The 72,089-nt window shown below is 39.0% G+C and overlaps 2 long non-coding RNA genes and 1 pseudogene across 2 annotated transcripts; 2 read left to right on the forward strand and 1 right to left on the reverse strand.

Moving 5' to 3' along the window:
• Positions 1 to 18,784: 18,784 nt before the first annotated feature.
• On the reverse strand, positions 18,785 to 33,469 carry LOC109107089 (annotated as a pseudogene).
• Positions 33,470 to 35,301: 1,832 nt separating this feature from the next.
• Positions 35,302 to 36,317, forward strand: LOC122142800. Its single transcript, XR_006158788.1, has 3 exons — positions 35,302 to 35,409; positions 35,510 to 35,572; positions 36,251 to 36,317. It is a non-coding gene; the product is annotated as an uncharacterized LOC122142800 (long non-coding RNA).
• A 913-nt stretch (positions 36,318 to 37,230) lies between these two features.
• Positions 37,231 to 39,572, forward strand: LOC109059883. Its single transcript, XR_006158789.1, has 3 exons — positions 37,231 to 37,324; positions 38,313 to 38,421; positions 39,323 to 39,572. It is a non-coding gene; the product is annotated as an uncharacterized LOC109059883 (long non-coding RNA).
• Positions 39,573 to 72,089: the final 32,517 nt, after the last annotated feature.

Consider the following 72,089-nt stretch of genomic DNA (forward strand, 5'->3'; position numbering starts at 1 on the left):
AACCGTTTTATTTATTTAAAATGGATTAATTATTATTTAAACACATTTTAATTACTACAAAGAAGCGATAAAAAGTGATAAATTTCTTAATTCATGGACATAATTTTCGGCATGTCATGGACTCTGTATATGGGAACAAAACATGTTAAAAGAGGCCAGATAACGAATAAATAGACCTGCTGAAATAAATAAGTGAATTATTAAATGTGAATTTTAAGCCTTTCATAATTTGTAACATTAATGTGACTTATTCCAAAATATGTGTTAGAACTAGGCCTAGCCTATAACACGCAACAATAAGCCACCTTTTCAATCGTTTTATTTATTTTGGCATAATGTACATCTCCTTAAATGTAATCTAAACATTCCAAGTTAATATCCTACTTTCTGTACTATTTCTAGTTTTTCATGTTGCAGTTTTAGCCTATTATTCTTGATTTCTCACAATTTATTTTGTTTACCTTTTTTTTTTTTTTTTTTTTTTTTTTCGATGTGAATTGATTATCATGATTATGATGAACATGCAGCCTTGTTATGTTTGATTTTTATGTTTGTAAGGTGGAAAGGTGGGGAAGTTTTTAATTCAAAAACTTTCACTAGCCTGTAGATCAAAATGAAAGCCCCTTAATACAACATAAGGAAATTGTGTAGTTTTAAAAGTTTTCATAATGATTGTTTAATAACCATAACATGCAGTAAGCGTCTTTGTGTAAAAGTTTTTATTTTTTGATGCATTAGGCTGCAGCCTAGACGACTATCTCATGTTTTGAAATTAACGTTCTAAAAATTAAAAAAAATTTCTAATGAATTTTTAAGTATGTTATAATGTTATATTATAAAGTTATTTTTGTTTTATTTCGTTATTTGATCTCCGACAACACACAATATAAATCCAATCAGTTTGCAAACTGTCCCTTTGTCCCACCTGCCGGTAGTTTGTGAACGACTTTAACACGCGACTGACTTGCAGTTAACAGAGTGGCCCTGCGGCAGCGGTACAAGCGGCAGTATTAGGCATTTTGGTTGGCCACCTACTGTAAAATTGAGGATGATTCCTTAAGTTTTTTTTTTTCAAAATAAATTTTAACTTTTTTTATTTTATTTTCATAATTCATAATTTATGTATACATTGCAACAGCAAAAACTGTGAGGATTTTTTTTTTTACATTTGTTTTGAGAGCATTTTCTACACATACAGTATATAAATAACTACAAGTCAAGCTGCAATACAAAACAGGACCATGCGGAGACACCAACAGACCAATATACCATTTGCCTTAACCTGACTGTATATAAATATATACCGATCCATTCTGAATTATTAAACAGAGCAAAACTCAAAATTAAAAAGTAAATAGAAACATCCTGAATTTGTTGAATATGGTGATCTATAGGCAGCTCGACATCAACGGTGAACAGTTCCTCTGTCACATGCCCATATGTATATAAACACCATTGACCATCGCAAACTCCTATAAAAACACGCTTCTTCAGCGAGTGTCCATTATAAAAGACTTGTCAGACATGTGATCATACTGAAATGTGCTTGCGCAAAAAGCTATTGGACAGCGCACATACACGGTCTGTTTATTTGCACATTAATAATAACGGACTCGCGTGCGTGTCTAATAATGTACGACTGCTGTATGTCACTGTAATCATCTTACTCATCATCCATCTAAACTTCACTGATTTGCTTTATCTTTAGTCCTGACATCATATTTCTTATTTATAGTATGATGGTGAAAGTATGTTAGTGCTCGCCCTCCCGGAACTCACAAAGATTGAATTGCAGTGCCTGCAGTTCGAAAAAAAACATCTTTGTATGGAAGTCTACGAGCACAGTCTGGGCGATTCTTGGCTAGAGTGAAATCCCAAAAAGGGGCGTTACTCCACAGAATGTGACTTGATGCTGATTGGACTGTATGTCCAGAGGCAGAACAAGCAGTCTAGAACAGTGACAGCTGTGATAGAAGAAAAATCCCTCCCTTTTCACTTTGGTGGTGCATCGCCCTAATGAAGAAAGTGCTCCTGTGTATAACCTTAGTTTTACTATAACCATAGTTTAACCATGGAATTTAGTGTTGCAAAACTATAATTAGTTGTTACCTTAGTAACCATGGTTTTTGGTTTTATAACCATGTTTCATCAACCATTTTCAGCTAAACAACTACTACAACTTTACAACAGACAATAATGATGTCCTTTAGCTTACAGTATTTTGAGTGACGATAGTAATGTGGTGCCACTGCTAACTGAATCACTCACACTCTTTGTGAAATTACGTCTCACAGAAAGTTTTAAAATGACTGAACTGCTCTGAAATCTGTTTGGATTCAATCTTCATGCTATAGTGCAAAAATGTTTGTGAGAATTTCCTGCATTATAAACGTGAAACCTGCAGTAATATGCAGAATAATGCACAATACCCACGCCGAAATTCATGCCCAGCTTAACTAAGCAAACAAAAACTAAATTACAGTAGCCTATTTACAGATGAAACTAACCTGCACTTGAATTCCTGAACAGATCCTCTCACCACCAACACAGTGAAGGCTTGCATATTCCAGCTATAATAATCGCTGCAACTCAAACATTGGGTTAATTTAACCCATCGCAAGGCTGGTGTAATATTAAACCAGCACTGGTTTTTTTTTTCTTTTAGAGTATATTACTACTGCTTTGAGTTGATTCGTAGTAATAACTAATAATAATAATTAACATGCTTGTGTTTGTCACGTTGTGTGTTGTCAGTCATGGCGTCTCCTGCTGGCCTCGCATTCCTGCTGTTGGTGTCGTCTGCCCTCCTCATCTCCACCACGATCGGCCCTGCATCTGCCGGACAGAACCAGCTGCAGAAAAGGTCTCCAGAGGACTCAAAGAAAATCAAAGAAGGGTTTACTGCACTGGGCAAGTTTGCTCATAGCAGAATCGACACAATTACTTCAGTAGTCTGCCCTTTTCTGGAAATCATTCCAGTTTGTGGGCCGATGATAAGTGGCCTTGTCAAATTTACAGCGTCAGAAATAAAAGGATACACTGATATGGACCTTCTCATGGGTGAATTTGAAAAACTTAATACTAAGCTTGACCAATATCAAGTAGAGCAGAAGTGGGACAGCTGGGCAAGTAGTGCCTACCACAAGCCAGAGCTGGATATTGACGTAGCATGGAAAACGTACACAACTCTGTTGCAGAGTCTTAGGAAGGCAAAAGATGACGAAGAAATGGAGAGGCATAAGAAGGATTTTAGGAAAGCCTATGAAAAGTATGAGCCTGCCACTAAGAAATTACAGAGTTTGCTGATTGATAAAGGTGTGAGCTTTAAATATCCCCTGGGAGATTTACTGGCTGAACATGTTAACTGTCATGAAAAGAATATCAGAAAATACACTGTGTTTATGAATGAACTCATCTACAAAGGCAATACAATGAATGAATTCTACTACAAACTCAAGAACATAGAGTCTGAGGGTAAGGCTGATGAGATGGCTGGCATTGCATACAACATATCATCAGTTATGTTCCAAGTCCACATGCAGTGCATTAAAAACAGCATGGACTACGTTAAAAAGGATGTTAAAAGTCTCATTGACCAAAAAAAAGCTCGTTCAGAACTAGCAAAAGAAGTCTGGTCATTCCTGGTGAAGGAGTACGACAGGTACGACTGGATGGTTGTTGCGTTTATAAGCAAGAAATCTCAACATGAAATATTGAAGTTTCTGAACAGTCACGTCTTGTCAGGATTTACTCCGGTGGAAGAAGGCATCGTTACTGTGGCTGTAGCCAGACAGGTGAAAGGGAGTCACGATAAGGCACTTTTAGTCAAACAAGCCATTGGCAGATGCATTGACGAGAAAGTTCCGTGTTACAAGGTAGCAGAGAAACTCGCTGAATGTAGTGAACTTGTGGAAGGTAAGCCAGTGTCTCAGACGTACACAGCAGTGCATGCCTATTTAAGAGACGCACACGACAGCCAGGATGCACAGAAAGAACAAGAGGAAGACTATGATGTCAATGCTGCTCCCGAAGACAGTCCAGATCAGTACATTTATAAAGGGAAGTGTAAGAAATTAAAATTTTTGAAAGGAAAGTTTGTAGTTTTGATTAAAAGTGATGAAGAAATCATGACAAAAGATCCCTGCTCCAAGCTGGACTGTGGTGAGAAAGAAAAGAAAGGCACCTGTGTTCGTATAAAAGACATGTTCCTTGCAGCGTGCGAGTGTAATAACCCATACTACGGCCAGAATTGTGAGGAGAGCTTAGATGACTACAAGAAGTTCTTAACGGCCACGACACCAGTGGTGGACAGCAAGCATCGTTTGGTTGGTTCTGGCTAATGATGCATTCTGGTGTCAGTGAATTTCATGAAATGGCATGATTTTGGAAGATTGGTAAAGTTCACATTTATCTAAATATTCTCACTGAATATATCGGTGAGGCACCAAAAGCACAATGTTGGTTGTTGAGCTGTATTGCTAATTGCTAAGTGAGGCTATGTTTTGTGGAAGGGGGGGATGTATTTTTTTTATGATTTTATGTTGTAAAATTATTATTTTTATCCCATTCTGTGCACCATTTTAGCTGAAAATAATTGATGTAAAGGTGATTCAAACATAAATGGCCAATTCCTTAACATGGTTATAGTATTTGAAAAAGTAAAGGTAGTGTCAGATTTTATTTGAAATTATTTAATATTCATGTATGAACTGTGTTGATGTATCTATAGTAAATTTTCATTTTTCCCCCTTTTTTTATTAGACCCCACATGGGGAAAAACAGAAAATGCATTTATACCATACATACACCAATATATGTATTTCAGACACATTTGATTATTGTTTTTATTTTATTACTATGTTTGATTTGACAAATGTTAAAATGTCGTGATCACCTCCTGCTGTCAATGTGATCAGAGTTTGAACCACATGCTTTTCCTGCTTCAAGCTTCTGTCCTGATTCTGTAAGCTGGTAAAATTAATAAAAAAAAAATGTTTTATTGCCATTGGGATGTCTTTTTATTTGAATGCCTACATGTTTTTAAAATTCAATAATATTCAGTATATAAAGTTATGTAGTCTGTCAAAGTACTGATTAAGACATTGTGTTTTTACTCTACACTGTAAAAAGTACTATGTGATAACGTCTTATCTTTCAATACTTGTTTTTCTTAAATCTCCTCAACTAAATCATGAAGTCATTAGTTTTAAGGCTTTGTTTAAAAAAAAAACTCAAGAAAAGAAGAACAAGCAAAGAACTGGACAAAGGTCATAGGCTGCATTTAACTCATTACAAGTAACATGAGTTACGTAATCAGATTACTTTCCCAAGTAACTAGTAAAGTAACGCATTACTTAGATATTTCGATGTAAATTTAAGAGTTACTTTTTTATTATTATTAAAAATAAGTAAGCCCAATCTGCAGGTGATTTCCTGACAATGAGCACATGAAAGAACACAGACGCAGCCAGATCATTTCCATAATGACCAACACAATCTACCAAGAGCAGCGCAAATTAGCATCTGCTTTAAGACATGCTTTTTTGGAGTGTTAAATAATGGCGCAAATACCAGTAAAGTAACGAGTGCAAACGTTAGTAAATCGCGTTGCGTGATTCATTTTATTCATTTTCATATATTTTATGTTTTAACTGGCTATGTACCATGCTGATGAAAAAAAGAGTGTAGATAAATAATGTATCATCACTATCTTTTGTGATCATATCATGCCACACCGTGTATACTGTACGAGTTCGTAGGGTGTCCCATCTGTCATTTTTCATTTTTGAGGTGTGATGTTTGGTGATCAGTTTGCACTTTGGATACTCGGTATTGATCTTAGGCGAAGCTGATGCTGGTTCAGGATAACTTACAACCCAGAAGTCCTTGCAAAAGACCAATCAGACAATGGATGGGAGGAGTTCACATTGATGGACAAACATGTTGGAGAAGAAAGTATTCAAGTGTAAGTATAATATACAGTTTGTAACATCGTAAATGACCTAGTGATACATTTTACTATTTGTACAGTTTAGTCATGTCGTCAACATGTGGTTCCACTGTCTTGAGCAAAATAATAGCGCACTGAAAAATACGATAGCATTACAGTTCATTAAACAAATAGAAGCGACAGTAGTAAATGAGCATAAGATAAATAAGATAAACATTTCAACCTGCAAATAAATCTGACACAAACAATGACAGTTTGTGTGTGTGTGTGTGTGTGTGTGTGTGTGTGTCTAATTGTAGTATTGTAAGTTAAAAAGTAACAGTGTAGTGTATGAAAGTTTATACATATGTGATGTGTATATATATATATATATAATGCTTAATGGTCTGGTGGCATAAACACCTTAAAAATAGAGAAGTACAAAAAAGAGCAGTGTTTAGAAAAAACTGTTCTTGATGTTAAATATAGTGTGATTTTTTTCTATTCTTTTCAAGGGACAGATGAAATTTCAGTTTATTCAGCTTTGTATGGAGAGGGATAAGAGGGAACAATTCTTCAGTGTTACAGGAAAATGTAATGTAAAAACTTTTGTTTAATAAAGTGCAAAATAACAATTATGTAACAAGTACAAAATGAACTTAATGGTATTTATACAGTTTACTTTAACAATACTAGCAAAAGGATTTAACTAAACTGTACCTCAAGGTAACACAAAAAAGCATAATAAATGTAGAACAAAAATGTAAATCTCTTGATCAGTCACAGAGTGTCACCTATTAAAACAAAGTTTTATATAAAATGCAGAAAAGTGAATAGTTCTTAAAGTACAATACAAACGGAGGTAAATATAAATGTATACTTTTTCAACAACATTAAACTATTTATGTGTAATAATATCATTACTAGGTGATAAAAAAATATAGTGTTTTTGTAAAAAAAAATATACTTTTTGTGTTTTTTCTGGGGGTGTGTGATCTATTATACTTAAGTTGTATAGTTTCTTTTCTTTTCTTTTTTTTATTGCATAATAGCAAATGTTCAGGTACAGTACAAAATTAGTTTTATATATACAAAGTCAAAAAACCAACCAATTTACCAATAAAACTACAGTACCTGGGCAAGAAGAAAATCAAAAGAAAATTCTGCAAAGTAATCAGCTGGGGGATATTCAGCATTGTAGTACAGTAGCCTGTTCTTAAAAACACGAGTATCATGAACAGATCCAGGGTATGCCACAAAAATATTTAGAAATCGACCTGTTGAGCCACAAACTGCCTGCATTTGAATGCTATAAAACTTTGCAATTAAAGTAGTCCTCTTTATTCCGGCCTGGTGGCTTGATCCTTATGTGGCAGCCATCAATTGCTCCAACAGCCTTTTGGAACGCAGGATGCCATGCCAGTTGTGCAAATCCAAGGCCAATGGCAAGAAGTTGGTCTGGACGAGGATAACAAATGACCCAGCCTGCTGCCACTGCATTCTTTATTTCACGGGCGATTTTATGCAGAACTCTGCACACGGTTGATTTAGGAATAGACAAGGTCCGCGCTGTGACTCTGTAAGACAGTGCATGTGCAAGCCAATAAATAAAAATAAGTACTTCCAAGTGTTTTCCCCATCCGTGGTCATGCAGGTTCATGTCCACAAGAATCTGAATTAGATTGCTGGCTTATTTTCTGTTCAGACGGTAGTCCGGGCGCATATCTCTTTTGGCATCAAAATTAATTTGGAGCACGGGCATGGACCAATTTAACCCTGTATATTGAAACAGTCAGCTGACCTGTAAAGCAATTAAAAGAGACAACTTTGTCAGAAGTCACAAATGCATTAAGTAGTCAATATTTAAGTTAAGTTACCTATTGCTCTGTGTATGCCATCAGCATTTGAATGAACGAAAAAAAAACATTCTCTTCTAGTCGGAGCTCTAGATGACGACGATGTCTCTGCATTGCAAGTCATTTTGCAAGCACAAGGTTAAAAACAACTAAAGGCAACATCTTCTCCACCAGAATTGCACCACCTGTCCGAAACAACACCACCACCACACCTCTTCCTATTTCCGGCGTGACGATCGAGTCTGTCCCAAAATACGACTCCAGGGCTTTTCTGTGTCTTGACCATTCAATTCAATTCAATTTTATTTCTAAAACACATTTGAATTCAACATTTGTTGGCCAAAGTGCTGTACAAAGTAAAATTTTTTTTTAATAAAATACAATAGGATAAAAGCAAGTAAACACACACATTATGGAGATTTAAAAGCATTAGAAAAAATATGCGTTTTTAACCTGGATTTGAATTCGGCTAACGTGGAGGCAGTTCTGACAAGTAGTGGCAGGCTATTCCATAGCTTAGGACCAGCTACTGCGAAGGCTCTGTCTCCCCTGCGTTGCAGGCGGGACCGTGGTATTTGCAGAAGATGGGACCATGGTAGTTCCCTTGCTGTCTATGGAGGGTCAGAAAGCTCTCAGATTTAATGTTGTTTTGCTGTCTATGCAGGGTCTGATGAATGAATTTTTTTGATATTTGAAACAGCATGAGGTTGAGTAATTAATGACAGAATTTTCATTTTTGGGTGAACTAACCTTTTAAAGGGGACATCGGATGCAAAATTCACTTTTACATGTTGTTTGAATATAATGTATATTAGCCATGTGACCAAAGGATATTGATGGACACAACCACACTATAATGATAAAAATCCATTCACTTCTTTTTTTGAATCCGTAAAAACCCTGCAATGATGATGCAGTATGATGTCATATTGCTCAAGCCCCGCCCACAGCTGCTGATGGACTGTCCCGTATTAGCATATCTCCGCCCTCAGCCAGTTATACACTGTCTGTCATTTTCTCCACACTCGAGCAGCTGTAGCGACAATAATGTCATGTAAGCAATGCAGGTGCTTTGTAGTTGGATGAAAAAGTGAACATAAGTCTTCATTTTCTCCCGACATCAGAGCCACTGTGGACGCAGTGGATTCATTTTGTTATTGATGGTAATGCACCGCTGAATACACCAAAATACACCTGCTTTCTGGGGAGGGACAATTCAAGGCAGGTTTTGCTAAGAAGTTATTTTCAAAGAAATGCATACATATTTTTAAACACAATAACACATAAGTGACCTAACATATGTTTAACCATTATTTCTCCTCTAAAAACTCTACCTGGCAGCCTTTCATTTGAATGAAAATGCTGGCCGTCCCCAAGCCACAACAGCAGCTGGTGAGCCACTATTTAAAGTCACGTTTCCCAAAATACAAGAAAGAAGAATGCCCTGCAAAGCCAGTAAAAGCAGATCCAACCTCCTGAGTTCACAAGCTTTTATTTAAAATTCAAAATAATAATTTTAGGAACAAACATTATACAACAAGCAGATCATAAATAACTGTAGTTTTTAAATGACTTATAGAAAATAAGCATAAATACCATAAAGTGACAAATGTGCAACACTGCCATAGGGTCATTATAAAATAAAACCTAATTACAATACTTTTCACAGGCTATGTGGACTGTTGGACCTTATCTTTGATAAAGTTGTTCTGGAGCCGACCCCATATGTGGAAGAGGTGCTGAAGATCTCCATACCTGAGGATCTTTCAGCCCAGTTTGAGAAACCAAACAAGCTGGAAGTGAACTAATCTACAACTAATCAGGAATGAGGCAGCAAGATTAGTCTTTAACGAGCCGAAAAGAGTGCACGTCACACCTCTGTTCATCAATTCACACTGGCTACTAACAGCTACTCGCATTAAATTCAAGGCATTGATGTTTGCCTACAAAACCACCACGGGCTCTGCACCCATTTACCTAAATTCATAACTTCAGAGTTATGTGCCTCTAGAAGCTTGCGTTCCCTTTCAGTCAGTCACGTTCTACGTAACATCGACTGTGACATTTGAGGTTTCCCTTGGGAGCCCCAAGCACCTCTGAGAAGTAAAAAACAGGCTAATGAGACATTGGCAAGTGGAATTTGCAAGCGCTGCCACTTCTCCGTGCACAAGGGTATAATAAGGAGGTGGCGTGCATCCACTCATTCAGATTTTTGCTTCGGAGCCTAACGATTGCTATTACATAAGCTTCTTGTTTTTTCCAATCACAGAAATTCTCTTCGCTAGACACTTCTGTTTATTCAGTGTTTCGCTGCCGCCAGTAATAGCACAGTTGGGTATTCATCCATGCGATTCTGGACGTGGTCATTTCTTGACCCCCTCTGATGGCCATGATCCTTATATCACGTGTCTGGGCTGTAATCATACTGTAACTTAGTTCATGAAATGTTCATGATCTCATTTGTGAGCGCATGTCCATGACAACTTTAACATTGCAACTATCCCTCCTTGTGAGGGGGGAAGTCCCCTCGGCTGCTCTCCAACCTGGGACTTCTGGAAAGCAGTTAGCACTCAGGGAGATCTGGGGGTTACAGTGGGAGCTCTTCTGCCATGCCAGTCCTCATGGACCTCCTACTCCTCCACAACATTGCGTGCCATAGAGCTCCCAAAGGACATTGCCAGGCCATCTTGCAGGGGTCCAACATTTTCATTTGGGGCTCCACAGCTTGGGAGGGATCAGGCACTTCAGAGGACAAGGACTCTGCTAAACTCCCTCATTCTGGGAGGACTGCAAAGTCAGAGTCTGACTCTGAACTGTCTGCTATGCTTTCCCAGGCAGCCGAGAACATTGGACTTCAGTGGAAGACTTCATCCAACCCAGAGCGTTTTCGGCTGAACGATTGGTTCCTGGGTGCGAGGCGCGACTCACAGCTGCAGCCTGTCTCAGTGTCATTTTTCCCGGAGGTGCATGAGGAGGTCATGAAGTCGTGGAGGGCTGGGGCCCTGTGCAACATGTGTGCAGGCCTGCGCTCCTGGACAGGACCTTGACTGCAGTGGCACATCAACTGCCTTGAGTTGCTGGCAGTACTGCTAGTCCTGCGCCCGTTTCATCCGTTGCTTCAGGCATGGATACATTTACAATGGCTGATACAGGACCAAAATTACAAACAGATCAAACAGGGATGCAAACTAGGAGAATAGCGAGGGAGGACAGGTGGGGTAAATACCAATAATCAGCTAAGAACAGGAGCGGGAACAGGGCTAAGACAGGAGATGGGAACACATGGCACATAGAAACAAACAAAACAAAGCCATGTACTTACACAAAACATGACATCAACACACAGCAAATAAGAGCACTCACATACTGTGTCCACACAGTACATAACAAGAAAGCACTTGGCCAACATAAAAACGAACCGTGTGCTACACAGAACACAACACACGTTGACAGAAGGGCATTCAGTTGCAAAAACAATTTCTTTGTGCACAATTTCACTCAATGTTGCATTGTACAGTATGCAAATATATAAGACCTTTTTTGTTTCTTATTGTTTACGTTCTATGGCACTAAGAAAGCTTTATTTACAGTTGCAAGTAACGTAGACTAACCATGTCCTGTAAACTTTCCTCCATTGTTGAGAGCCAGACAAGCATGTTTGTGTGATCATTCCCTGGGGAAATACCCACTGAATGCCCATACCTCAGAATTCCTCTGGCCACTGTGCAGAACTTGCATCTGTCATTCTTAAGACGAGTTTATGCTGACCAGTCAGTCTAACCAGAATCCTATTCTTATGGTGCGTTCAAGTAGTTTCGGATAGATTGTGTTTACAAGTTGAATGCTCATGAACGGCACCACTAAGTCATTACGACTGGGAAACTCTAAATTTTCTTAACTAAACTGAGTTGGAGGCGTGACAGTGCAATGAATGCAGCCAAGCACTATACATATGCAGCATCTGTATTGACAGTAAATTTGTTGAAATTAATGATTATTTTTTGTAAAATAAAACTATACTATAGTTCAAATATTCTATCATTGTATTGCCAAATGTGTGTGTCTGTCTTCACTATATAGATTCAGAGATGGAATGAAGACATTGGGAGTCTTCTGTATTCAGCATCATCTGACCGTTTTATGTCATGAGCCAGCTCCTCTAACTGCAGACGTACTTGAAGGGCTTTCTGAGATTCGCCTGTCACAAAAGGGTAGCAATAAGAGGGTGCAAGAAGAGGTCGTTGTTCCCTTTTGGCGAGATTATATTCAGGACATGGAAGGTGGGTTATAATTATATTTATTAATGGGTTAGTTAACAGAAAAAGTAAAATTGTGGCTTCATTTACTCTCCCTCATGTCATTCCAAACCCACAAGACTTTCTAAAGCAGGGGAGTCCTGCAGGACCAATGTCCAGCAGAGTTAGATTTAACACACTTGCCTCATCCTGCAATTTTGGGGCACGTGAGTTCCCAAACAACTCTCATTTCAGCTCAGATTTCAAGCTTTGTCATTCTTGACTGTTATTGTCCTTACAGATGAACAAGGGCCAGAAAAATTGAAGAAGATTTTGGCTTTTGCAACTGGTGCACGTTGTGTTCCACCAGTTGGCTTCACACCACAGCCTACAATCGAAAACTTGCATGAGGAAGATTCTGAGTCAGCAGTGATATCAAGGTTTCCAACAGCAAACACATGCATTAATTGGCTTAAATTGCCTTTGCACACAACGTACGGGGAATTCAAAAGTTCCATGGACTTTTCATTTGCCAACACACATGGTTTTGGCATGGAATAGGATGAGAGAGGACCAGGCCTGGACTTTACATTGTGCTTTATGTTTGTGTGTCAGTCGTCCGTGAAGTTACGTTACGTCCGTGAAGAAGTTCGCCGGTTTCTGCCTCTTCCGGGTTTTAGCACCAATGTTGTAAAGTTAAGGCTCAAGGAAGGAAGAACCGTTAACATTCAACGTAAAACCATAATCATTAAATAAACAAACAGAAAATGAAAGTTAAGCGGTAGCTCCTCACAGACAACTGTCACAAACAAACAAACAAAACACAACGGAAAGTCCAGGTCTGGTCCCCTCTCATCCTTCACTGTTGTCATTCTTCCTTTTATCCATCCGGAGCTCCTCTGTAAGACACTCGAGGCTGGTGTGGCAAGCAGCTGATGCTCATTAACAATCACTCCAGCGGCATCGCTCCGATTACAGAGTCAACATTCACTCCTCATGTCATTCCAAACTGTTGGAATGCTATTGTCTGGAGATTTGTAGAACAGGTGCAACAGGCTCATCAGTAGGGGTTCAATCTTCAGCTGGCTGGCAGGAGCAGTGGCAGCTGGCAGTAATGATTCTGGCAGGTCAATGGCTGCCAGTACACCTTGGCAAGTTTCATCAACTTTAGATTTTGTTCTGCATTCCTCCCTATCTAGCTCTGGCGAATTACATTCATATATTATTGTGCATCTGTTGATATGATTATGGTAATTTTATCCTAATTAAAACTGTCAAATGCCAGTGATCCTGACTGGCCAGCCACGCGCTGTTATACCACTCTGCCAGCGACTGCCTTATTTGGAATAAACCCCCCTAAAACGTCAATCATAAAAAAGAACAGATTCAATAAAATATATTCATAAAATTGAAACAAACATTACCTTGCAGCGAGAGTGATAGGTTACGCGTTATACTCACAGCTCAAAAGCGGCTGTTTGGATTCAGCGGCTTGCGATGCGACCAGCCGTGATCACAGTCATTTGACTGTTTTAATTAGGATTAAATTACCTAAAACACAAATTAAGTAAAAGAGCGTAATCATATTAACAGGTGATTAATAATATATAAATGTAATTCAACAAAGCTAGAGAGGGAAGAACGCAAAAATCAACGATTGCTGACACTTGCCAAGTTGGTCATGTGACCTTTTTTTAAAAACTTGCTGGATTAATTCAAACACTGAAGAACTGTAAAATGTGTAATGAATATGTTATATGGTGCATAATTAGCAAAACGCCCCTCTCTATGGTTTATTTTTCTGTCTGACTAATGAGTTTATGGTCACAAATATGTTTTTTTCTGAGGTAAATATGACGTTACGTGACAAGTCGTTATACTGACGTCTTTGCGCGGCCGAAACACTGATTGAGAAATGAGACAGGATATGGATTGTAAAGTTGTACCCTTTTTTTTTTTTTTTTTTTTTTTTTTTACTTAACTTCGGATGTTTAGTTATGACTCATGTTTATTTTGTGCTGAAGCTGGTATTAATGGTGAGGAGATGATTAGTTCACATGCGCTACGCGCTGCCGCGTCTGTTGAACTGCAGCAATCTGTCACTCCAGATTAAACAGCGCCAAAACTGCATTTATTGTTTGAACACTGCAATACAATGGACATAATTTGAAATCTGAAACTTTGTTTTACATTAAAAGTACCAAAGCACAATGCTTATTGCGATATATTGGATGGGTTCTTCCGCAGGACGCACGCAGTTCTGTTTATTAACCGCTAGAGCGCCAAACGTTACAGACTGCAGCTTTAAGACAAAACCAACTGTGTTTGAGGATATTTGCCAGGGCGGCCATTTTGACTTTTTTTTGTGTGTGTGTGTGTGTGTGTGTATTTGGCTGCTTAAGCGCAATTAGCTGGGAAAAACAACTCAATTTGACACTCTGTTTTTGCGAGGCAGCTAAAAACTGTTGTGGAGTGAGCGAGTACCAAATGGTTTAAAAAGACTTAAAAAGATGTGTAAATGATACAGGTCTGTGATGGTGCAACAGTGGCCCGATTAGGATAAGTCCCGAAACACAAAAAAGTTTCATATCACACTTGTAGTGCAAGTGAGAAAAAAGTTGCCATCCAGCTCACGCATTTTTGATCCAGCTTAACATAAATTTGATGGCCTCTAGAATATTTTGTTGTATGAATATCTGAACATGCAATACATCACAACAAAGAACAGATCCTTTATTTTTAAAAGTAACACTTTACGGTAAGGGTACACAAATTACTATGAATTAATGCATAAATTAATGTGTGAATTATGCATTACTTCATGCATTAATTATCTCATGAATTATCAGGAACTAACATGAGTTCATAATCTTTCATTCATGACTTCATGGATGAACAACACCTTAATTAAGACATTAAGTAAGGTGAGTACATCATCGTGATTTATGATTTATTACACATGATCATGATGATATAGATGTATAGTAATGCATAATTCACACATTAATTTATCCATTAATTCATGGTAATTTGTGTACCCTTACCGTAAAGTGTTACCCTTTTAAACAAAAAATGTGTTTTATTCTAGCTTTAAGCATTCTTTTTTCAATCAACACTTGTATGTTATTAAAGAACAGGTCACATGGTATTTTAAAGTGTCCTAATATTGTGTTGGAGTCCCCTACAACAGGTTTAAATGCATCTAAGGTCAGAAAACATTGTACTTTTCTCAGAATATACATTTAATAATATTTGCCAATGATTTCGAAACATTCCTAGCAAGTTCGGAGCAAACCCCTCCCTTCCGTAAGCCTACTCTGCTCTGATTGGTCAGCTGGTCAAGCCTGTTGTGATTGGCACAGAGAGAAGTCCTTGAGCCAGTTAGCCTGCGTTACCAAAGCACCTTCACATAAAACAATAATATAGTGCTGTTACGTTCCCCCATTCTAATCTAGGGGCAGGAAAGAAGCGTAACAAAAATTTGCGGGGAACTCCCGTCTCCAGGTCCCAGGACAAACACAAAATTCACACCAGTTTTAAATATAAGACAACATACAAGGTTTATTTTAAATTAATCAGTGGGATACAAACAGAAGGCTTCAGGAGGGGAAATAGCCAAAATAACAAACAAAAGAAACTCTGAGGGTTTGTGAAAATACCTTACCTAGCATTAAAAGAAAAAAGGAAATAAAAGACAGACACTTCCCTTAATCCCTCTCTATTCAAACACAGTAGAAAACATAGATTCTCAAATTAAAGGTCATCCTCCGCCCTACAAATGATCTCACAATAAAAATAGAACAAAATTGACAAACATAATCTTGATGGTAAATCTGGCCACACAGGCCAACACAGCACAACTGCATACAACTAGGGGTTACTGTAACACTCCAACTATTAATGGCAACTGTTCACACAGAGTTACCAGACTCGAAAGAAGTTAGCACACAGCATACCTTCTTTAGTGTTTACACCACCCCAACAAGTTACAACACACTGAAGGTGACAAGTGCTGGGACCGGAAGATGACAGTCACTCAGAAGCAAGCCTCAGCCTCTCTCTCTCCGTTTGGAAGTTTCTGGGTCTTTTATATAGTGCTCCACCCACACCTTAATGAGCGGGAACACAATTCAGGTGGCACTCCAAACCTGTGACGTGGATAGGAGGAGCAACAGAAGCACAACAGAAAAGCACTACATTTTACACCAGCAAATGAAAATACACAGACGTCCCTATGGACGTAACAGTGCGCCAATCCATTCTTATAATGACATAAAATACACAAACACTTATGCAAGCGAATCGTGCACACCGCTAATGTTTAGCTGCTAAACTGTGAACACTTGGTGGATATGTTAGCCGAGTGCTAACTGTCAACACTTGGTAAACAATACAGTTTGTAAACCAAAATATGTCTTCTGTAAGGTTTGAAGAACGACAGACAAAAGACGCTCTGTCTTAACTTTTAATCAGAATACAGAAAGCACTGTATCACAGATGTATAACTAACTCGCTCGTCTCTCCCGCATTAACCCTGTAACTGCCGGTACAGCACAATAAACAACAATTTCACTATGATTATAAAGTCTGTGTGCTACACTACATTCTTTATGATTAAATGAATTAGAACGACGTCAGTATACAATAATCAACACATTCTTAGGAAATAGTGGGTTTACAGCAAATTATCAGAACTACTTCAGTAAGACAGTTACAGTGGGTACGGAAAGTATTCAGACCCCCTTAGATTTTTCACTCTTTGTTATATTGCAGCCATTTGCTAAAATCATTTAAGTTCATTTTTTTTTTTTTTCCTCATTAATGTACACACAGCACCCCATATTGACAGAAAAATACAGAATTGTTGACATTTTTGCAGATTTATTAAAAAAGAATAACTGAAATATCACATGGTCCTAAGTATTCAGACCCTTTGCTGTGACACTCATATATTTAGCTCAGGTGCTGTCCATTTCTTCTGATCATCCTTGAGATGGTTCTACACCTTCATTTGAGTCCAGCTGTGTTTGATTATACTGATTGGACTTGATTAGGAAAGCCACACACCCTGTCTATATAAGACCTTACAGCTCACAGTGCATGTCACGAGCAAATGAGAATCATGAGGTCAAAGGAACTGCCTGAAGAGCTCAGAGACAGAATTGTGGAAAGGCACAGATCTGGTAGTTTTTTAAATGAGACTTCTGCTGCACTTAAGGTTCCTAAGAGCACAGTGGCCTCCATAATCCTTAAATGGAAGACGTTTTGGATGACCAGAACCCTTCCTAGAGCTGGCCGTCTGGCCAAACTGAGCTATCGGGGGAGAAGAGACTTGGTGAGAGAGGTAAAGAAGAACCCAAAGATCACTGTGGCTGAGCTCCAGAGATGCAGTCGGGAGATGGGAGAAAGTTATAGAAAGTCAACCATCACTGCAGCCCTCCACCAGTCGGGGCTTTATGGCAGAGTGGCCCGACGGAAGCCTTTCCTCAGTGTAAGACACATGAAAACACACCTGAAGGACTCCAAGATGGTGAGAAATAAGATTCTCTGGTCTGTTGTGATTAAGTTGGAGATTTTTGGGATTAACTCTAAGCTTTATGTGTGGAGAAAACCAGGCACTGCTCATCACCTGTCCAATATAGTCCCAACAGTGAAGCATGGTGGTGGCAGCATCATGCTGTGGGGTGTTCTTCAGCTGCAGGGACAGGACGACTGGTTGCAATCGAGGTAAAGATGAATGCGGACAAGTACAGGGATATCCTGGACGAAAACCTTCTCCAGAGTGCTCAGGACCTCAGACTGGGCCGAAGGTTCACCTTCCAACAAGACAACAACCCTAAGCACACAGCTAAAATAACGAAGGAGTGGCTTCACAACAACTCCGTGACTGTTCTTGAATGGCCCAGCCAGAGCCCTGACTTAAACCCAATGAGCATCTCTGGAGAGACCTGAAAATGGCTGTCCACCAACGTTTACCATCCAACCTGACAGAACTGGAGAGGATCTGCAAGGAGGAATGGCAGAGGATCCCAAATCCAGGTTTGAAAAACTTGTTGCATCTTTCCCAAAAAAAACTCATGGCTGTATTAGATCAAAAGGGTGCTTCTACTAAATACTGAGCAAAGGGTCTGAATACTTAGGACCATGTGATATTTCATTTTTTCTTTTTTAATAAATCTGCAAAAATGTCAACAATTCTGTTTTTTTCTGTCAATATGGGGTGCTGTGTGTACATTAATGAGGAAAAAAATGAACATAAATGATTTTAGCAAATGGCTGCAATATAACAAAGAGTGAAAAATTCAAGGGGGTCTGAATTCTTTCCGTACCCACTGTATATTGTGCTTTACCTGGAAACCTAAAGCTGCACTAGGTATACATCACATATTAGCACAAAAACTTGATATTTTGAGCACTCAATTGAAAATGTACGCATAACCAGTGTTGGGCAAGTTACTCTGAAAATGTAATCAAATTACTGATTTCTCCTTTTAAAAGTAATCAGTTACTGTTCTGATTACTTTATTTCAAAAGTAATTTGTAAGATTACTAGTTACATTACTTTTTTCTCCATGAAATTTATGAAATCCCAGCATACACGCTCTTGATAAATATTTGTTATTAAAGCATCAACATTCACAGAACAGTTATTTTTAACTAATGCTGCGTGCATGGTTTGGCAGAATGCCAGCAAAGAGCGCTGCATTTATAATCTCTAAAAGACATCTCAGTTCATCGCAATCTCACAAATATCTGTTATAACACAATTAATATATGCATAATGAATCTTTCATAATGTCTACAATTCGTGTTATAATGAGAGGATTCGTGAGCACGCAAATTTCAGCACTGCATTGCTCAACACTGCAAACACGTGTTAGAGCCTTAATAGAAACTCTGCATACGCTTGCAGCAGTTAATCGTTTATATTTTATATTAGTAAATGTTGCTTTGTGCAATGGATGAACAACCATTTATTTGTTTTAGATATTTTATGTTTAGATATTTCTATTTTGCGTCAGTCCTGTGAATCATTTTCACACGAGTTCTCCCGCTCACAGCAGCATCCCGCGCCGCACTCGGTTGCTTCGGGTCTCGCGGGAGCAGGTCTCTAATCCACTGAATGCACTTGACTTGACAGTGCGTGTGCTACATCCTTTTTGCAATCTCTAGATTATAAAACACTGCATTCTGTCAGCAATGTAATGCCGCAGTAACATATAGAGACCTCGGATTGTAACCATACTCTAATTACAATTTTGAAAATTATAATGCTTTAGATCACTCCGTTACTAAAAAAGTAATCAAATTACTGAAACACATTACTGCCCAACACTGCACATAACTTATCAATTGCACTTGTTAGCTTGTTAGTCCAAATTAAGAAGATTAGAAGCCAATGAAGATAAAAGCCAAGATTAGAGAATCAGTCCTTGGTGAAATGACATGCACACAACAAAAGGTTTGAATAGTATTTCTGTGGTAAGACACAGCGTCTTCTTAAACATTATGTTAACACACTAACTAGCAGGAGTGTGTGTGGTCAGGTCAGACTCTGTTGGTATTTCGCAGGCAGGCAGGGATTATGCAAATGTGTTACCCAGTGACGTATACCCGTAACAGGCAAAAGATTTGAAAATATGACGACTCGTTAAGGTGATTCAGAACTGGCTCTTTCTTTTGAGATACAATATCTTTATTTATCATGCACATTTTTGATTAACAATTTTGCAGATAATTGCAGGATTTAAATTGTGACCATTTTAGTCGCACATGGTTTTCATGTATATGACCGCATGAGCACACACATATGAATGACTTCTCTCTCATGTGAATCCTCATGTGGTTTCCTTTACATGTTAGTCATTTTCCACACATTTGAATGGTTTCTCTCTTTTGTGAATTCTCAGGTGAATCTTAAGAGATCCTTTTTGTGTGAAGCTCTTCCCACACAGTTTGCAGGTGTACGGCCTCTCTCCAGTGTGAAGTCTCATGTGATTGCTGATGCTATTTTTATAACGAAACCTCTTTCCACACTGATCACATGCGAACAACTTCTCTCCATTGTGATTTTTCATGTGGTGATTAAGGGTTTTTTTTGTGTGTGAAACTCTTTCCACACAGAGAGCAAGTATAAGGTTACTCTCCCGTGTGAACCTTCATGTGGACTTCAAGGCTTTGTTTATCAGTGGAACTTTTTCCACACTTTCGGCAGGTGAAAGATTTCTCTTGAATGTGAATGTTCATGTGGTAATTAAAGGTGTTTTTATGTGCAAAACACTTTACACATTGGGTGCAAATGTAAGGTTTCTCTCCTAGTGTGAATTCTCATGTGGACTTTAAGGTTTCCATTTTGAGTGAAACTCTTTCCACACTCTTGGCAGGTGAAAGATCTCTCTCTAGTGTGAACTCTCATGTGTTTCTTAAGGTTTAGTTCGGCTGTGAAACTCTTTCCACACTCTTGGCAGGTGAAAGATCTCTCTCTAGTGTGAACTCTCATGTGTTTCTTAAGGTTTAGTTCGGCTGTGAAACTCTTTCCACACTCTTGGCAGGTGAAAGATCTCTCTCTAGTGTGAACTCTCATGTGATTCCTAAGGTTTAGTTCGGCTGTGAAGCTCTTTCCACACTCTTGGCAGGTGAACGGCTTCTCTCCAGTGTGAACCATCATGTGGACTTTAAGGTTTCCATTTTGAGAGAAACTTTTCCCACACTGTTGGCAGGTGAACGGCTTCTCTCCAGTGTGAACCCTCATGTGATTCCTAAGGTTTAGTTCGGTTGTGAAGCTCTTTCCACACTGTTGGCAGGTGAACGGCTTCTCTCCAGTGTGAACTCTCATGTGGAGTACGAGTTTTTTTTTTTTGACTAAAACACTTTCCACACTGACAGCAAGTGAATAAACCGTTTGATTTGGTCATCTGAACTTTTTTTGTGAGGAAGTCTTCTTAGTGGATTTCCCCCTAGTCATAAAATCATGATGATTTTTGTCTTCCTTCTCATTCAGTTTCTGACTGTCCTCTTTCAGCACTGTGAGGTCTAAAGTGAAAAAAGACAAATACAAGTTAACCCAAATTTGACTTCACAAAGCAACAGACATCAAAGCAACATAAATCAATAAAACCAACAACATGTATGTTAGATACTACACACACTAAGCTACCATAATATGAGTTTTCTCAGAATCCATCATCTCTTCTCAATATTCTGAACTTTTCACCTTCTTTAAAACAAGTCCACAAAAAACAAAACAAAACTGTAGTCTAAGAAAGCTGACAGTTATCAAACCCATTATCACATGACCCAGGAGAAAAGACCAATCCCAAATTTGTCAATTATGTCTAAAATATATATATAAAAAAATGGTGTCCTCCTCTCAACTATGTTCAGTGTTGTAGAGAAACAGTATTTCAGTCAGGATTTAAGCCAATTCATTGCACAGAAACCTTCCTTACCATGTTCCTTGGTATGCTATTTGATCAATCAGCAACATAGACCATAACATTCTCTTGCATAGCTTAAGAATTATGTTGGCATTTGTGCACAAGAATTAACATTTTATGATTAAACATGGTTTAGGTCCTATCTGTCAGATTGCCATCACATGTATATGAATAGATGTCTCAAACACAAGTATGGTGTACCACAGGGCTCTGTATTAAGTCCTCTGATTTTTTTCATTGTTTATGCTTCACTTGTTTATGTTGGACATTATCATTAGATTTTGCAGTTACGACAATGATTATTCAGTTTTATATTTTCTCACAACCTGACAAAACTTCAGAGTGTTTGATGATATGAACGATGGGATAGCTAGTAATCTTCTTCTATAAAATTGTCAAAACTAAGATATTAAAGGGATAATATTTTTAGGTGAACTATCCCTTTAATTATTTACCCAAAAAAATCTATACATAAGGTGCTAGACCTCAATTTAGGTACTGTTATGACATTTTCTACATATAAGAACCCAGGTGTTGTGTTGACAGCTGCAATTTGACGGTTTGCAATTTGCAATTTGAATGCAGTGGCTATATCCAAAAAATATGATCACATCAGCCCTATTTTGGCATCCCTTTATTGTTCTATAGGCCTATAGGTGTGCTTGGGCTGTTGGGGAAAACTTAAAGAAAAATTGACAATACAATGTGTAAAAAAAAATCATCTTAAGGTACCTCTATCTTAAGTATTATACAGCTAAATCTAAAAATATCTGCTATATCATATACTACAGTTGTGTACCACAGAAACTTTCTCTGCTTATTTGATGAAATGGGCAACTCATGGAGGGAAAATGCTTTGAGAGCCATATGTCAAAAGCAAAGTGAAATGAAGCCCAGAACCAGGGAGTGACAGGCCACTAGAGGACTCCATGAGAACCACATGGTTAAAACTGTTAGTTATCTACGAGAAACACACAGTGGTGTTTCGTTACTGAATGATTCAGCTTACAAATCGTTTGAAACCACTGCTCACTCATTAAGATTTGCATTTGATTCAATTCAATTGCATTTGTGGTTTTAGTTTTTAGTAATTTATTTAAAAATTGTCTCACGACATTACTTATACAATTGTGACTGCTGTGTAAATGCATCTATGCCACTCATGAGCAGCAAAATACAATGGGCCTAATTTATGAAACACAAACAGCATTATGAACAACACAGGAAAATCAATCTGTTCTAATGTACATTTTTGGAATCCTTGAAAGTTTTCATATTTTCAAAATGTTGGTACACAAAAAATTTACACCTGCTCTTAATCATGTGTAAATGGTATGTAAAACATCTGAATATTTAGTTTACTTTTTTTAGGCAAACTGGTGACACTGCATTTTGATAACACTATATGTACCATAATATTTCATGGTCAAGGTCAAGGTCAAGGTAGCATTTTTTGTGTAATTTGTTTTAGATTTGTTTTAGTTTTGGGAAATCAAGACATAACACATATAACATACAACATATAAAATGAAATAAGAGTAAAACACATTTCAATTCCAAAAACCTACATCATAAAAACAGTACATATATCGTATATCAATACACAACACAGTCCTCAGTTCCTGCCTCTTGTACCCTCTATTACCATTATTTATCTTCCTGCATTTGCTCATTGATTAATTTAATAGACAACGGTAAAAATGAATATTTATATCGGTTATACTTGCATAATGTAACCCTGTATCTCCGACCAGAGTTCATCAGCGTATACTCAGGATACAACACATGCGAAGAGTCTAAAAAAATCTTGTTGGCGTGCTGGGTGATACAAAGCTCAAAAATATCCTGTAAAGAGCTAATTGTCTGTGTCCCCATGATTTTTCCTGCCACTCTCAACACGTTATTTATTTTGTCTCTCAATTTTACTGTTAAACTTCCGAACCAAACAATAATTCCATATCTTAAAACAGACTCAATCGTTACTTTATAAAAAATTAACATGATATTACTGCTCACTCCAAACAATCGTAATCTCCGTAAAAAATGTAAATGCTGGTGGATCCTTGTGCACACCCATGATACATGTGTGTGCCACTTAAACTCACTATCAATGTAAACCCCCAAATATTTATAGTTCATGAGTTTGTTTGCCCATATGCTATGCAATATTTAAGCTACTGAGGTTAAAATTAATTGGCTTACTGTAAGGGACTTCAACTCCAGCTCTGATTAACTAGTGCTTGGAAAACAAGTGTAAATGGCAAGATATTTAAATTTTGTTGATGGGGTTGAGGAGATGGAGGAATGCTGAAAATAGCAGATGCCTGAGCAAGATGAGCACTGCTTATGTGCTCCGGCAGTTAAAGGGATCATATGATGCTGCTAAAAAGAACTTTATTTTGTGTATTTGGTGTAATGCAATGTGTTTATGTGGTTTAAGGTTCAAAAAACATTATTTTCCACATAAAGTACATTATTGTTTCTCCTCTTTGCCCCGCCTTTCTGAAACGCATAATATTTTACAAAGCTCATCGGTCTGAAAAGCGAGGTGTGCTCTAAGGGAACAAGCGTTGTGTGTATGGGAAAAATCTCCTTTTTCCATTCTGCTGAAGCCTGATTTGTTCATGTTTGTGTAGCTGCACAAACCAAATGGCGCTTCGACCTGCCAGAAGGGCCCGTAGCGCCATTCATCAGATCATTCGACTGAAGCGACAGTCATCGATTTGCGCAGCTTGTAGTGCGGCAAGTGACATAACAGTCGTTCCCTTATTTCAGGGAACTGAGGTTACGTCAAGTAACCGAAAGCGTTTCCATTCGAACATTCACTCTCATTTTGTGTATGGGAACGATTCCAATCATGTCGCACAAATAGCAACAATCACATGCTGCTCTGCGAGCCCAGTGTTAGAGCACTAATAAGGCTCCTAAGGAACTTGGACATTATCTCGCCCTGAGCTTAGCTGAGGGCTTGAGAAACTACTTCCCACAAGGGAGGTTAGACAGATAGAATCCGCGCCTGCACAGATCTCACTGATAGATATGGCGCTGGACCACGCCCATGAGGAGGCCATTCCCCATTCACCAATAAGGCATTCCAATCCTTCAGATGCATAAGCCAAAGCTATTGCATCAACAATCCAGCAAGACAGTCTTTGCTTTGTAGCCGGCAGACCCTTCTGGCGTCCTCCAAAGCAAATAAACAGACTGCCTGAACGGTTTAGAACATTCCACATAGACTCTCAGAGCCCTAACAGGGCAGAGCGTGTTCGGTCCCTTCTCACCGTCTGTAGCGGGGAGCGCCAATAGGGATATTACTTGCGCTCTAAAAGGAGTAGAGAGCACTTTAGGAACATAGCCGTGTCTCGGTTTCAAAATGACCTTGCAGTCATTAAGCCCAAACTCAATGGATGTGGATGGGGTGCGCCCCTTATCCAGCAGCTCTTACAGAAAAGTCAGCACGTAGGACACATCACATGAAAACGGGTTCAGTTGCCTTGCAGAGCAATTGAAAAGTGAAAGTGAAAGTCATGACATTTACCAAGTATGGTAACCCATACTCGGAATTGGTGCTCTGCATTTAACCCATCCAAGTGCACACACACAGCAGTGTGAGAAGTGCATACACTGTGAACACACATCCGCAGCAGTGGGCAGCTATATCCAGCACCCGGGGAGCAACTGGGGGTTCAGTGCCTTGCTCAAGGGCACTTCAGCCATGGGTATTGACGGTGGAAGAGAGCGCTGTTCATTCACTCTCTCCCACCTACAACTCCTGCCAGCACCGAGACTCGAACTGACGACCTTCGGGTTACTAGTCCAACTCTCTAACCATTAGGCCACAGCTGCGGAATACTGAAAATTTCTGGCCACAGAGCCGTCTCGTAGATGGCGCTCTTGCCTCAAGAATAGTGTTACTTACTCTCGCTGGGAGCCTATCAGACTCCTGTCGAGGCAACAAATCATGCCTTTCGCCTGCGAGAGAAGGTCCCTCCTCAAAGGGATGGGCCACAGGGCCATCGTTATGAGTTGTATCAGCTCTGGAAACCAAGCCTGGTTTCTTCAAAGCGGAGCTACTAAGAGGAGGGAGCATTTGGTTTCCCTGACTCGCCTGATGACTTGGGGAATCAGGGCGATAGGAGGAAACGCATACAGGCGAGCCCTGGGCCAGTCGTTGGCCAGGGCATCTCGCTGTATCGAGAAAAATGTTGGCCAATGAGAGTTGTCTTCTGAGGTGAAGAGGTTGACCTCTGCCTTCCCAAAGACCGCCCAAATTCACTGTACCATCTGAGGATGTAGTGCCCAATCGCCTGGGGCTACTTTGCCTCTGGACAGCATGTCCGATCCCAGATTCAGCTTGCCCGGCCCATGAACCACCCTTAGCGAGAGGAGTTACTTTTGTGCCCAAAGAAGGAGGTGACGAACCAACCTGTATAAGGCGTGAGACCTGAGGCCACCTTGGTGATTGATATAAGAAACCACTGTCATGCTGTCCGAACGGACCAGAACGTGGTGACCCCTGATGGCCGGAAGGAAGGTTTTCAGGGCTAAGGAGACCGCCAACATTTCCAGGCAGTTGATATGTAGGCATTGCTGCTGAGCTGCCCAGGAGCCGAATACCAATTGCCTTCCAACAGGTGAGTGGTCTTCCAGGGGTCCACAGCTTTGATACAGCGGTGGCTCACCCTGACCAGAAAACTCTTCAGACGACAAGCATGAAGGGGCCGCATGTGAATCAAGTCCAGTGGAGTCACAGAGGCGGCAGCAGCCATAAGGTCGAGTAACCTCTGAAAAACCCTCAGGGGGCGTGTCGTCCCCGGTTTGAGGGAAGCCATCAATCGCTGAATCGTCAGGGATCGGTCCGTCGTATGGGCAACAACTGGCTCTTGTGTGGGTTGATAACCAACCCGTGGCACTCTAAATGACTGAGTAACAGTTCTTTGTGTGCGATCAGTTCCCGTTCTGATCTGGCTAGAATAAGCCAATCGTCGAGGTAGTTCAATACACGGATTCCCATCTGCCTATGCGCTTCGTAAAAGTGCGAGGGGCCAGGGACAGTCCAAACGGAAGGACTGCATACTGATAGGCCACTCCCTCGAACGCGAATCTCAAGAACGGTATATGACGGGGGCTATGTGGATGTGAAAGTAAGCATCTTTCAAATCCAGTCAAAAACCAATCCTCGGGGCAAATATGCGCAAGAATTTTTTTGACCGTCATCATCTTGAACAACCAGCGCATAAGCAAGCTGTTCAGATGTTTGAGATCTAGAATGGGTCTGAGCCCACTGTCTCTCTTTGGGATGAGGAAATAGCGGCTGAAAAATCCTGACTCACTGTTCGCTGGAGGCACTATTTCCACAGCACCTTTTGCAAGCAGTGTTTGCACCTCCTGCCGGAGAACAATAGCTTCGTTGTCCGGAACAGAGATTTGAATAACGCCTATGAAGCCGGGCGGTCTGCAAGAGAACAGCAGCGAGTAGCCTTGTCGAATTGTTTCTAAAACCCATCTCGATATTCCCAGAATGGCTGCCAAGGCCATGTAATGGGAGGCTAGAGGCTTTATTTTCTCGAACGAGAGATCGCCTTGAAAGAGTGGGGAGTCTGCATTCGTGTAAGTGTTTGTGAGAGAATGAGGAAATTTGCTCTTTAAAGTATGTGGGTCCGCTATCACAGCGGTAAAATATTCAGGTATGCACAGCACCTGCAGGACGTGACCCACTGAAAACTAAACTCCATCTCTCAGAGATCTTCGAAGAGGTGAGGAGTGAAGGCGAGCTGTTCTTCGGGGCGTTCCGGCTGAAGCGAGAACGGAACCCCTCCTTTTCCTCTCTAGCGCCTCAGGACGGCTTCAGCGGCTCGGAGGCCAGCACAACGCGTGGACGGGGACCCTGACGCCTTGGAAGGGGGAAGCGTTTCGCCGGCCGGGGGTGCAGTTTCAGCCCAGGTTCCATCTTCCGCTGAGACTGATGCTATGCTGGTTTTGCAGGCTGAGCAGCAGGACTCTTCTGGTGGCCTGCGGCTGCGGGGCCAGCGTGTTTAGGGAGGAAGTGACACAGCGCCTGCGACATCTTCTGAGCCTCCGAAAGCCGTTCAGTGAACCAATCTACAGCAGAGCCGAATAGCCCTTTCGGTGAGAGTGGTGAGTCAAGGAAGGCCATTTTCTCGGCTTCCCTGATCTCTCAGCGTTAGCCAGAGGTGGCGCTCCAGCACCACCAGATTGGCCATGGTCTTGCCGATCGCCTGTGCTGTGGCCTTTGTAGCGCGCAGAGCCAGATCTGTTGCTGTACACAGCTCTTTGAAGGCCTCCTGGTGCTCTTGGCCAAACTCGTCCGTAGCTTGAACACTTGAAGAATCACCATCGTATGCAGCGCCGAGCCGGCCTGTCCTGCTACAGCATGAGTCCTGTTGGCAATGGCCGAGGTGGTCTTGCAGGGCTTGGAAAGCTGCGCTGCATGGCCCTTTAAGCCGAGGGCGGATGGTGGGCACAGACGTGCAGTGATCACTTTCTCCAGAGGGGGGAGTTTGGCGTACCCTCTTTTGTCAGCGCGGTAGATTGTGGTTAGAGGTTATTGAGTCGAGGGGTTTACCCGTGCCGAATAGGGGGTGCGCCACGTCTTGGTGAGCTCGTCGTGGATGGCTGGCATGAACGGGGCTGGGCACTGGTGAGAGGATTGCTGGCGGGTCTCTGGCAAAAACCACTCATCCAGTAAGCCATGGGCGGGCTCGTCCGGAGCTGACCACTCGAGTCCCAGATCCTCCACAGCCTTTGCGAGGATGCAGATAAGCTCGGCGTCTGGCTTCGGCACCTGAGGGGAATTTGCTGGTTTGGGGTCTTGGTTGGGATGTGGCAAATTATTGTGTTTGTGTTGCTTCGGAGTTCTCGTTGTAGTCGGCGGTGACTTCTCTGTTTCTGACACGTCCTCTTTGGACGCGGCGAATGAGACCAGTCCACTCGCGGCTGAAGAGGGGCGCTAATCCTCACTTGTGAAGCACACTGAGGACGCAGGGAGGGCGGGGCACGCGGGTGCTGAGCCGACGTGACATTGTCTTGATGTTTCTTCTTGTTGGGAGGGTAGTAGGAAGGGTTTGCGAGTATGCGGATAAGCACTGAGTGAGATAATGTGACCCACGAGTGTAGGCGAGAGAGGCTCATGCTCTCACAGAAAGAGCACGAGCCATCAGCGAGTGCAGCCTCTGCATGGGCACAGCCGAGACAGCCGGCACACTTGCTTTGTCCGTCTTCATCGTGCAGGAGCTCCTTGCACAACCCACACTCGCGGCGCGACATTTGAAACAACGCGTGCTGAAAATTTGCTCTTTAGAAATTTGCTCTTTATGCTCCGGATGCCTGCAAAGATCGCGTCGCGTTGCTGCCTCGGCTACTTCCATGGTGATGAGCAGAGCTGGAGCTTCTTCCACGGCTTCTTTTTTGGTGTGGAGTGATGGAATTGTTGATCCTCGTCGCTGAAGGAGAATTGATCTGATGAATGGCGCTACGGGCCGACTTGTGTAGCGGTCGGCCCCGCCCCTTCTGGCGGGTCGAAGCGCCATTTGTTTGTGCAGCTACACAAACCTGAACAAATCAGGCTTCAGCAGAATGGAGGAAGGAGATTTTCCCATACACATAACGAGAGTGAACGTTCGAAAGGGAACCCATTACAAATTAGGCATTTGTTGCATCCAGTGGGGACATAATTACTGATTAAAATGACTTATGCTGTCTTTTTACGCATTGCATATCGCGCTGCATAAACATAAAACCATGTCTGCATTTGTGATCGGAGAAATGACAAACAACAAGCTCTAACAGTTACTCTACACTGCTCAAAACTCACGTTTGAATCATAAGTGGCAAATCCTTTACATATGTAAACGTACTTACAGGCTGTGAGTCAGAAGCGCCAGACTGTCCTTGCAAAATTAGAATTGCCCCACTTTATAGAAACAGCCACCAGCATTTTAGGCTACTCTCAGAAGAAACAGTCCTTGTCCTCCGCAAAATGTGCAGCATACATCTGAATATCTGGGTTGGACTTTTCTGGAACAGTGTTGTAAATACAACTTAATCACTGATTTCAAGTCGAGTCCTCTTTTGGAAGGCCAAACAAAGTAGTTTTGCTTTCACAACAAAATGCACAGCGTCTCCACAACATGGCAGCAGCGGCAACAGAGAGAATAAAAGTTACACCGCCTTTTTTTGTGTGTGAACATTTGGGCGGTGTTATGCAAATATTCCCACATCGTGACGTAGAGATGTGGGGGTGTGTTAGAACGAGCCGTTTTAGGGGGTGTGGTTAACTCTTAACTTTTATAAAGAATATCTCTTTGGATTTGAGACTTTAGTCTTGCAACTTCACAGATCTTGTTTATGCACCAAGAGCTTGTAACATTCCAAAGAGAAAGAAAAAATTGAAATCGCATCATATGACCCCTTTAAATGAAATATTAGATGAAAGTTAACAATTAGTGAAACATGAATTTTTTTTTTTATATATACATTTATGCAAAACAGTATTTTTCTGCGAGCTTAAAGTGGAAGTGAAGCAGTCAGTTAACATTATTTAGTAAAGTGATTTCCACTTTGATTAAAAATATATAACAAACATGATTAATGCAACCATTTTAAAGAAAAAAAGAATGTTATGTTATAGCTTTTGTTGCAAGGGCGCCGCCATCTTGCAGTACCACCATGTGTGAAGTCACGGGGTTGGTTCGCTCTGATGGCCAGTGCAGTAATATAAGCATTTCTCTACATTTTCTTCATACAAATGTTATTTTAACACAAATAATGTGGTTTCCACCATAATTTGGATGAATACTGGTTTCCCATACATTGATTTATTTGTGGCGGCTCGCCACAATATCCACGTTAGGGTTGGGCGATGTCTTCAAATTTGGCATCGGACGATGTCTACAGTGAAACATCGCGATGGACGATGACATCGGCGGGGGGATTGGGGGAGGTGTGCCCGAAGCGTGAATCCTTATAAGGGAAAAAAACAACTAACAATTCCTAACACTGTGTCTACACTGGATGCGAGCGGTGCGGCGTGACAAAATACTATAGAACCACTGATCTATAATAGAGATTCATTATAGATCAGTCAATAGAACTCAGTATAATCAGTGATGCTGTCTACACTGGATGCAGCGTGGCATGACACCACAAATCCCTGACAGTAAACTGCTGCCGCGTTCTGTTTATGACGTGCTGACACAAAATTAGACAGACTTTAATAGCTGATGCGGCTCGGCGCCACACGACAACTTTCGCGTCCGGCGTAGACACTGTGTAAAGGCGGTCGCACACCGGACGAGAAGCGCTGCGCCGTGTCTAGGACATCTCGAGGTATTGCACACCGGACGCGCACATTCTATATGCACAAGCTCAATTTCCAGCTTTTTTCATATAAAACTATGCAGATGTCGCTCTGTGGTGCGGCAGGAATTTGAACAGCGTCCTGAGTCGTAGCTGGGCAGGCCGCGGGATCGAGTTCGAGTCGGACAGACCGCGGGACAACGCCGAAAAAGCGCGGACAGACGCCGAAAAACTCGTAGAAAACAATGTGTTCGAATTTTAAAGACGTGGCGCAGCGCTGCGCTTCTCATCCGGTGTGCGACCCCCTTAATGAGAGATGACTGAGAACGATGGGGAATGATTTGCAGATCCTCAGTACCACTGACAAACATATAATCTTGTAAAATGTGTGGTAGTATAGACAGAGTACGTGCGATCGCGAATCTCGAAAGTGATAGTAAAACTAAAAAACGATCGTGCATTCAAAAAGGGGCGGGGGGCATCACGATGGGGGAGACAATTTGTGATTTCTATCAGCGTTTGTAGGTTGGGGATGGCATTTTATGTTTGCCCAACCCTAATTGATTTTTTTGTGAAAGAAATATCCACCGCCCCCTGCCATCAGCTCCCGCGTCTCACACACACAAGCGCAACTTTAGCACTATATTTAGCAACTTTCAGAACCTTTTAGCAACTTTTTTCTATAAAAGGTACATACTGACAAACCTAGTGACTTTTTTGGATAAACCTTAGCTATGGTTCAGTTCAGTTGGAAGATTTCGCCAGCGCTGCCCTGCGAGCGCAAGGCCTGACTTCCCCGGCGCAGTGTCGTCTCTCTCGGTGTCTGTTCTGTGCAGTGGGCAGGAGAGAAGCAGTGCGTTCAGCTGGCCGTACCGCAGCAGACTCGTCAGTAATGGAGCTGATCCGTGCTGGTCGCTGAGGAAATACATCAACTTTGCACTGTGGCTCGCCGGATCGGCTTTCACCGTAGACGAAGCGGAGTCCAGCCCGGGGTCGTCACATGTTGTTGCTGCAAGCCAAGGTACGCTTCTTCGTAGAATCCGCCTGCCGCACCGTTCTCAAGCCTCCGGCCTCTGCTCACTCAAGGCCGTGGTGTGTGACGCGGTTTCGTTGAGAAAGCGAAACTACTTTGTTTGGCCTTCCAAAAGAAGACTCAACTAGAAATCATGTTTATATCATGTTTATAATGGGTTTTATGTTTATGTCTCGTTGCTCCGGCCGGACAGGGCATCACAACATTTCCGTCACACGCTTGAGGCATTCGGCCAATCACAACGCACTGGATAGCTGGCCAATCACAGCACACCTCGCTTTTCAGAGCGATGAGCTTTGTAGAAATCGACGCATATGTAAAATAATGTGTTTTTTTAACCTTAAACCGCATAAACACATTTCATTACACCAAATACACAAAATAATGTTCTTTTTAGCAGCTTCATATGACCCCTTTAAGCCATTCAAGCATGAGACAGCACGGAATAGAGTTCAATGCAGTACACACGCTGTGATAGACCTTTTCTGAAAGAGGTTTAAATGCGTTACTCGTGCGTTCTGATAGATCATTTCTGTTCACGCCGGCGCCGCACACACACACACACACACACACACACACACACACACACACACACACACACACACACAAAGCCACAGATGGGCTCGGACAGAAATTGAGTAGGATACAAAATTGAGCTTTTTTTAGGGGATTCATCAGCAAATGCACATAAAGCACGTCGGAATGACTTGAGAAGTATCGTTTTGTCTCGTATTGTTTCTGATCTGCACTTTACCTCAAACCAGCAGGTTCACGACTTCTTCAACCCCTAATACTGCTCGGCCCCATCGCCATATTTGCTCTAATGCATAGGTGATTGCACTTATTATGGACTTAACAGTGCTTTCAAGGTCCTCTTCCTCCATTTCAAAACAAGTGTGTGATGAAAATGTAGAGAAATGCTTATATTACTTCACTGACCAGTGGAGCGAACCAACCCCGTGACGTCACACACGGTGCTACTGCAAGACGGCGGCGCCCTTGCTCCAAAAGCTATAACAAAACATCCTTTTCTCTTTAAAATGGTAACATTAATCATGTTTGATACATATATATATTTTTTTATTAAAATGGAAGTTATTTTCCTGAATAATGTAAACTTGACGGAGTGCTTCATTTCCAGTTTAAAGGTGCAGTATCCAGAGCTCTCAAGTCTCACGCGTTCACCGTGAGTCACATGCATCTCAACCAGTTCACACGCTCTCACGCCACACCTCGTATTTCTCACGCTGAGAAGTAAGGGATAACTTTTCCCGCTCTATATACTATTGATAGACGAGTCGCAGGAGTACGGAGGGAAGTTCTCCGCCGAGTTCATAGCTGTCTCAGAGTTAAACGCCACCTACCAGCCAATCAGAAATAAGATTATTTTTCTCAGGCTCCTTTATTTATGTTCAGAAAAGTATCTATGCATTAACATTAAAGTGAAATCACTGAAGAAAACTGCTCATTTTATCAGGATAATAATTTGTTCATAAACTAAGTACTTTCCCCCGCTACGTTTGAGGCTCTGAATATTGTTAGCTTCCTTGTGCATTGCACAAAAACATTATAATAATGTTTTAATTATAACAAATGTTTTTACCTGTTTGTGTCTCAGTTTCTTCTTGTTTCAGACTGAATACTTCTTCAATCTTCACTTCTTCTCTCTCCTCTTTAATAAACTCCATCTCTGTTTGTTCCTCAGTTTCTTCTTGTTTCAGACTGAATACTTCTTCAATCTTCATGTCTTCTCTCTCCTCTTTAATAAACTCCATCTCTGTTTGTGTCTCAGTCTCTTCATGTTTCAGACTGAATACTTCTTTAATCTTCACTTCTTCTCTCTCCTCTTTAATAAACTCCATCTTTATAATAGTGTCTCTCAGTATCTTCAGCAGGAGTTTCTCTGTGTTTGAGATCAGAATAATTAACAGATAATAAATGCAATCTAAATCTCTGGGTGTGTCTCAATCAGCTCCCTAGCTCAGTAGTCAGCACACTAGTAAGGGAGTCAGTCAGAGTGAGAGTTAATGCACTTAAATCAGCTGATTTGCTAATAAACACTTAAAAACTAACGCTACAAATTAATAACAGAATGCAAGTCAAACCACTTTATAATGCGATGATTTCACTCTTTTAAAAGACGTTTGTTCTCCTTTAATTGACAGTGTTCGGTTCAGTTGACTCAGATGAGTTGGAGCTGTTTTTCTCCTCACTAGTGCCTATATATAAGTGCCTTATATCTGTATAATACTGATTGAACGCGCTGTACTGATTTAAACACTTCAGATGATTAAAAACACAAACCTTTCTCCAGCAGAATCACAGACGCGGGAGCGCGCGGCGCGGCCTTATGACTTCACGACGCCCCACCAAAATAAAACACAGACGCGGGAGCGCGCGGCCGAATGACGTCTATATTTATAATATAAAGTTTAAGTGTATGGAACGAAACTCTGAATATATAGAATGAAGATCTGATTATATGGAAAGAAATCGAATATATGGAATGAAAGTCTGAATATACATAGAATCAAAGTTTTAATATATAGAATAAAAGTCTGAATATCTAAAATGAATGTCTGAATATATGGAATGAAAGTCTGAATATATAAAATAAAAGTATTCCATCTAGGAAGTTATTTCCCTGCTGAAAAAAACAATAGAAACCATTACAGAATTTGTAATGGTTTTAATGGTTCTAATGGGAATTCTAATGGTTTTAATGGACACTGTAATGGTCTCTGTTGGTCTCTATTGGTAATTTGCTTTCTTCTATTGGTGGCATGTAATTGTCTATTGGATACCATTAAGGACCAACAGAACACCTTTGGAAACTTCTGGTGGTATCTACTGGACACCAGTAGAAACCATTATGACTCCAATAAATTAAGTGGTTTCTTTGGAAAACTGTAATGGTCTTAGTGGGTAGGCTAGACTGCTGAAAAAAAAATGTAAAAAAAATAAATGAAACACACAAACAATAGAAACCATTACAGAATTTGTAATGGTTTTAATGGTTCTAATTGGAATTCTGTTGGTTTTAATGGACATTGTAATGGTCCCTATGGGTCTCTATTTATAATTTGCTTTATTTTATTTGTGGCATGTATTGTATATTGGATACCGTTAAGGACCAATAGAACACCTTTGGAAACTTATGCTGGTACCCACCCAGCACCAGACGTCATTCGGACATCGTTTTTATTTATTTTTTTTGCTAAATCTCGGCCCGTCATGGCCTTCTTTTAGATCAAAAATTGACGTTGAAAGTTGGTTTTTGCTTGTTTCGTCGGATTTGGTCCAAATTTTGCCCTAAACTCAGCAATGGTCTTTGTTTTGTCTTTATGATTTGGTTCCAATATAGCCCCAAAATCTATGTTTAATATTAGGTTTTGTTTGGGTCCATCTGATTTGGTCCAAATTTAGGCCAAAATAAATGTTGAAATAAACAGTGAAATTCTGCGTGACGGGCTTCTACGTGCTGTAATTGGCACGCGCGCTGAACTGGAGCGGAGGACGTCACCATGGAAACGAGGCGGCAGCCCAACCGTCAAGCAGCTGAACGCTGACTCTCAATGTGGTTTTCACTATTGTTTTTTAGGTAAGTTTCGTCTATATAATTACACAAATAGTACATTAAAGTGTTTCTGACACTTTATTTCATGTAAATGATACGCTTCCGTTTAATATTTACTTTATAGAAATGGTTTAGTGTCGTCAGAAAAAGTCCGTTAGCATCTCCACTGTAAGGCTAACTACAAGAGGTAACGATAAACTTGAGCTCTTATTTATTAAGTTTGGGCTTTATATGTCATCTTATGTGTGGATGAGCGCTCTCTCGCTCGCTCTCTCTCTCTCTCTCTCTCTCTATATATATATCTCAACGGATGAATGGAAGTAAGCTAATTAATTTAACCTAAAAGTATGCACTGTACAGTTAACGTTACATCACTTACAATGGGCTGAAAACTTCAGGTTTTGATCTTTCATAGTAACGTTAAACACATAAATACCACTTGTTCTGTTATTTCAGAAGTGCCAGAAAAGAAAAAAAAAAACCTCTATGACACAGGAGATGTTCCTGATTTTAAAATTTCTGAAGGGAGATAATGAAAACAACAGACACACACACACACACACACACATATATATATATATATATATATATATATATATATATGTGTGTGTGTGTGTGTGTGTGTGTGTGTGTGTGTGTGTGTGTCTGTGTTTGTTTGCTTGTTAGTTATTTTGATGTCCACGCTGTAGGAGCATTACTAAATTAGTAAAACTAAAATGTTTAAGTCTTTTTTTTTTTGTATATATTCTGTCAATTATTATTTTTCTTTTCTGCATTTCACCTCTGCTATAGTTTATTTATAATAAACCTGTCATTGTATAATGAATATTGTTGTCTCTGTGTGACAGTATGCTTATGTTCCCAGGTTCTTCCATGCTGATGGCTGTGCTCTAGAGTCATATCTCCTGTCGAAGAACATTTTTAGACATTATGAAACCATGAAAAGTAAGTAATTCCTCAAACATACCACTACCATTCAAAAATGTAAGGGTCAGATTTGTAAAAATAAATATTTTATGCTCACCACTGCTGCATTTATTTGATTAAAATACAGTAAAATAGTAATATTGTGAAATTACCATTTTATAACTATTTTCTATTTCAGTATGTTTTAAAAAGTGATCAAAGCTGAATTTTCAGCATCATTACTCCAGTCTCCAGTGTCACATAATCCTTCAAATATTAGTCAATTCTTATAAAGTGCAAGAAGCTCTTACAAATATTAATGGTAAATAGTATTTTTTTTCCTTTGGTGATTTGTATTGTATACCCCAGAATGCAATGCACAATGAAGTAGATTCCCATTCTCTAACTCCAAGCTACACACTCTCACACCGTGTCTACACTGGACGCACCAAAGTGACTGTTAAAAATCATTCGAACTTTGTGTCAGTACATCATAAATAGAAAGAGGCATCAGTTTACCGTCTGTGATTTGTTGTGTCGTGCCGTGCCACATCCAGTGTAGAGAGCATTACTGATTAAAATAGGCTCTGTTGTATTTTGTTGTGCCGTCCAGTGTAGACACAGTGTTAGAACTCTTATTAAATATCATTACATATGACGCATGTATGATGCCATTCATCACTGATAGATCTTTTCTATTTCATCGATAAACCACAAGGTAACTGTAACATATTTAAACAATATTAATAAGAATAAATAAAAATGCATCTGTGACTTACTGTAATATTGTGCTTCTTATTTTTCAGTGGGTTGAAAGTTCTTATTAAACACATAGCTTTATTCTCATCTCTGTGCATTTTTCAGACGTTGTGCATATTTCTGAATCAAATCTTTTTAACTTTTTAAAATCATAATATTGGTTGTCTTCTCTTTTGTCAGAGTTTAGCTCCAACCCCAGTTAAGCAGCTGATCAAGGATCACCAGAAACTCTGCAGAACGTTGGTCCTCCAGCCCAGGACTGGACACCAGTGTTGTAAGTCATCAATCTAGAAGTTATCCTGCCTCTTTGAAGTGTCATGTTCAGAATATATTACAGGAGATCTCTCATTGTCTCTTAAGGTCCACTCACATTCAGAGTTTTGCTCCAACCTGCATTGCACCTGAACACATTAATCAAGGTCTTCAGTTTTACAAACTATTAGTGTTGTCATGGTACCAAAATTTCAGTATTCGGTACCAGTACCAGTGAAAATCCATTGTACTCGGTACCAATTTCAGTACCAAAGCAAAACACAAAAACATGCTAATTAATTTATTATTATTATTATTATTATTATTATTAGCTGCACTTATACTAACAATTAACACTTATACTAACAATTAACTAACAAAACAGCGTTCATTTCAATCCGACATTCAAATGTTTATCAGGATATATATACACAATTATATATATCCTGATAAACATACACAGAATGACAGTCAATCTCTGATCTTTATTGAACTGCTTTTATAGTTTTAATAATTACTTTATTTGTAATGAACACAATAAAGGGATTTTACAATGTATTATTTGTTTTTTTTTTACTTGAATGCTTTTGTTCAGATGTAAAATAAAAAGTGAATTATTATTAAGAAAAGAACTGCAGGAAAAGATGCAATGTTGCTCTGTGATTTTGCTTTGGAACCTTTAGAAAACTTTAACCTGATTTTTCTCAAAATTGACTTTGCCAACTCTTTCAACTTCAAACTGGTGTAGTTCAGTAATTTTTTGTCAGATTTCAACAAATTCTACATCATTTTGAAGGACTATTAATGAGAATAATAATAATAATAAAAAAAAAAAAAAAAACTCATTTTTGCTCATTGTGAATTATTTTGCCAGCACAGGTCACACATGCTACTTAATTTCCACTTGAGAGTGGTCAGATTTAAAGTCTGAGATTAGTCCATCAGTTCTTGAATTTCAATTTGTTTATGTGTGTGTGTGTGTATGTGTGTGTGTGTGTGTTTGAAACAAGAGTGTCTGTCTCAGAAGCTGAAGAAAAGAGGCCACACCTCAGAGGAAATAAGCGCCCCCTAAGTGTACAGAAATAAGATCAGTGACAAACCAGATAAAACTTCTCAGTGGTAAGTATTTACATATCCATATCCGAATTTAATTACTACAACCTCTTATATGATTTGAAGTAAATAGAGACTATGTACCATAAAAAAGTAGACAATGTAATTATTCAAGACTATTTGTGACCCTGGACCACAAAACCAGTTATAAGGGTAATTTTTTAAAAATGTAGATTTTTTATATCAATAATATTAAGAATTAATTTTCCATTGATGTATGGTTTGTTAGGAGGACAATATTTGTCTGAGATACAACTATTTGAAAATCTGGAATCTGAGGGTGCAAAAAAATCTAAATATTGCGAAAAATATTTGAAGTCCAAAGCAAAGCATTTTTTTTTTTTTAATCAAAAATGAAGTTTTTGATACATTTATGGTAGGAAATTTACAAAATATATTCATGGAACATGATCTTTACTTAAAATCCTAATGATTTTTGGCATGAAAGAAAAATCGATAATTTTGTCCCCATACAATGTTTTGTTGCCTATTGCTATAAATAAACCCCAGCGACTTAAAACTGCTTTTGTGCTCCAGGGACACATTTATTCACTCACTCATAACAACAAACAACACTGAACTACACCTAAACCATTGAGATATTCAACACAGCAGACAATAATTAATGACAATATGCATCTATTAAAGCAGCGTATAAGATAAATTAAAAATTATCTGCTTTAAAAATGTGTCCATGGACAAAAGTTCATATCTGTCAAGAATTTGAATCTGCTCAAAGTGCCCCAAAGTGTTGGACGAATTTTATTTTATAAACATAAAAATCAACAACTAAGTTTTTGCAACTTTTTTGAGATTGCCATATAAATATATGTATGGATAATCTCACATACTGGTAATGTGGTTTAAGTGGTACATTGTCCTAACAAATTTTCCTTCTCTTTTGCAGGTCTAAGACAGCTACAATGAAGCCACAAATGCAGTTCATAGTTCCTGTATTTCTATAATGCATTAATGAATAACAATAATTAAAAAAAAAATGTAATGTCAAGGTTTTGTGTTAATTCCAGCTATGTTGAGTATTCTGTGAATAATTTAGATTTTAGGTGCATATTCTTAATTCTTTGCAAAACAACCTGAACTGTTTGCTATTGAAAGGTTGGTATGTAGTTTAAATAAATAAAAATGATATTCTTGACAAAACCTGTGTATAGTTGTATTAATAATTTAAATTATTTAATTAATCAATGGCCTAATTACCAGTTATCAGGTAAACATTCAAATCAGAAACCAATACAAAACTGCAAACGGAAACCAATAAATATGTGCAAATAAAGACCAATAGAATCTTGTAATGGAACCATCAGAACCAATACAAAACTGTGATGGAAACCATTAAATATGTGCAAATAAAGACCAATACAAACTTGTAATGGAAACACCAGAACCATTACAAAACTGTGATGGAAACCATTAAATATGTGCAAATAAAGACCAATACAAACTTGTAATGGAACCATCAGAACCATTACAAAACTGTGATGGAAACCATTATGTGCAAATCGTGACCAATACAAATTTGTAATGGAAACCTATACAAACCAATTAAATCCTAATGGAATATGCCCAAAACACACTACGTAATGGAAAACCATTTGGTAATGGTTTTTGTTAATGGTTAATTGCTGATGGTTTGTAATGGAAACCATTAGAATTTCTGTAATGGTTTCTATTGTTTTTTTCAGCAGGGTTGTCCTGTAGTAATGCAGCTATTTGTGTTATCCATTATAAAATATTGATATACTGTATATATATATATATATATATATATATATATATATAGAAATTAGGTAAAAAAAGAGAAAGCTACTACAATTTTAAAATATTATTATATTATATATTATTGACATGTACATTAACTAATATAACATGCGGTTTTATGCTTTAAAGTTTTAAGGTGGTATTTACTGTTCTCTTTTTAGCACATTAACAGGTTAAGTGAAAATAAACTAAATATTACTGCAAAAGACGATTGTTTTGGTCAAAGTTAAATGGTAGCCTGTCAACAGAAGAATGAATGTTGTTTAGATTTTAATATAATTCTCTTTTGCTTTAAGCATGTGTGTGTGAATACAAATGTAAAATCATCTTTTGTCTTTATCAGCTGTTGATGTTTCTGTCTCATGTCTTTAATTGGTTCTCATTGTTGATCAATAGCTGAGTTCAGTGTGAAAGTGTGACTTTCCCTAAACTCTATGATAATGAGTTTGTAGATCTGCTGATACTTGCGATAAGGATTCGGTTTTAGTTAATAATTTAAATGGGTCTTTCTGCAACAACAAAATTCATTTTCATCTAATTCATCGAATTCTTAGCCAGTTTGAAATATTTAAAAGTTGTTTCCAATCCTCTGTAAGATGAAGACACAGATACTGGAATACACCCTTGATTAAGAAAATTACAAATGCTTTGCTGTTATAATTGCAAGCGCTTCACATTTGCTTACATTTGGATATGAGACAGATGCTTTAGAAAAAGGTTTAGCGGTACTGATGGCTTTGGGAATCTGTGAAGGGCCTTTGGAGGGCGATATATCCCGTTTGGAACACACCGTTTGTCTGAAGGAAGGTTTGTTTTCAAGCATATCAGTATAACCTGTTCCGACAGTATTACAGAGAACTGTGATTATTTATTAATAATAATAATTTCCTCGGATTAACCCTCTTGTCAAGCCTTCTGGATTCCGTTCGCCCGATCGAAGACCCACGCCTGTTTAATGGATTACTCTTGTCTTGCCTGTGCCATGTGTGTTTGCTGGTGTTCGACCTGCCTGTTTCTGACCATGTCTTCTAATAAAGCTTTGAAAATGGATCCGCACGTCTCACGTCTCGTTTGCCCCATAACACAATACTCTGCCACACAAGGATCAGGCAGCTGTTCAAGTGGACATGGGCCAGGTTTGGACACCGCAAGGATTTTATTAGCCCTTAAATAAGACACCTGATCTTTGGAGACTTATAATCATAAATTAAATTATAACTGTTATATACTTTTCAAGCACTTTCAAGGTACATTTTCAAGAACTGCGGTAAATTACATGTTTACATACATACTTGAGTTATTCAGTTTAGATGTTACTATGCTAATATCAAACCACCTGTCTGGATTGTATATAACATTGCCTAAAATAACCAACATACAGTATATAAATTATATACTTTTTAATAATAATAAAACAAAGAATTTACAGGTTATCTGCAGTATTTTTATGAAAGGCTTTTTAATACCTGCACAAATGTAAAATGAATACTATATGAGCAGGGTAGGGCAATATCTATGGAAGTTAAATACTTAGGTCATGTGATATCTAATGACTGGGCGGATGACAAAGACTTATACCATCAGCGTTGTAAAATTTATGCTCAAGCCAATATGCTCATAAGGAAGTTTTATGTGTTCTGACTCTGTGAAGTGCTCTTTGTTTAGAACGTACATCACACCACTATATACTGCTCAATTGTGGTCTAACTATAAGAAAAAGTGTATGCAGCGGCTAAAGGTAGCATACAATGATGCAATGAGGTTGCTGCTCCGTGTCCCTAGGTGGCATAGTGCCAGTAATTTGTTTGTGTCTAATAGAGTGCCAACCTGTGAGGCACTCTTAAGGCAACTGATGTTTGGTTTTATGTGTCGACTGGACAATTCAGTGAACCATATAATCGAAGCCATAGTCAGTCCTCTGAAAAGCTGTTATAGATACACTTCAAGGCTTAGACGACACTGGTGTAATAGCCTGTAGATTTTATAGGCTATTATGGAATTTTTATGTATTTTTGTATCTCCTTTCTTATGCTGTATGTTGTGTTATATGGACCTGTGTCTGCAATAAAGCTTTATTATTATGGTAACATGACTGGTAATATAAAATGACTGTAAAAAACATGATTTGCAGTTCAAAAACATCACCCATTTACAGTTCTTTACAAATAACTAAAGTTCTCTATAGTGATAAACCATTGCCATTTGAAGTTTAAACTATTTTTAAGAAAATGGATTAGTCAAAAGTAGCTATAAGTTTTTATCTTAAGTTAAAACACACCCACACACAAAAGTATAAATTATTATCTTAATTTAAAGCACACACACACACACACACACACCTTACTTTGTAAATCGTTTAGATTTTTGAACACACATTAGCAATTTTGCATTGATCTAAACAAAATCAGCAAATTACCAGCAGGTGGCGCATTTGGAACGATACAAAACAGTTTGTATGAATGTCCTTAAATTTGAAGTGACAATGACGATTAATGTCGATTATGTTTTTGTGTGAGGGAAACAACACATCATATTCATTACATTCTTCAAATGGGTAATTTTAGTAGCATGATAAACAAGATGGTTATTCATTTCGGGATTAAACATACAGAAAACGAGCAACAAACATTCCTGATTAATGACTGATGATTTCACTGAATCTCACTGTCTACACCGCAAAATGAATTTCTTGTTTACATCGTTTCTGCTGTTTATGATGACAATATTCGAGAGAGTACAGAATACATTCAGTGAACGCATGATCTGAACACAACTGTAGCGTTCTGCAGATTTTTCCTCACTGGTGACTAATCTGCGCTGAACACTGTGTGTGATTTGTTATAATGCCTATTAATAGCCTAACCCAAACGCTGGGGAAAAAACCTGCATAAAGAAATTGTATGCATTGTCAGCATATCTTAAACATATGCCACAATAAACACTTTTCATTCATTTTCTCTTTTCACAAAAAGAGAACTGGGATCACACCAGAGAGATGGCAAATAACAATTTTTTATTTTCTTTCAAAAGGGAATCTTTTCAGGAGCAGACAAGGCCAAAACAATAAACAAAACAAACTTTTCTTTGAAACTAAATAACCTCAAATGGAAATAAAGAAAACAAAATACAGATCAACTTACCTACCTCCCTCAACCATAAACAAAGTGAGAGAAAAAAAGATACATATAAATAAAATGGCGTCTAACCCCCACGTCCCTTAGTATGGCAAACTAGTATTTACAAGAATATTTACAAAGTTATTTTACAAAGTTTCAGGGCGTACACAAAGCAGAATCAGAATCCAAATTGTAGTCAAAACAGGCAATGTTCAAAGAAACAGGAGATTCAGTATTTGATCTTAAAATGGCAGACACTCAACAAAGTCACTACACAGAATATCTCTCTCTGATACAACACTCATAACCAAACGACGACGAAGATACAAACAATAGCAGAAAATAGTCAATCAGAATGCTACGAAACCCTAGACGAGTGTTTGGGGCAGTCCTTAAATCTGGGTCAGGTGCATAGTAGGACCAATCACCATCTCCAGCTGGTTAGCAGAGGCCACACCCATCTGGAACACAAACATGTCTACCCACACGAGCAGAGAAAAAAAAAACACATACAATAAAAACAGTTCACAGATGCATAGCATATGTTCAGGCCATAACACCCCCAACCATAAAATAAAACATACAATGTTTTACTGATTGACACGGGACAGTGAGTCAGCAATAACATTTTCAATACCTTTTTTGTGATATATTTTCAAGTTGTGACCTTGACAGATCAGAGACCATTGCATTAAACGATGATTAGCATTAGACATTTGTTGAAGAAAGGTAAGAGGGTTATGATCAGTAAAAACAGTAATAGGCTGTACACTTGAACCAATATACACTTCAAAGTGTTGCAAGGCAGGGATTAATGCAAGGGCTTCTTTTTCTATCGTACTGTAGTTCAGTTGATGTTTGAGGAACTTTTTTGAAAAGAAACTGATTGGATGATTCAAACCATCCTCTCCAGTCTGCAATAAAACAGCACCGACGCCTGTACCACTGGCATCAACTTCTAACAGAAACGGTTTTCCAAAATGAGCGGCAACCAGTACGGGGGCACTACAGAGCAGAGTTTTCAGAGCTTCAAAAGTAGACTGACATTCAGGAGTCCACTTAAACGAAGCAGCTTTACGGAGTAACCCTGTGAGAGGATTGGCAACAACAGAAAAATTCTTACAAAAACAGCGATAATAACCGGTCATACCGAGAAATCGCCAAAGCTCCCTCCTAGTCTTTGGGACTGGAAAATCAAGGATAGCCTGGATCTTTGAGTTTAGGGGACAAACTTGACCACTACCGACTTCTTTACCTAGATATGTGACCGTAGCACAACCAAATTCACATTTTGCTAGATTCACGGTAAGATTCGCATCAGAGAGACGTTTGAAGACTTCATCTATGGTTTTAAGATGATCTTCCCAAGTGTCAGCATAGCAGACAACATCATCTAAATAAGCTTCACACTTAGACACATTAGATAATACCCGAGTCATTAATCTTTGAAAGGTAGCTCCCGCATTTTTAAGGCCAAAAGGCATAACCTGATATTGTAAGAAGACATCAGGGGTGGCAAAGGCAGATATTTCAGATGCACGCTCAGTGAGCAGCACCTGCCAATAACCTTTTAGTAGGTCGAGTTTTGTCACAAATTTAGCATTACCCACACGGTCTACACAATCTTCCATGAGCGGCATAGGATAGGAATCAGCTTTGGTTAATGCATTAACTTTTCTGTAATCTGTACAGAACCTGGAAGCACCATCTGGCTTGGGGACAAGAAGACATGGGGAACACCACGGGCTAAAACTAGGGACTGCCAAGTTATGTTCAAGTAGATACTGGGTTTCTTGCCTCATCAGTTCTTTCTTGAGTGGGTTTACGCGATAAGCCCGTTGTTTGATGGGTGCATGTGAACCAACATCAATGTTGTGTGTTAATACCCGTGTAGTGGTGGGAAATCACTGAACAAAGTCGGATATCTCTTAATCATACTTTTGATATCAGCCTGGGCAGACATGGATAAGTGGGACAACTTTGCTGAAAGGTTTGACAGTTTCTGAATTGGACAAACGAGCAGAGGTAAAGGTGGCACTATTCATCTTCAACCCATCAATTTCTGGAGAATATTCAGAGGGTGTTACAACTACTGGAGCAACAGCAAGGACAGGGGTCTTAATCTCAGAGTCAGAGCGTGCCACATATGCCTTTAGCATATTAATATGACAAACACGTTATTTTCTCCTACGATCGGGGGTGTAAACAACATAATCAGTGTCACTCAGTTTTTCTTTAATCTCATAGGGACCGGTAAATTTAGCTTGAAGCGCTGAACCAGCCACAGGAAGTAAAACAAGAACTTGATCACTAATTTGGAAGGAGCGCTGGACAGCCTTTTGATCATACCGAGCCTTCATTTGGTCTTGTACAGAACCAAGTGAGCGGTTTGCCAGTTTCCACAACTTATGCAGTCGGTCACGAAATGAACTAATATAATCTAAAATGTTCTTAGTGGGGGAGGAATGGTCGGACGAAAGAATTTGCTCCTGCAAAATCTTCAATGGACCACGCACAGTGTGCCCAAAGATCAACTCTGAAGGACTGAAACCTAGGGAAGCTTGAGTCGTAGTACGAATGGCAAATAACAACAGTGGGATTTCCTCATCCCATTCTTTTTGTTGTTCAACACAAAAGGTTCGGAGCATGGATTTAAGAGTTTGATGAAACCGCTCGATGGGACCGTGGGACTGAGAGTGATATGCACTACTCAATTCAAGTTTATTTGTATAGTGCTTTTTACGATACAAATTATTGCAAAGCAACTTTACAGAAAATTAAGTTTCTACAATATTTAGTAGTAGCTTATCAGTGGTGACTGTCAGTTTATATGCATATGGCAGAAATGTTCAGAAAAATCAATAAAAGACGTTAACAAACAGACGATTAACACTATTAACAGCAATTATGCAATCAAACTTATAGCAAAATGTGGTAGTTCTGTATGTTGTCTCTGGGTTAGCTTCATCTGAGGTCCTCTGAGGGGTTGGTATCATCTCTTCTCAGGTGTTCTGGATCCAGACTGGAGCTTTAGTAAATCCTAGTTACATCCCGTGGCAAAACAGATTAACAAATAGAGACATAATTAGCGTAGCTGCTGTTCCAGCCAAGTAAAATTAATTAGTTTAACCCAAGCTAAAGAATTAATAATGTGCATTTGATCAGATATAACTGCAGTACATGATTATGAGATGCATTATTGAATGCTTGGCCAAAGAGGTGTGTTTTTAATCTAGATTTAAACAGAGAAAGTGTGTCTGAACCCCGAACATTATCAGGAAGGCTGTTCCAGAGTTTGGGAGCCAAATGCGAAAAAGCTCTACCTCCTTTAGTGGACTTTGCTATCCTAGGTACTATCAAAAGTCCAGCGTTTTGTGACCTTAGGGAGTGTGATGGATTGTAGCGTGGTAGAAGACTAGTTAGGTACGCAGGAGCTAAGCCATTAAGGGCCTTATAAGTAAGTAATAATATTTTGTAACTGATATGGAACTTAATAGGTAGCCAGTGCAGAGACTGTAAAATTGGGGTAATATGATCCATATTTTCTTGACCTGGTAAGGACTCTAGCCGCTGCATTTTGGACGACCTGTAACTTGTTTATTGAAGATGCAGGACAACCACCTAGCAGTGCATTACAAAGTCCAGTCTAGAGGTCATGAACGCATGAACTAGCTTTTCTGCATCAGAAACAGGTAGCATGTTTCGTGGCTTGGCAATGTTTCTAAGATGGAAGAATGCTGGTGTTTTGTAACATGGGAAAATATGATTTTCAAAAGACAGTTACTGTCTAATATAACACCCAGATTTTGACAGTAGAGGAAGTAACAGTACATCCGTCTAGTTGCAAATTGTAATCTACGAGATTCTGTGTAATGTTTTTTGGTCCAATAAGTAATTATCTCTGTCTTATCTGAATTTAATAGGAGAAAATTATTGGTCATCCAATCTTTTACATTTTAATACACTCTGTTAGCTTAGATAATTTAGAAGTTTCATCTGGTCTCGTTGAGATATATAGTTGAGTATCATCAGCATAACAGTGGAAACTAGCAATGAGATGCAGCCTTGGTCTGATGCAAGAAGCAAGTCATTTGTAATTTTAACAAGCACAGTTTCTGTGCTATGATGGGGCCTGAAACCCGACTGAAATTCTTCATAGAGATCTTTTTTTTGCAGGAAGGAGCACAATTGAGCAGACACAACTTTTTCTAAAATTTTAGACATAAAGGGAAGATTTGAAATGGGTCTGTAATTTGCCAGTTCACTAGGATCTAGTTGTGGTTTCTTAATAAGAGGCTTAATAACCGCCAGCTTGAATGGTTTTGGGACGTGACCTAAAGATAACGACGAGTTAATAATATTGAGAAGCGGTTCTTCGGCTACAGGTAACAACTCTTTCAGTAATTTAGTGGGTACAGGATCTAATAAATATGTTGTTGGTTTAGATGCAGTGATAAGTTTATTTAGGTCTTCCTGTCCTATAGTTGTAAAGCACTGCAGTTTATCTTTGGGTGCGATGGATAACACTAAAGTATTAGACGCTGTAAAATCTACATTTGTTATTGTATTTCTGATGTTATCTATTTTATTAGTGAAGAAATTCATAAAGTCATTACTATTTAACTGTGAGGGAATATTTAGATCGGGTGGCGTCTGGTTATTTGTTAATCTAGCCACTGTGCTAAATAAAAACCTTGGATTGTTTTGGTTATTTTCTATGAGTTTGTGGATATGCTGGGCCCTGGCAGTTTTTAGAGCCTGTCTATAGCTAGTCATACTGTTTTTCCACGCAATTCTAAAAACTTCCAAGTTAGTTTTTCTCCATTTGCGCTCAAGACTACGAGTTTCTTTCTTGAGAGAGTGGGTATTACTGTTGTATGTACCATGGTACAGTACGTTTTTCTCTAACCTTTTTCAATTTGATGGGGGCAACAGCTTCTAATGTATTAGAGAAGATAGTGCCCATGTTGCCAGTCATTTCGTCTAGTTCATGTGTATTTATGGGTACTGTTAGATTATATTATGCTCTCTGCCAGATGTTTCTGTGCCTCTCTGCAATCCATCCTCCCTTCTTACTCCTTTTCTTCTGTCTTGCTTCCTCCTCCCTTCTGTGTTCTCTTTCTCTACCTCAATGTATGCGCACACATGTATATTTCCTCATGAGTTCAGATGTTCAGACCAGGCTATAGGCCCAAAGGTTATTGAGTTCGGTCTGTCCTTCTGCTCAGAGTTGAGGTATCCTTGGCCAAGCGTGCTCCTAATATGTCCAGAACTTCCTGGCCATACTTTCATTTTATATAACGTATATTTCTTGGCTTATGTACCACACATATGTAATCCATATCTCATTGGATAAACCACTACACCACCCCTTGCAATGCAACTATATAATGTGTGAATGTAATAATAAACGCGGGGAAGAAGTTTGTGAGCAGACTAAAAGGCTTCATGTTCATTTACTTCTTTTCATGAGCTCATGCAAGGACTGAGAATGGTCGGACGGCATCGAAAGATAAAGACAGAATTATGTGTTATTTAACAGTGGGGGCTCGTCCGGGATTTCTACAGACAGGTGAGGAATAATCCTTAATTATTCTTACTGTCTTTTAAGAAATTGAACATATTTTTCGTGCCGTGAATATGGACTCTGTCATATTTGGCAGAGTGGGTTATCCTCGTACTGTGTAAGACATACGGGAAGAACAGTATCGGGTTGCGACCGACTGTTAATAGAATAGAAGTTTTGCAAAAGATAACTTTTTTCATTACTCATTCTTAAAAAGCGAATGGACGCTTCGTGAAAGGCTATCTTTGTTACCTATTCTCACATTGACATTCTCAGTCCTTCCTAGATTTAGGATTTTTAAATGATTTGAGAGTTTTGTGAAGTCCTTGCAAGGCACTAAAACAAATAAACTGATAAATCGCAATTCTTTTAATTGTCTATGTATGTCCCTTGATCTATACAGGATGGGTGAAACAGCAGAGTAGTAGCTATGTTTCAGCAAATTGTTTAGTGCACATTCATCTAATGGCTATTTGCCATTCTAAGTTCCACTTGGATTTAGTGAAGTTTTGAAACGAATCTACTCTTGCTTTGTTCTCTCTCAGCTGTGTTAGATCAGTGAGTTGCTATTTTAAGAGGCACTAGGTGGGTCTCCATTACAGATTTGCGCAAAACTTTGGTGATATTTTATAAATGTCGATAAAAAAAAAATAAAATAAAAAGCATTGCGAAATGACAGCGTTTCCATTAACCAAGGTTATGCTTCTAAAACGTAATATTTTTGCCACTCGCGATAAGTCATGGCAACTGATTTTGGCTATATTTATTCAAAGGAGGTGTATGCATGTATCTTTACAGAAGCTGAGAGCCGCTTCAGAGACATGCGTGGTGCGGCTGGAGCAAACACAAGCATTGACTAGAGTGGCTGCGATCAGCTTCAGTGGCTGTATCAGAGCCACACTGCACCGCAGACGTGTGTAGTGTAAATAGTCTAAGCATTAATGGTAGGGAAAACCCTTATACCGGACGTATGAAGTGTTTTTTGGAGGTTATAGTACATTGAAGAATGTCCCATATGACTTTTTACATATTGCATGTGACCTGTAAATGTGAAAACACCGTTTTCACAGCAGGTTTACGAATTATAAATTTTTTAATAACAAAATATAAATAAAAACAGCAAGGTTTTCAATTCGCAATGTCAGTTTGCGCAATTTGAAGGGAAATGGAAGCACGCCAATATGTCAGTAACCAACAAAGCCAAAATTAGGACAGTACTGTTGATCAGAGGGATGACAATGTATAGAGCAGAAATGAAAACTGTATTTAGATGATTTGGCAGAATTTCTTTTTAGGACATTTGAGTTAAGTATTGGCTCTGAAAAGTTAAAGGCTAGTTTATATGAAAAGTGGGAGCCACAAGGGAATTATATTGATGAATAAACAAGTAATATAATGATAAATAGATGTTGTCAAAGAGATAGCTTGCATTACATTTTATCTTTACAACCGTGAAGTTTGTGTCCGTTATCTCCGGGGGACAGCCTGAAATGTGATACATTGTGGAGACTGAGATTATAGTTTTTGTGTTAACTAAAATAACTTGTGCATTGTGATCAATGGGAACAAGATTGAGTGACTATTTTAAACGGCCGTATTAAGCTAATAATTTAAATAAAATAAAAAATTCTTGACTTTGGTTGTTACATTTGGTAGACTATTTACAAGATTTCAGTCTGAAGTTATAATACAATGCATCATGCTGATGTATTTATAAGAATTATAGAAGTAGGAAATGCTCATATCAGACAGAATAGGTTACTGCTCTTTTCTGCATTCTGCAAAGAAGGAATTGCTTGCTCTTTTCCAGCAAAGAAGAACTTGCTTATTAAAATAAAACAAAGAACTGCTATATATATTGTTAACTGGATGAGATTCCTTAAATTTTGGACAGTTGCAAGATGACTGACCATACCAGAGATTGCTTATATGCAGCTGTGGTCAAAGTTTATAATGTGGTTCTCTTGAGTGTTCATTTTATAGAAGCAACAAGACGACATCTTGGGCAGCTGCCTAAGGGCGATACAACATGAAGAAAGAGACATTATGGCTGGGAAGAACAGGAAAAGCTGAGGAGTGATCGGCTACAGCCCCTGTAAGAGGAATATGACACTTCTGGTAGGGGCTGGAATGGAGAAAGACTGAAAACATTGCAGACATCTGCCATGAGAGGCAGAGCGGAAGATAACTGCATCCCAAGTCAAAACTCCGATACCCTATCAGATCCTCATCACCAAGTGACAGACTGGAAGACACTGCAGAAGAAAAAAGACACTAAAACAGCCAAGACATGTTCAAATGACTTTCAGAGACTTTCATCTTTTCCCTCGTGGGCAGGTACTGCATATACAGTGACCACTACAGAGACCGCATCAGATTTTGATTTGTCATATTAATTTGCAACTTGATAATTGAATGGTCTAATAGCAGTTCTTTGTAAGCTGTTTAACTAACAACAAACTGCTTTCTCTTAATAGGCATCAGTCCAACCATATGAAAGAAGTTAAATGTTTGCTTGATTTCTCAATCAGCTAAAACTTGGACTGGATTTAGCATAGAGAGGACTTACTGTGAAATACAGGGAGAGTTTAGACTCTGATGTAAAGACAGAGCTTCTTGTAAAGCTGATAAACATAGATGTTCCAAGATTCCTTAAAAAAAATAGGGGAATAGAGGGCACAAAGTGTCCAAGATCAAAATATGAATTGTAAAGCAATGATACTAGTCACTCCATCTTGGTAAATATAGATTTCTTAGGGCTGAATTTAAGTTTTAAAATTCCAAACTTGTCAAATCACAAATGCTGTCATACCCAGAGAAAGCGGTCACATGATGTAAGTGTTTTTGGCCATGAATCCAAGATTATGTGGAGATCTCCAATCTTTAAGAGCAGCTCATGAGCAATAGAAAAAACTAGTAAAGACAAAACTAAAATACACAGATAATTTATATCTCAGAAATTAAAATTGGTTCTTTCAATAATGGCATGCCTAGGCCTAAAAGATTATTTTGACAAAATAGTGAACAATTTGGGGGTTATGAACGCGATGAGAAATTCAACCCCATTGTGATGGACATCGTCCAACTGTTTTAGTCCAACGTTTAGACACTGTTGCAAGGGGAATGCCACAGTGCCTACGTTGAGTAGCTTCTGTCGTTACCGAAATTGTTTTATTCGAGAAAGACTTGGTGGTATTCCACCCTAGAAACACATATTCCCCATTCAATTCACTGTCTGTGGAGGCAGTGACGAAAAGAGATGATGCTCTGGCCAGAGGTGGGTGTGAGAGTGTGTGAAAGTGTGTGAGTGATGGTGCACCAAGGCAGACAAACTGCCATGAACAGCTGTTTCAAAATGTTCTAAGTGGGCACACAAGGTAGATTATGCCACAGAAAATAATGGCTATGGATTAATTTGGCTAATTATCCTGGTTTGGGATATTTTTGTGGCAGGAAAAGAAAAAAAGTACCACACCTGCGCAGGGTAAAACATGGGAAGGCAGAGCAAGAAGGCTTGCCCTGTCCACCCCAAACTTAACTTTTTATTTTTCCCTTTCAGGATGTCATGACGGACTTCATCAAACTGATTATGTGTAATATTTATGAAAGACATTGTGCTTGTTAACATGTTACATGTGGGCTGAGTGTTTCACAGAAAAAACTTGATATTAATAGGTTAAAAGCCTGAATAAAAGGGTCATGTTTCAGAAATTATTTGATGATAGTGAGATACCTTGAAACAACACAGAAATAGTTGAGTTGAGTTGAGTTGAATTGAACTTTAGTGTATACCACTTAGACGTGGTATACAGGGGGAAGAGGAAAGAAATTAGATGGAAAAAATAAATAAATAAATGATATTGATTGAAATTGGAATGATATGGGTTCTAGGCCTCTCACTTTACTGGTGTTATTGGGAAAATAGACAGCCCTCAGTCCACACGATTTTTTTTTTCTGGTAGGTAAATACATTAAGGATTGGGTGGTTGGTGAGTGTGCTTGTTTTTTATAAAAAAATTTTTTTATGTTCTATTACAGGTATAGGTAGTTCTTCTGATATCAAGGATGGTTTACTCCGCTAATCTGGAATGTCCGATGAGACAGCGATATACATGGCTTCAGTGTTCCTTGACGTTGAAAGGAGGAACATCCTGAGTTCACACCAGGTGTGCCTCTAACCCTGGCAGGGGCAGAAGAGTCCCTTAGGGGGACCAGCGAGGAGAATGAGCAAACTCAACTGGTGGCTTAAAAGCCCGCTTTTTGCTCCAATTGATTAAGATCCTGCCGGAATCAAGGAAAGATTGAGGAGCAACTCTTAGCAGGAAAAAGAGACTGATTAAATCATCCTGATCCTGACCTCATTCTGATACAGCATGGAACGAAGAGATTATGATGTGATTTAGATTTATCAGAAGATTTTTTTTTATGTGTATTTGTTTGACACTACTGATAATGTTGTTGTTCTAGTTGACTCGAGTTACTGCATAGGTCTATAGCACTGATATAGACTTCAAAAGTTAATTTGTTAGATTAACTTGATTTTTACACTAGAATTATTAATAACACAAGCTAAAATTAAAAGTGCAGCACAAATGAGATGATCTGAAAAATTGGACCACCTCTAGAAGTCCACCTGACATTAAAAGCCTGAGAGCTTTAGTAAGTCCTCAATCCAGCAGACATCCAGGTTACAGGTGTTAGTTCTTATATTGGCCCGAATCTGACTGTCCTGGTTAAGGTCTCATACGTTAAGCATATCCAGTTGGGGATAAAGAGGTATTTTTAGAAACCAAAGATGTTAACAATGTAATGCAAAGCATTTAAATTTTTGCAATCTAATATATTATGTTTTGGTATAGAGTTGTGTTTTTGGAAATAAAAGTTGTTAGAATTGTAATGAAATTATCAGGCCATGGCTGCTAAACTGGTAATATGCCTGGCTGTACAGAAAGCTTGCTCACCTGTACATATTTCCTTGTAAATATGGGTGAGGAAAATTGGCTAGATAATGCAGATAGACCATACATTTGCTATGAACATGTGGTAGTGACTAGCCAACCATATTGTTAAGACTGAGGCCAAAGAAAAGCTACAAGGCTTACAGTTACCTGCACTGCAAAATGAACAGATTATGTTTTTTAAAGGGCAAAATGTGTTATAGGGGAATATCATGTTGCACAGATAAACCCTTATAATGAGGCGGATGGTAAATGATTGATAAAGGTTTACTGAATATGTCTAGGAATGCTTAGGAATTATAAGGCAAGGGAAGTAGCGAACACATTTTTACCTTGGTTCGCAAGTTGGTAAAGGATGCTCGTAAGTGTGGTGATGAATAGAACTGTTGAATGTGCTGATCTTAAGTGGAATGAGAAAAATGCTGAGCTAATGTTAAGAGAAGGGGAATTGGGCAGAGAAGAGCCTTTATGTTGTTTATTATATAAACAAATGGGGGAACTGTTAGATTATATTATGCTCTCTGCCAGATGTTTCTGTGCCTCTCTGCAATGCCTCCTCCCTTCTTACTCCTTTTCTTCTGTCTTGCTTCCTCCTCCCTTCTGTGTTCTCTTTCTCTACCTCAATGTATGCGCACACATGTATATTTCCTCATGAGTTCAGATGTTCAGACCAGGACGGGGGCTATAGGCCCGAAGGTTAATGAGTTCGGTCTGTCCTTCTGCTCAGAGTTGAGGTATCCTTGGCCAAGTGTGCTCCTAATATGTCCAGAACTTCCTGGCCATACTTTCATTTTATATAACGTATATTTCTTGGCTTGTGTACCACACATATGTAATCCATATCTCATTGGATAAACCACTACACCACCCCTTGCAATGCAACTATATAATGTGTGAATGTAATAATAAACGGGGAAGAAGTTTGTGAGCAGACTAAAAGGCTTCATGTTCATTTACTTCTTTCCATGAGCTCATGCAAGGACTGAGAATGGTCGGACGGCATCGAAAGATAAAGACAGAATTATGTGTTATTTAACCCTCTGGAGTCGATTAACGCGTATACGCGTTTTGGGGGTATTTTCTCCTGATAACCCCGAAAAACCCCGAAAAGAACTTAAATTTTGTATACCACTTTCAGTGCACCGTTTTTGATCGTACAGATAAGTGCAAATACATCAATCGAATCTGTAAAGGGTCTACTTTTTTTGTATACAGACATAATAACAACAAAACTTGTGCACTTATAAAATAAAGATAACAAACAAGGAGTGCTGTCTGCAGCCTTTGTCTGCGCTGATCTTCAGATACAAATGCGGTCATTAAAATGAACTGTAACTCAGTGAATACTCAACGAAGAGACATGAGAGAGATATCTATAGAAAGCCTGACATGTCTAATTTTAAGCTAAACAAGTGCTGCTGAAAACTAATATTTTGTGATAAAGTAATCCATATGAAAACAACGCGATGTCCGTTTTTTCACGTCTCCCTTCATTATCTTCTAATGCGACCACGCCACCTCTCCCTCGAGCGCGCGCTTTTGAGATTCAAATGTTTCACTGAAGCGCGCGGCTTTTGAATACGCCCACACAACAGAAGACAACGCAGCGAGACTGGTTCTTCAAGTTTTTATTATTTTACTGTTTGCTTCGCGATGAGAGGAATAAGACATAATTCACCCCAAAAAGATGTGATGTGGTTGAGGATTTGAGATTTGGATTTCCTCAGAAAAAAGAATGAAGCACTTTATTCAGCAGAGATCATAAACATGAGTAAGTCTCTTTTTATTGATTTATATACTTGTACTAGTTTTCACATAACGTGTTAACATTTTACTAGTTAGACTTTTTCCAAAGACTTTTTCCAAACTATAATTCCTGACTAAATGTATAATCAAGTGAAATATTATGAAGTTTCAATAAAAATATACACTACTATACCATTCAAAAGCTTGATGTAAATAATATAAATGTACCAATAAATGTAACTATAACAAATGTAACAATCATTGCTGTTCTTTCACGTTTTTTATCCCCCTAAAAAACCTAAAAAAAAAATATTCTCAGCTCTTTTCACAATTAATAATAATAATAATAATAATAATATAATAATAATGATGATGATGATAATAATAACAATAAATGTTTTTTTTTGTAGAAAATAAGATTGTTAAAAGGATTTCTGAAGGATTGTGTGACTGGAGTAATGATGCAAAAAATTCAGTTTGAAAGTCAGCTTTGATTGTTCCTAATAAACTGTTTAACTGCACTCACAAGTGAATATTAAATTATGTTGTGGGATAATTAAATATATTCTAAATAAACTACAAACATAAAATTATATACATTTATTTTGTCCTCACATTCTTTCTTGTAACTCACCCCTCTCAGTGACACAGCTGACTGAAAGGCTCATTATGCAGCTCATTATGAGGGCCTTTGTCTTCTCAGGTGTGAATTCATGATAGTTGACGCCTACTCGCATATGACTTTTACCAACAAAAAGTGTCTTAGAAAATTTAAATCAATATATTGTTTTCTGTAAGTGAGTAAACAAGATGATTTTCACATCATTTAGAAAAAAAAAATTCTAGGCTACAAGCTCCAGTTCTCAAAATATCTGGGAACCAATTTTCTGTATGTGTTTTATTGCCTTATTCAAGTGATTTAACATTTTTAGTTTTTCACTAACCACGCATAACATTTTTTTTCTCAAAAACACAATGATGTAAATACATGCTGCTCACATATTATTATAGCCTAGTTTGTGCTGATTACAGTGAGATTAGACTTTAGCCATTTAGATATTTATAAGAAACTGAAAAAAGCACAAATGTCAGGGCATGACAAAACTTCTCCAGGCCCCAAAAATACCCTTAGACTCCAGAGGGTTAACAGGTACACAGAGCAATAAATCAGGCAGGTTATTTGCGAATCTGTCTTTGGTGGCTGGAACAATAGTTCTGCCCGGACGATAACGCAAAGCCATATAGTTATTATCATCAATACGCAGAATGCACGATACAAGGAAATGGTCAGTAGCATCACTTTGAGGTACGATATCTGTATCAGTTAGATCGATTCCATGCGATATAATTAAATCTAGCGTATGATTAAAACGATGAGTGGGCCCGGTGACATTTTGCTTTACTCCAAAACAGTTTAATATGTCAGTAAACGGAAGTCCTAATGCATCATTTGTATTATCAACGTGAATGTTAAAATCTCCGAAAATTAGCGCTTTATCAGTGGTAACCAACAGGTCTGAGAGGAAATCTCCAATTCTTTTTAGGAATTCTGTATACGGCCCTGGTGGTCTATACACAGTAGCCAGAGCAAGAGATACGATAGATTACTTTTGCATATCTGACAGTGTAACATTAAGCAGAAGTATTTCGAATGATTTAAACCTGTATCCTGTTTTCTGGGTAACATTGAGAATATCACTATATATTGTTGCAACACCTCCCCCATGACCAGTCTGACGGGGCTCATGTTTATAACAGTAGTTTGGTGGAGTAGACTCATTTAGACCAATATAATCATTTGGTTTTAGCCAGGTTTCAGTCAAGCAGAGTACATCAAAACTATTATCTGTGATCATTTCATTTACAATAACTGCTTTGGGTGTGAGTGATCTAATGTTTATGAGCCCCAAACTTTAGAAATTGTTTTTGTTCATTTATTTTACATTTTTCTGGTTTAATCACGATAAGATTTTTTTCTAGATTCTACATTAAATTTATATTTTGACCTCACTATTCGGGGAACAAACACAGTCTTAATAGATTGGACAGCGCAAGTACTTCTAACATTTAAGTGGGTAGAACAAAAGTCATCATAGCAGTTATTTGAGAATTGGCTTACTAGTCAAATGGGAGTGTAGAGTCCTGGAGATGTTGTCCGAGAGGAGATCTGCTCCGACTCTGCTGGGGTGCAGGCCATCAGCGCGAAAAAGCCTAGGAAGCTCCCAGAAAAGATTCCAATTATTAACAAAGAGCAGTTTCTGTTCTTTACACCATGACAATAACCATTATTTAGAGTTAAAAGTCTACTGAACCTTTCGTGTCCTCGTCAATACGTGGGCAGTGGTCCTGACACGATGATCGTCGCCGCGGGCATCGTGCTGCGCACCGTCTCGATCAGGCTCCTGAAGTCCCTCTTCAGCGTCTCCATCTGCCGCTGCGTGGTGTCGTTAACCCCAGCGTGAAGCACGACCGCTCTGGGGCTCTCGTCGGCCTTCAGGATCGCGGGTATCTGCGCAGAAACATCGAGAACACGAGCACCAGGGAGACAGTGAGTGTGCACTTTTACCTTCGGCTAACGTAGCACGGATTGTGTCGGACGATGGAGTCTCCGACGATCACAGCGTCACGTTCCGTCTCGAGGAGGGGAGCGAAGCGGTTCCGTGTGGAGATCTCGAAGACCGGAGGGGGAAGAAGTCGTTCGCCCGGGGCCTGGCTCGTGTCCTCCGCTGCGGATGCACCCAGGGTCCGTGGTGTCCCGGCGCCGGAGTGAAGGACATCTGGGCAGATCGCGTCCTGGGTGCACCGGGCCTGTGCAGAGAAACACACGGGGTAGAGGTGGTGGGACTGTTAGCAGCGCGCTGTATACTTACCACGGATTTGTGAGCGTCAGCCCGGGAGGTTTCCAGCGCGGCTCTCCGCACTCTCAGCTGGGCCTGCCTCTGCGCCAGGACCCGAATCTGCCTCTCCACGGCCTCTAGTCAGGTATCTAGCGGATTTAAGAGTATTGTTTGATGTTTAGTTTTTTTATTATTTTGTGAGGGTCTTTAGACATGAAATTAGTTCCTTGATCGGACTGAATATATTTAGGCACTCCAAAAGTAGTGCAGAATTTGACGATCGCTTTGACTATTGCATGAGCTTTAAGTGAACGCAGAGGTATCGCTTCAGGATACCTGGTCGATGCACACATCAGCGTTAACAAGTAGGAATTTCCAGATTTAGTTTTGGGCAATGGCCCAACACAATCAATCAATCAAAATGCGCTCAAATGGTTGGTTAATAGATGGTTTGTATCAGTTTGGGTGGGGGTGGATGACTTGATTCGGCTTGCCAGATAACTGACATGCATGACAAGATTTAAAGAATTTTGAAACGTCCGATTTCATCGAAGGCCAAAAGAAATGTTTCAACAAACTATCATAAGTTTTTTGAACACCTACGTGACCAGAAAGTTCATGGTCATGTGCTACACTCAAAACTTGCTCTCGAAAGGGTTTTTTTGGAATTGCAGGTTGAGAAAAGTTGAAAAAGTGTTCGGTGATATTAGGTGGAGTGATGTTGAGCATAAGGACGCCACCGTCAAAGTAGTAGGCAACTGGATGCTCTGGCAAAACGTTCAGCTCGACAGCAGCTGCAACACAGGGACACAGAGTTTGATCAACACGTTGTGCCTCAATTAACATGGTTTTTCCAAATGGCAAATCAACATTAGGAAGTGCACAGATTTTTACTTCAATTGAATCAACTTTTTCCTCTGTCTCAGCAGAATTGTCAGCACACAAAAAGGTTTTTGACAGATCTACAGTGTCTTTTTGAACTTGAGCTCGGGTCACCTCACATGTGCTAAACACATCAGGAAACTCTTCCTGTAAAGCATCTTCATCATGTACATCAGGAACATCTATAACTTCAGGCAAACAAAAAACTTTGATACCTCCTAGGTCATTTCCTAGTATGAGCGCTACACCTTTAACAGGTAACTCAGCCCGAACTGCCAGTTTAACTTCACCGGAAATAATTCCAGAAAGCAAATAGACATTGTGTAAAGGAACTTTAACTACAGAGAGGTCAATGCCTTGCACTAGTACACTGGAACCACAGCTTGACTGTTCCCGAAAATGGCAACACACTCTCTAAGATTATGGACTGAGAGGCGCCAGTATCACGAAGGATGCAAACACTTTTTGTTTCGGAGTCTGCTTCACTAAACGACACTACCCCGTCAAAAATAAATGGCTTAAATGCAGATTCAGTGATTGTATCTAGAATCTCCGGCTCGGGAGAGAAAATGGGACAATCAACTTTTCTTGCTAACTTTGCATTTCAGACTGGGACAGGTAGCGATGAGGTGTCCTACCTCATGACAGTAAAAACATTCTCAATTCTCCATATTTAAAGCACTTGAAGCATTCTTAGGTACTGCCGGGGAATCTTTAAAATTATGGACACGATCAGAAAAACTACGTTTTGTGGGCGATGGAAATACTACTTTATGAGTAAGCACAAACTCATCCGCAAAAACAGCGGCTTCCGAAAGTGCAGAGACTTTCTGTTCATTCAAGTATATCACGATTTGCTCAGGTAGACAATTCTTAAACTCTTCCAACAATGCTAACTCTTTTAACTGCTCAAACGTACCAACTTTATTTGCAGTGCACCACTTCTCAAATGATTTGGCTTAGTATCTTTATTTGTCTTTTACTGTTTGAATAGGTGTTTTAATATGGTTTTTTAAATTTATTTCTGTGTGATTTAGGAACCAGTTTTTATGGACTGCAACACAGCATTTTTCATTACACCATAATTCAGGCTCTGTTCAAGCGTTAAAGCAAAACAGACTTCCTGCGCTTTCCCGATGAGTTTACATTGTAACAGGAGCGGCCAAATACCCTGCGGCCATTTCAATGTGGCCGTAATGTGTTCAAATACAGTAAAATACGTATTGACTTCCACGAAAAAGTGGAACTAATGCAATTTGTCTACTGATATCAAATTCAGGTTCACTTACTTGTAAAGCGCGTCGCGGTGCAGGAATAGGGCTCGGAGTGGAAGCATTTACCGGTGGTGATACAGGCACACTCACACTGGGTGCATCAGCAGCTGAGGGGTGAACAGGTTGCTTCGTTTTTAGCTCCAGGTCCAGCTCCTTGAGCCTGATAGCTCGCTGGGTTTCAAGATCAACTGTGCGCACATGCAAAAGTTGGCTCTGATATTGCTGTTTGCTCAATTCCATCTCCAGCTCTTTCAATCTGATCACCAGCAAAGGATTACTAGGAGAAGGAAGGTTAGCGGGATCTATGCTAGTCAACTCCGTGGGTTTGGGTTCCGCCCCCTTCCCTACGGAAGCCGACACTTGAGCTGCAACACCCGCCTCACCCTCACCTTCTTCAGACAAAATCCCACGTTCAACCAAATGCTTGTAAATCACTTCCTTAATGTCCTGTTTCATAGCACCACGCGTAACCTGGATTTGATATAAATCCGCAACCGCTAACAAATCATCTTTGCGGCAAACATCCAACTGATGTACTGAAGGTTCTATCCCTAATTCCCTCCACCTTAAAATGAAAACCACCAGGCAAACAAACAAACACAAAGCCAATTTTATTAGTTTCTTAATGTCTCCTTCACCGATGATACAACTAACTTTTGGGACGAGCCCCCAATTTCTGTTACGACCTCTAGGGGTTAGCCGTAACAGAAAAAGAGAACTGGGATCACACCAGAGAGATGCCAAATAAACAATTTTTATTTTCTTTCAAAAGGGAATATTTTCTGGGGCAGACAAGGCCAAAACAATAAACAAAACAAACTTTTCTTTGAAACTAAATAACCTCAAATGGAAATAAAGAAAACAAAATACAGATCAACTTACCTACCTCCCTCAACCATAAACAAAGTGAAAAAAAGATACATATAAATAAAATGGCGTCTAACCCCCACGTCCCTTAGTATGGCAAACTAGTATTTACAAGAATATTTACAAAGTTATTTACAAAGTTTCAGGGCGTACACAAAGCAGAATCAGAATCCAAATTGTAGTCAAAACAGGCAATGTTCAAAGAAACAGGAGATTCAGTATTTGATCTTAAAATGGCACACTCAACAAAGTCACTACACAGAATATCTCTCTCTGATACAACACTCATAACCAAACGACGACGAAGATACAAACAATAGCAGAAAATAGTCAATCAAAATGCTACAAATAGTTAATGTGCTTTGTAGACGAGGCTCAAAAGTAATTTGTCGAGTGTTTTGGGAGGTACTAGATGAGTGTTTGGGGCAGTCCTTATATCTGGTTCAGGTTCATGCTGGTTAGCAGAGGCCACACCCATCTGGAACACAAACATGTCTACCCACACGAGCAGAGAAAAAAAAAACACATACAATAAAAACAGTTCACAGATGCATAGCATATGTTCAGGCCATAACACACCACTGAACTCTGAACCTCAGTCCCCCATCCAGCCCCCCCAGCTCCACTAACACACTGGGACCTGCACCAGACACTTTGTGCAGCATTGGTCTGCTCACTGCCTCATTCAGCATTTAACTGACCTCATTCAACTACCTCTTCTTTCAGTTTAAATAAAGAACTGCTCTCTGAGATTTTTGACACTTTAATCAGACTGAATAAGCTCTTTGCACTACAATCATTATATCTGCACTGCTTGTTTACTTCACTGGTTTGCACTCTGCAATCTGCCATGTGCCTTGTGCTGCTTTACTTATCTTTCTTTTTACATGACCTATTTGTATATTTGTACTTTATATTTTATCTGTATTTAATGTTCTACTGTTAGTGTTATCTGCATGCACCAAGGGTCTGAGAGTAACACAATTTCAATTCTCTGTATGTATGTGGTTTTCTTGTTGAAGAATTGGTATTAGAGAAAAGACATGACTTGACACACTGAATCAAGCAGTCTGAACTACAAAATTTCGTTTATATCATATCTGCGCCTTATTTATAATGAGAGAATTTGCAAGAGTGCAGAATTCAGTCTGTGAGCATGCACACTCAATAAAACTCATGTAGTGCATGCACTGGTGTTTTCAGCAGATCCCTTCACTGGTGGATATTCAGAACACCTCTGACTGGCCGTGGCATCAACAGAAACGTGTGATTGGTTATGATGCTCAATGCTGGAAAAAGATGCGTAACTTCAAATCTTTAATGCAAGACCTAAATGTAATCCTGCAATCATTAATTCTTATTAATTTTCACATTTAATGTAATTATGACAATCTTAATAAATTCAGTGTAATTGTTATCTTGAATTTGGAAGGCATTTTGGTTCCTTTTTGTGATATTTTGATCCAGGCCCCCATTAATATCTGATCAGCATTCAATTAATGACATTAACTCTCTTAATCTATTGTCTGGCAAAAACAAACAAACATCAGATACACTTTACATCCCTCCAAAAAATGTCACTGTCAACATTTGCAAAATGCAGTGCACTGAAATAAAACAAACACATCAGCCTTGGCTTTTGAAATTGTGGAACATGACTGTAAACGGCAGTTCCTGCAATGCAATCAGACCCGCTGGAACTCACTGTTCCTTGCTGTAGGAAGGGTGGTGCGCAACCATAGGGAACAAGGAGAACAAGCAATCCGGAATGTATTTACTGCATTAAAGAGAAAAATATAAGTTGCAAGACAGTGAAACTACTGCATTGTTATTATAATTGTGATTTTTGGCTGAGTACACTGCTGTAACGAAGCCTGTTGCAATGCCCCTCAACCAACTCCAAAGGCAGTCATCTATAGTCATCTGTGTTTTTTATGCTTCCAACACTTTATTTCACTGCATGAAAGAATTGCAGGTTCTTACTGGGATCACATTCTTGTTTAGTGCCAAGATTATCAGCACATCCTGTTCAAGAGTCCTTACATTCTTTAGTAAAGTATCAAAGAACTTATCAGAGGTGTCATCAGTTTTTCTGAATAGATCAAGCTGAATTGGGAAAAGACTTGCAATAGTATCCGGCTGCAGACCCACACAGGTTTCAGGACACACGATCCAGGCTAAGTAAAACGTAACAACATAGCAAAGAATGGTGAGTTGTCTGTAAAGTTTATGTCATTATGTGATGGACAATTCATTTATATATTAATTTAAATGTTTATGTTATAAATACTGATTATGTGCATGTCTTTCACGCTTTATTACTGAAGCTTTGAATTGTTGTCATCCTTTATCGTTTTCAGTACTTTTCAGCTCACCAGGCCCCCTTTTCACTTTGGCCCTGCTGGCCTACAGCTCCGCCTCTGCCTTCCAGGCCTCCTAGTGTCACCCGGGGTTTCCGTCTCCACTTCCATTGGCTCTGTCACCATCATTTGTCCACATGGTGTCTTTGAGTGTTAAGGTCATCTCCTCCTTCCTCAGCTCCTTTTTTGTTTAGTTCTTTGTTCTGTTTTATCAATGGTTATTTTTGTTATAATGCAGTATTGTGGGTCTGATAGTACACATTGACTCTTTATATCCTATCCTCCAGTCCTGTAACCATGTCAGGTAAGCCAGAGGGGAAAAAAACTCTCCTCAGTCTCTCCTAAAATGGCTCCATGTAAAGTTGACATTTTCATGGACCAATGTCTTTGAATGAGGTGGATATGGAGATGTATGTGGAGGTCCCCCTCTGTAAAAATTGTGTTCTGGCTCCCCTCACCCTCGTCGGGCCCTTGGAATCGTCCTAACCTTCCCTCTACATTACATCGCCCCTGTTTATTGGCTTAATACGTGCCAAATTACATATGTTGTATAACAAGAGTACAAGTATGTTTTAAAGTGTTGTATTTTCTATAGGGCTGCCCCCTAATAGTTGACTAACTGTTAGTCAACAAGAAGAAGCTTAGTCGATCAAAATTGTATTAGTCGCAGAAAAATAAATCCACAGAAAGTGGCGAAGTCATGTAGTCCGTGATGGACAGATCATTAACAGTACACCACTCAGGACATGTAAACGTTTGTTTCGTTCATTGACCTCAAATGTGGCTTATCATCTGAAACATGTAAGTAGTAGCATCATACATGGCTGCTCGCTTTAATGTTAACCAAGAAAAATGTGTGTTATTTTGTGTGTTTATGATGGAGTGTTGAAGCTGCATAGTGGTGCGCTCACTGCATGACAGTTAACTTGGAGGCACCGGTGCGATCATTTGCATTTATCTTAAAGTACTCCATCATTTTTGTTTATACAGATAAGACTAATACAACTTTTGAATCTGTAAAAGGTCTACTTTAATTTGTGTGCACTCACAATAACAACAAAATGTTGTGCTTTTGTAAAATAGTGAAAGCAAAAAGGGTGCGCTTTCTGTCGTCTAGGTCTCTGTGAACTTGAGCGCATCAAAAACAAAAGACCCGAAACTCTGTGCTTGCCTCACAGAGATGAAAAATATATCTACAGAAAACCCATTCAAATGGAAAACAGATATTTTCAGATTATGTAATCCGTATGAAACTGACTTGTCATCTCCACAATGGACGTGCACGTGTCGTCGATTTACTGCATCCAAAAATACAGAAAACACTAGTTTTTACTTCTGCCAGTGCGCTGTGGCAAGCTTTCTGCTTTATGAAAAAATACGATTTAATAATATTAATTTGTTAGTTTTAAAACCAAATTCAAAGAATCCACCCTCAAAGAATACTCCATGAACCAGTGTAATTGAACAACATTGTCAGCATTTTAAGGAACCTTAGGGTGGAAGATGTTGTCCCCAAACTTTTTTTTCCCTCCATATTATGTATTCTTTAGTTTCTTTGCTACTATAAGTTAAACTGTTTGGGACAATGACCTCTCAAGTTTTTGTAACTGGTAAATTTGCTTAAATTACCATTTTAGAAACATTAAATGTGATTTGTTTAAATCCAGGCATTTTCCAAATTTAGACATTTATGTTGACATAAGTGATGCGGCATGCTTTCAAAGTAATCCCTTATTTTAAATGTAAAAAGATGCCTTACAAATTCAGCTATTTTATGATGGTTTTGAGACGGGTAACTCTTTAGTTCCCAAAAAAAGTTATATACAAATTGCAACTCTATTTTGCATCAATGCTTTGTATTAATTACAGTATATACAGGGTTTTGACTGGTAACAATCAGCAACAGAATGTCCTCCAGTGGTGAAATCGTTTGATGGAAGCAGTTATTTATGTTTAAATGCCATCCAATATTGGTGCTTGTTGGACAACATGTCTCTATTATTAGGTAATTTAGTACAGAGAGATAAATTCTGGCATCTTTTGCTTCTGCAAAACATCCCCAAAACACAAGTTGTATGGCAATGTATTGGGAGTCTTTTAGTCTTTTAGGTCTCTTGGCCCAGGAAAGATGGTGGTACTCAGTGAACTTAAAGATGGCCATGAAATGGGTTCCAAACTAGGAGCAGTAATGTCAGATCTCATCTATTTTGTAAAGTGGATCAAGCATCATTACGCAGAGTATTGCCCTGATGGTATTATCTGTACAGAAGTAGCATGTTAGATGCCAGTGCTTTGTAAGATAAAGATTATTGCTGTGAACGATGAAAATTAAACATGGAACACTGATGGAAACTGCATGTTTTAATGACCATTACCATGCATTTAGAGTCAGACTGCTTCCAGACAAGAGTTTTAAAGGCACCTAATTATTCACAATTAAATGATCACGATTAAATCATCTTCCTCCAGAGAGAATGTTCACATTATTTTTGAATTGGCTCCTTTTCGTAAACTTATTGTCACACTCAGAACCCTGCCATTTCTTTCCAGATTGTATTTGCAAATGATTTTTCAGGTCTCTTTGATATCTGAAACTCTTCTCACACTGAAGGTGTGAAGCCTCATGTGAACCTCAAGGATTCCTTTAAGTGTAAAGCTCTTTCCACACTGTTGGCAGGTGAAAGGCTTCTCTCCAGTGTGAATTCTCAAGTGGCCATTAAGGCTTAATTTGTGTTTGAAACTTTTTCCACAGTGATGGCACATGACATGCTTTTCTCCAATGTGAGATTTTACATTATTCTTAAGGTGTTTCCTCATCTGTGAAACTCCTTCCACACTGATGACATCTAAAACAGTTCTCTCTGGAGTGAATACTCATGTGCCTATTAAGGGTTACTGTAAACTGAAACTCATTCCACACTGACTACATATGAACAGCTTCTCTCCAGTGTGAATTCTCATGTGGGCCCTAAGGGTTCCATTTTGTGTAAACTTATTCCACACTGATGGCAGGTGTAAGGCTTCTCTCCAGTGTGTAATCTCATGTGGGCTTTAAGGTTGTCTTTTCGAATGAAGCTCTTTACACACTGTTTGCAGGTGAATTGGATTTCTCTAGTGTGAATTTTCATGTGGACTGTCAGGTTTTTTTTTTCCAAGCGAAACTTTTTCCACACTGCTGGCAGGCAAAATGCCTCTCTACAGTGTGAATATTCATGTGGACTTTAAAACTTCTATTTTGATCAAAACTCTTTCCACACTGTTGGCAGGTGAAACATTTTCTAGTTCCAGTCTTTTAAGCGCTTTTTCGATTTTTATTCAGTCATGAAACCATGATATTCCTTATATTTATCAACTTCCATTTCATTCAGTTCTTCACTCTCCTCTTTCAGTACCATTAGGTCTAAGGGGAAAAGACAAATATTGCCAGTTTAATGGCACAAAGCAACAGACATCAAAATTTTAAGACAGGTAAAGCATCAAAACCAACAACATATATGCTAGAGCCACATCCAATTCTTTAGAACACATCCCAAATACTTATAAACTGGTAGCTATCAAACCCCCTTATCAAAAAAAGAAAAAAAAAGTAAAAAAAAAGAAAGAAAAAAGACCAATCCCAAATATATGGAGAATGGAGTGCCACAGGGCTCTGTATTAAGTCCTCTGCTTTTTTTTTTTATCTCTCTTTTTTTTTGCTTTAAGTATGTAATTTTTTATATTTAATGTAATAAAGGCAAGTTGTTACAGCACTAGTAGTCTGAACATCAGCTGTGAAACCCACAAACCATCCAAAGAGTCTGAGCACTTACTATCTGATTCAGAAGATCCAGTTCAATAGCAGATACTGGGATTAAGGTTACATGAAATATTTGTTGTATTTTTGCTACATTTGCATTATTTTTCCCAATTTAATGTGTGATGAAAGTAGGAACTTCTCAGCCGACAACTTGAAGACAGCAATAGTATTTGTCTGGTCATGTGATCTTGACCCGCTCCGTGTCAAATAAAACTGTTTTAAGAACAACACATTAGATATTCTTCGAAAATATCATTCATAATTCCTGTAGAGCTGGACATTTTAATGGGTCATGAAACCCTAGAACACATTTTTTTTTAGATGGAAACAGATATGTACTAGCTGCACATCACTGAAAAGACTAAAAGCACACATAAATGTTTTCATTAAGTGGAAATTGGTGATTTTTGCGTTTTTCAGAGCAATTTCGTCTTTCCGGTTTAAAAAGCAAAGTCAAAGCTACGTTAGAAAATCTGACGTAGATTTGGGCCTCAGAGTGTGTGGATAGGCTTGCAGGGTCACATCTTCGTCAGCTGGCTCTGAGTTAATCTGTGCATTTGTAACCCCTCTCTCCCGGGTCCTCACCGCCACACCTCGTACTCGCTCCGAGTGGGCCTAGAAGGGTGTTCTGCATGGTGGGAGGAGGAGGTAATAAGGGGGGGTATATGTATGCAGCCACTAGCGTCTGTCGCTAGTGCGTCTCTTGAGATCAGGGGAGTGAGGTTTACCTGCACAGCACCTACTCGCTGGCCTCCGTTACACATTTATTCATGAGAAAGAGGTCACTCAATCCAATCACTGCACCGTAGTAGGTATAAATTATAAAGGTTAAAATAGAACATATTAAACATGAGAAAGTATCGCGAGAAAGTCTTCCCTCATTGTTGTCATTCAGAGACATGGTTTGGCATCGAATGTGCTCGTTTCTTCAGTCTGCCATCACAAAAGTGTTGTTTGCGTTTCCCTGCGACCTGATGCGAGCTGAACTTTGGGTGCAGGCGGTTGGTTTGTGGTGTTCTACCAATACAACTGCAAAATATGTTTGTAGCAAACATTTTGCACCGGAGAACTTTGTGAACTGGGGACTAGTGGAATCCGTTTTCACTGATCGTCTTGTTTTAAAAAAAAGAAGCTGTACCAATTCCCGTATCCACAGATTTGGTAAGTGTTTGCTTAAATATTCTTTATTTTTTGCGTAGACTATATAGATGGTTATGTTAGATTTTATTGGAGCAGACATAGTCAATGTTAACAAGTTACTAAATAGTTTTCATTGCTCTGCTCTATTGTTATCGTATTGTAAAAATGCGTGTGTTTTATAATTTTATTTAAACGGTTGTAAAACAGTTGCAGTTGTCCTCTGAGCCCAAGTTGTGTCGCAAGGTGGGGTGCCAGACAGAAGCATTCACAAAAGATGCGTCATGCCAAACCGATGTGGATTCGCCGATGAAGCATAAACAGGGTATCTTCCGTCCATTCCAAATCCGTTTTCAATTAAAAAAACAGAAAACGAAAAGACTCAAGAGGATTCAAGTGAGAGAACATGGACAAGACAGTTGGTCCGTGTACGTTTTGATCATTTCATTTCCTATTTAGAATTCAATAACGAGAAATGGAAAAATGGCTCGTTTATTCGTTTTTCCGTTTAGTTTAACAAACGGAAAACAAGATTTTGGCTCGATTTCTCATTTTTTCGTTTGAGGTTTACAAATCGGTTTATGGCTTCAATATTTCATTCGCACTTGTGGGCGGCGCTGAAACACTCCTCTCATCTGATTGGTCGAATCGCTCTGCCTTCAGCACATTCTTTCAGGCAGAATAAGAGTCAGTACTATAATGTCTGAAACCACCACTCACTGTTAATTAGCATAATAATTGAATCAGATGTAGCTGGACACATAATTCGTGCTGCTGTGACTTGCAAGTGACCCCTTTAAATTATTTCTAGGTTACAGTATTGTATGAATATTGTCCCACTGATAAATACAGTGCAAATAGTTCTGTCTCCTTGGATAAAAGTGAAGTGGAAATAAAAAAATCAATAATAGACTGAACAATTCCATGATAATATGTCTGTAACATTTACCACTCTCGTCTTTTCAGTCTAAAGGCACTAAGTATGTGTGTGACATTAATAAATAATTGTGAAAATTAATAAAGTTAAATTTATTAAATAAATTAGAAATAACGTTTAAATTTATGAATGTAAGCATGTGTAGCCAACTCAGTTCACATGAAAAGAATGAGATAGAAAAGAGAGAAGGTAGAATCAGTGAACGCACCTTACTGACAAATATTAACAGGGTTTAGGGTAAATAAAATCCTTATTTTTCATGCCTTATAATTTTATTAGTTTTATTACATACTAAATTGGTTGATGTTTCTCTTCTTAGTCTTCTTTGTTGGGCTTGAGAAAGCCAACATATATTTAAACATTATTAATATTTATTATGAGAGTAATTGACACCGACTAGAACTTTGTTTCACCAAATTCAGCTCAGACCTTCAGACTCGTCTGACTCGTTGCTGTATAACTGGTCAGACTTTTACCTTCTCAAAAAATCCTAGTGACTTTTGTTATCTGAGCAATGAAGGCCTTTACACTTAATGTCCACTAGAGGGGGTGACAGGATTTCTGTTTACATCAGTTTAAATGACTTAATATTTGTATTCGTTGTATTAAGTTTTTAGAATTACATAAATATTAGTTTTTCAAAAAGTTTGCTGCTAAACTGCTTTTAGATCTTTGTTTCAGTTGTTTCTGTGATGTACTGAAATATAATTACAAGCACTTCATACGTTTCAAAGGTTTTTATCGACAATTACATGACATTTATGCAAAGAGTCAGTATTTGCAGTGTTGGCCCTTCTTTTTCAGGACCTCTGCAATTCGACTGGGCATGCTCTCAATCAACTTCTGGGCCAAATCCTGACTGATAGCAACCCATTCTTTCATAATAACTTCTTGGAGTTTGTCAGTAAATTAGTGGGGTTTTTGTTTGTCCACCCGCCTCTTGAGGATTGACCATAAGTTCTCAATGGGATTAAGATCTGGGGGAGTTTCCAGGCCATGGACCCAAAATTTCAACATTCTGGTCCCCGAGCCACTTAGTTATCACTTTTGCCTTATGGCACGGTGCTCCATCGTGCTGGAAAATGCATTGTTCTTCACCAAACTGTTGTTGGATTGTTGGAAGAAGTTGCTGTTGGAGGGTGTTTTGGTACCATTCTTTATTCATGGCTGTGTTTTTGGGCAGAATTGTGAGTGAGGCCACTCCCTTGGATGAGAAGCAACCCCCACACATGAATGGTGTCAGGATGCTTTACTGTTGGCATGACACAGGACTGATGGTAGCGCTCACCTTTTCTTCTCCGGACAAGCCTTTTTTCCAGATGCCCCAAACAATCGGAAAGGGGCTTCATCGGAGAATATGACTTTGCCCCAGTCCTCAGCAGTCCATTCACTATACTTTCTGCAGAAGATCAATTTGTCCCTGATGTTTTTTTTTTGGAGAGAAGTGGCTTCTTTGCTGCCCTTCTTGCCACCAGGCCATCTTCCAAAAGTCTTCGCCTCACTGTGCGTGCAGATGCGCTCACACCTGCCTGCTGCCATTCCTGAGCATTCCGATCCCGCAGCTGAATCCTCTTTAGGAGACGATCCTGGCACTTGCTGGACTTTCTTGGACGCCCTGAAGCCTTATTTACAAGAATTGAACCTCTTTCTTTGAAGTTCTTGATGAACCTATAAATTGTTGATTTAGGTGCAATCTTAGTAGCCACAATATCCTTGCCTGTGAAGCCATTTTTATGCAACGCAATGATGGCTGTACGCGTTTCTTTGCAGGTCACCATGGTTAACAATGGAAGAACAATGATTTCAAGCATCACCCTCCTTTTAACATGTCAAGTCTGCCATTCTAACCCAATCAGCCTGACATAATGATCTCCAGCCTTGTGCTCGTCAACATTCTCACCTGAGTTAACAAAATGATTATTGAAATGATCTCAGCAGGTCCTTTAATGGCAGCAATGAAATGCAGTGGGAAGGTTTTTTTGGGATTAAGTTAATTTTCATGGCAAGAAGGACTATGCAATTCATCTGATCACTCTTCATAACATTCTGGAGTATATGCAAATTGCTATTATAAAAACTTAAGCAGCAACTTTTCCAATTTCCAATATTTATGTAATTCTCAAAACTTTTGGCCACGACTGTACATGAAGTTCATGTGTACTGCCATGAATATGCCATACCTGTGTACAAGAATAAACTTCACACTTCAAACTGTACAACTACTTAAAATAAATTTGGATGGGAATGGGAAGTTTTAAGATATTGTTTATTCACACTGGTTTATGCATTTAATGTTTGTCCATCTGGAACTTTTATTTTTATGAGCTGTATATTTTTAAGATGTACTTGGTGTTGATAAAATCACATGCACTGGATGTAAAGAGCTAATGTCAGGACTCCCAGTCCTGCTCCTGGAGGG

Source organism: Cyprinus carpio, unplaced genomic scaffold (genome assembly GCF_018340385.1).
Source record: "Cyprinus carpio isolate SPL01 unplaced genomic scaffold, ASM1834038v1 S000000168, whole genome shotgun sequence".
NCBI lineage: Eukaryota > Metazoa > Chordata > Actinopteri > Cypriniformes > Cyprinidae > Cyprinus > Cyprinus carpio.